Below are 72,089 nucleotides of genomic sequence, written 5' to 3' on the forward strand. Positions count from 1 at the left end.
CCCATTTTCTCTCTACACTTTACATTCTCCAGAAATCTCCAGTTACTGGTCGCATTGCCAGCCAAGACTTGTCCTTCTGTTACCCCACAAAGGTTCTCAACATCTCCCACCCGGTCAGAGTCTCTCTCCCCAGTGCTTCAGGGTTCAGCCATCCATTATAAATGTAAACAAAAGGGCCTTTGTTGCAGCAAAAAAGAAAAAAAAAGCCATTTAGTCTAACCAACAGGATTGAGAGAAAGGGAAAAGGTCCAGTTTCAGGCTGAGGGAGTGAGGTGGAGTTGCAGTTACAGGCCCTGTCAGGGTGTGGCAAGGCCTGCCCCTTTGGGAGCCTAGGTCTGCGGAACCTGGACAAAGTCTTAGGAGGTCTGCTGATGAGGCAGAAGCTCCTCTTCTACTGTCAGGGCAAGGGAGCAAGCAGGGGGGTAGCACTTTTTCATCAGACCTGCTGCACTGCTGACTGGTGGGGCTGCCTTTGGCAGCAGCTCTGATGAAAAAGAGGCAGCCTCCACCCTTCTCCTTTACAAAGGCTCAAAAAAAAAAAAAAAGCTGCTCTGCCCCACCCCCCTTCCAGCATCTCCTTAGCTCAGGACTTCAGGGGCAGAGCTCAGGCCACCAGGTTGCTCAGGCCCACTTGGGCAGTCCTGCTTGGGGGCGTCCAGTCATCACGGCACAGAGTGTGGGTCCTGGTCTGGACTGAGCAGATCCAACTGCCTTTTGTGCACGAAACAGCATGTACCCAAGATATCCCTCCACCAATCCTCACTTTTCTCTCCTGACTCAGTAATCCTCCTCTCTGCAGAATAATTTCCATCAGCCAATAAACACTTGTTATTTCTCCAATATTAAAAAATGTTTAAATCCTTCCTTAACCCCACTTTCTTCTCTTGCGACTCACCCCAGTTCACTCTTTTTTTTTTTTAATATTAAATTTTATTTTTATATTCCCCCATACAATTGCAAATGCCCCATTCTGACCCAATCCTTCCCCTCCCGCCCCCCACCCCCAAAAAGTGTCTCTGGTTCATAGTTTTTTGTTGATTTTGATTTTCACTTTCTTATATTCATTTTCCTGGTCCCTTATTTAAGTTTTCTAGATTCCTGCTATGAGTGAGACCATCCGGTATTTTTCTTTTTCTTTCTGGCTTATTTCGCTGAGCACGATCCCTTCCAGCGCCATCCATGTTGCTGCAAATTGCATGTGTTTATCTTTTTTGAATGCTGAGTAATATTCCATGGTATATATGTACCACATCTTCTTGATCCAGTCATCTACTTTAGGGCATTTGGGTTGTTTCCAAAGCTTAGCTATTGTAAACAGTGCTGCTATAAACATAGGGGTGCAGGTGCTCTTTGGAATTGATGTTTCTGTGTCCTTTGGGTAAATACCTAGGAGTGGAATTGCTGGATCATATGGAAGCTCTATGTTTAGTAGGTCCAGAAATCTCCACACAGCTCTCCATAGTGGTTGGACCAGTTTGCACTCCCACCAACAGTGCAGGAGAGTTCCTTTTTCTCCACAACCTCGCCAACATTTGTTGTTGCTAGTTTTTTTAATATGTGCCATTCTCACTGGTGTGAGATGGTATCTCATGGTAGTTTTGATTTGCATTTCCCTGATGACAAGTGATGTTGAACATTTTTTCATATGCCTGTTGGCCATTTGCATTTCCTCTTCAGAGAAGTTTCTTTTTAGCTCTTCTGCCCATTTTTTGACTGGATTATTTTCTTTGTTGTTGCTGAGTCTCATCAGCTCTTTGCAGATTTTTGTGATCAGTCCTTTATCATTAGTGTTGGGTGCAAAAATGTTCTCCCAGTTGGTGGGGTTTCTCTTTGTTTTTGTTATTGTCTCTTTTGCTGTGCAGAAGCTCTTTAATTTGATGTAGTCCCAGCTGTTTATCTTTGTCTTCACTATCACTGCTTTGGGTGATGTGTCTGTAAAGATGTCTTTGATGTGCAAATCCCGTAGTGTTTCGCCTATATTTCCTTCTATGTATTTTATGGTTTCAGGTCTTATGTCTAGTTCTTTAATCCATTTTGAGTTGATTTTTGTGTATGGTGTGAGGTAGTGGTCAAGCTTCATTCTTTTGCATGTAGCGACCCAGTTTTCCCAGCACCATTTATTGAACAAACTTTCTTTGCTCCAATGCATAGTTCTGACCAGTTCACTCTTTATGGCAAAACACTTTCTGACTCGTTTCTCTCTTGAAATGATTCCAAACATGCCATGGTTTTACCACCTCATTAAAAAGTCAGCTCATCAAAGGTTGATCTTTGATCATCATTGGAGGTTCTTCACACTCTATTTTTCTCAGCTTCTTCAACTGTCCTTCTGTATTTTTTTTTTCTATTTTCTCCTTGTCTTTTTGATGTGTGATGATGTAATTCCTCTAGACTTAGTCTTTGGAGATATGTCTTTAGGCAACATATCCACTTGGATATCTAATAAGCTCCTTAAATTTAAATCTGCCAAAGCTGGTCTCGATAGTGCACCTTTTCCCTGACCGTAAAGTGCTTCTTCCACAGTTTCCACAATGACTGCTTTATTTCCCCACTTGCAGAGGTCAAAAATCTTGCTGTTACTTTTGCCTTTCCTTTTCCTCTCAACTCCATTACTGAATCCATCAGCAAATTATACTGGCTCTCCCTTCAAAGTGTATCCAGTGACCACTTGCCCTCATTCATGAGAACATTATCACTCACCTGGATGATTGCAACGGTCTCTTGATTGGCTTCCCTGCTCCTCTGCAGAGTCGTTCTGCTAAAATATACAGCAGAGCATGCCCCTCCTGGAAAGGAATCCCTCCAGGGGCTCTTCAATTAGAAAGGATGAAAGCTGAAGACTATTGTGGCCTCAGGACACAAACTGGCCAGCCCAGCCTTAGTCCTCTGACCTACTCTTCCACACTCATTCACCTCCATGCTGACCTTCATGTTGTTCCTTGCTTTTGGCCAAGAATCTAGAAATGCCACTAAGTAACCGCTACATATGTAAATATCAGTTGAATCAGTCAGAGTTTGAGGTATATGGTTGTTTACCAAACACCTACAACAAAGAAAGCATTACAACTTGGATTTGAATGTCCCCAAACCTACTCTCTACTCTATGAGTGATACTCTTTGTAATTTTGGCAGATGAGTCTGTTGGTCACTCTAAAATAACTGCCAAGAATAAGTTTTAGATTTTAGGATTTTTTAGCATTCTTTTCTGAGTTTACATTAAACCATCCAAAAGCAGAAATTTCAGATGTTTTCATTTTTCTTGAAAATGTGTGTTCAACATTTTGACCCTTGAAGATATGGTTGACTGTCTTTTTATTCTTATTTCTCATATGGTCTCCTTGAACTGTATCTTACCCCCTACAAATACTGTCAGCAGTTATTTTGTTTATCACAATCTTTTTTTGCCTCTTAGAAAAGAATATAGGTTTTCTTCCATTATTGAACCTTTTATAGATTGTATTTCACAGGGAACCTTTGAACTTATACTAGCTTTTGAATTCATGAGTCCTGAAATGAATTTATGGTTCTTGGATAACTCGATGTAGATATGGGGACAGGGAAGAATGATCCCAGCACAGATAAACACATTAACCACAGTTTCAGTAAATAAGCACTGATTCTTCCTACTGCTGCCAGCTCAGAAAAGATTATTCAGAAGGCTGCTCCCTAGCCTTGGTATTCATAAATCCTCCTTGGAATCAGAGGACACAGGGCCTTTTTATAGTTCAGCAGGTTACAGTCCAGCAAAGGGACACAGACCCCACATGCAGAGTGTATCTCTGGGAGAGAGGATGCGTTTTGGTTTGAGTCTAGTTTTCCTCCCTTCTTTTCAACTCCCTCCCCCTTCTGCCTCATCTCCCAGGGAAAGCAGCTTCCTGGGAGAGGCTGTTGCAGATTCCTCACTGTGTTGTGACTCTGGGCACAACAGGAGCCACTTTTCTCTCCCAGCTGATAATTTTGTGGGGAGACCTGGTGTGAAAAGTGTTCCTTGGTGCCAAGACCCCTGCTGTTGAAGGACCCAGCCTCCGAGATGAACCACTGGGTTGTTTTGTTCTCCTGGAGTGCTTGTGGGTTCACGTGACATCTTTTTTGAGTTAAGAGACTCGCCCTTATTGTTTTAAACAATACAAAACACTCTCAGGGGCCAATGAGGACATTTGTTTGTGGGGAAACAATTTATTATTTTAAATGGTATTTTCTAAAGTGATAATTGCCCTTTATCTGATCTTTCTTAAGGAAACTGCATTTCCTTTTCTGCTGCAGACTAATTCAAGATAAATGAATTTACAAGTTTAATACAACTCATTCCATTTGGAAGCTCCCCAGCTTCAAGATGCTAAGAAAATTGCAGATTTTGGTGTTGTAGAGGGTATAACCAATAAAAATGATGGCAGTGTGGTGCTAGAGTATGAGACTCAAATGAAGCTTCTAAAGCAAATAATAGCTTCTGGGATACTTCCCAGACCCCATTTCAGAGATGGCTGTGTAGAGTGACTATCTGACAGGGAATATGTGTGAGCCTTATTCTCACCTTATACTATGGTCAGATGCAAGCAGGTGGAATGAGTGGCTTCATTTTTCACTTTCGTGCTTAATTGAATTAGATGATCAAAGTTACTGCTTGATTTGTAACACTATAAACACAGCCTATTTACCCAAATTTTGACTCGTTGACTGACTGTTTTTTGTTGTCTAAAGAGAAGAAGGAAGAAAGGAAGAGGAAACGATAAAGATAGGGTGCATAGCAAAAAGGAAAAACAGTTTACAAATAAAAATAACCCATTGTAAAGGGATCCTTTTTGGGGGGTGGGATGACAAGTTATATCTCACTTATACAGCTACATTGTTAATATCATGTAGGTAATTATCTCCTCTGTTGATGTCAAGGTACCATTAGAACCACCAAAAGATCTCAGGCTCATTAGAACCAGTGAGCTGGAACCCCACTTAGGTTTCTGAGTATAGTCTCAGAGATTAGTAGGAAAATGTGCATTTCAAGGAAGTTCTCAGAAGATGCTGAAGTTGCTAATCCTGTGACTAAACTCTGAGAACCACTGATTGATTTAATCCATTGTGCAAACTTTCTTAGTTCTGGGATCATTACAATAAATTGTTTGTAGGGTGGTGTGCTTAACTCTGACACACAGAGACATACTTCTCTCAACATTTTACAAGATGTATACTTTCATCACCAATCCTAGTTAATATATAATTGATTGATTTCAAAGTATACATTAGCGATATGAATCGGGGGCAGCATAGAAGACACTGATTCCCAGGCTGGAGTAATACATGGGTCCATTCAAGTTACTTGCACAGTGATGCTAATTTACATTAAAGAAATCGAGCAGATATTCATTAGGTAGCTTGTAAGTTAAACGGTCATTATATGTAAGTCTTAATATAGAAATATGTACATAAATTATATAACATACAAATAAGCCTATATATATGATAATATATTTTAATATCATATAATTTGAATTCAGGATGAACTCAAAGGAAAGTACGTAAACAAATTCAAATTAGCAATTTTAACTTTTTGTAACTGATATTGCCATTTTGAGCAAAGTTAAGCAATATCGGCCTGTGACTACAGCAGGCTCTGCCTTCAAACCATCACATGGTTGTGAGTGTGTGGAAAGAGCCACATTTCCACCCATTTTATCTGTCCTGAAGATGTTTCATTAAGCCAGCATACTTGCTGTGATTCGGCCTTTCTTTGATTTATTGCATCATTTACTTATTAGGTCTGCCTGGCCCCTGAAGTTCTCAGAAATTAGAATAGTATTGCCCAGTGCCAGTGTAAGCATCCATTCTATTTTTTGATGCTCTGGTGTAGCTATGGGAGAAAAAATACAGACAAAGACCCTCTGTCCAGGGGCTCACTGCATGAGGCCAGGCAGAAGTCGAAGCGGGCTGGAGAAGAAAGCAGCGGCTAGATACTGTGGGTCTCAGGAAGCAAGGTAAGGAGTTCCGATTTTCTTCAAATAGCAGAGGGAAACTATTGGAGGATTTTGTTAAGGATTTGAATTTCCTTAAAGGAAAGCTAGCTGCTGTGTGGAGAATGCACTGTAAATGAGAAGGATGGGAATGTGGCAATGCTTCATTTTAGCTTTATCATCCAGCTGATATATGATAGGCCAATATACTCACATTAACTTTTAAGATAATCATCAAAATTCAAACATATAATTCTATGAAGTGTGCAGGGAGAATGTAAATTTTCCATCATTTTCTAAATAATAAATATCTTTTTTTTAATACCGTAAGGAATACTGAAGTTCCTCAATATAGCCTCTCAGTCTTATGGAAAGATTGTTTTTGAAGAACTTGTACAGGCTTTGAAGTCAGACCTAGTTCCAACACCAGTTGAGCCACTTAAACAAGATGCTTAACCTCACGGGGCCTCTTTCCTCCAAAATGGGACTAATAATGTTTCTAACTCATGGGTGTAGGGGGTCGGGAGCAAAGAGTCATTACACTGAGCTTTGGGGTGGTCATTTACATATCTTTACATATATTTAAATAAAGGTGTCAAGAGAAAAATGTAACACAAAATAAAAGCAGGTTAGACACTTCACAATCCAGAGGACCAGGGCAGTTATAATTATCATAGGTCAGAAAAAACACCCGGGAAATTGAGACTGGGTCAGGATGCAGATGGCCTTCTCCCAGGCTTGGCTTCCTTCTCCTGGTGCTTTTCAGGCATGCCATTAAGCAGGAAACTCATTGAAGGAGGAAAAAGTCTTTTCCAGCTCTCTGAGAAGAGTCAGTTTACTTCTCTGTAGTTTTTCTTGCTTTGTAGATAAGGAGAATTTTCATTCAAGGGGCTAATCCATTGTTCAAATTCCCACATTGACCTTTAGGTCAACCTTGCATTTGTATCTTCCGTGGACCACTGAACCCTGCCCCTTGGTGGAATTATGATGGTACTGGTTTCATAACCATTTGTTAAAATTGGCACCATTTACTTCCATTTGCTTTTGAACTATGCCACAATTCTAATGACTGTCTTGCTGTTCCCTGAAGAAGGCCTAAATGAGGCATCTCCAGATAGTGTCATGAGATGGGAGGACCCACGTCAATTTTCAGAGATTAAGGGATAGGAAGTAGGGTAAGAGAGGAGGTGAAATTCAAAGTGTATTCTAAACTCTCTTGATATATATTTCTAAAGAGAAAAACAAAGAATTCTTATTTTGTCCAAATGACACCAGGTCTGCTCGGTTGCTATGCTATCCTTGCAATTACTTTTGTGATGACAATGAATAAACTTAACTCCTCCACCAAATATGCTTACAGATAATTTCACACCCCAGTGCAATGCAGCTGCTTCTGCCATGGCCAGTGCTGAACAGCTTAGAGCAGGAGCACATGGGAGCATCAAAGAGAAAGCATAGCAACTATTTCCATTTGAAACCATGGCATCAAGAACACTGTATGTTATATCCAATTCAGATTTTTATTCTCTATAGAAAATTCCAAAGGGACAAGAAGTCCTTCTGGTGGTGTGTTTAGCAAAATGTTTCTAATAACTTTCTAAATGAGCTGGACTTTGGAAGGGAAGATCATGATACATTTTGCCTGGAGTCTTTTTCTCTTAATTTTTAAACTCAGGTATGTTTTGAGTGTGTTTCTATTTCATTTACAGTTATCCTACCAAATTGTAGTGTTCGAAGAGTTATTTGACATTGGAGAAGTCCTATACATTTTTTATAAGTCCAGTTAAGAATTTCTCTTGAACCATAAAGTTCTTTTTTGCCACCCCTAAGTGGAAATCTGACTATAAAAATAACATACATAGAGTTCCTGAATGCAAAACCATTAAGGGGGAAAATATTTCTGAAAAACTTTTGTCATCCAATAAGATAATATCCATCTATAGCAAGTCAGATGATGGCCCATTCTTTAATTGTCTATAGAAACAAATGGAATTTGTGAAAGGCTATCATCATAGCATTGCAGCAAACAACTAGTCACAGATAGTTCTATCAGAAGATCAATGTCAAGTGAAAAAGTGGAGAGCATGTGACCAGAAAGGGAATGTGGGTCTGCTAGACCTGAACGGCCTGCTCGGCTGCCATTTGGTTACATGCAGTTCTTCCCTCCAATACAATATCAGAACAACCCAGTCAATCAGTTATCTGACCTAAAAGAATGTATTTTGCCAGACCCTACAAGGGTCCTTTCAAATTAAACAAGAGTAGGACACTCGCTCACCTGGGACAATGGGTTACATCACGAGGTACAACCAGAAATTCCCCGGGGGCCATTGACTGATGTGTAACTTTGCTTCCAGAGACTAATCAGTCAGTCTCCTTGTTGATAAGATTGGAACCATGGCTGGGGGTATGAGGTAAGGTTTCCATTATAACACCAGATCATCCAGCCAATAAAAAAGACCTGGTCAGCAGGCTCACCTCCCCCAGAAGCCCTAGATGATCTAAGTACATTGTCAGTTTCACCCACCCCTTCTCTTTGTTCTCCTACCCCATCTAATTGATGCTGTATTATTATTATATCAATAAAAGGGCCAGGATCTTGCTCTTCCGGTAGCATCCTGTGCTGTACAGCTTGCTCCACTACTCCTGTTTGTCAGTGCGGTGTTGTCAACACAGCAAGTGAATGTCTTACCCAGGCAACACTTGTGACTGCTGTTTCACCCATTGGGAGGCTAGAAGTCTTGGCCAAATGCCCAGGGGATCCTGGTACTTCATTCCCCAAAAGAAACCTGGGCCCTCGAGTACCTTGAGACTAGCATTAGAATGAGGACCTCAAGATGCTGATTAAAGTAAAGATTTATTGAAAAGGGACAGAACAAGCAATAGAGTTCCAGGGAGAGTTCTTAAACAACAGGCTTTCTCTGATGCCAGGGCTCGGGATATGTTAGGTTTTGGGGTTGGAGTTTGAAACTGAGAGAATTAACCTTTATTGGCTGAGAAAGCAAGAAGAGTGGACCTGGGCAGAGTTCCTTATACATCCAGTGCAGCCCATTTATTGTTGCTAATTATGTAGGCTCATGGAGGCTGTGTCCCTATAGCCTCAGTTTGAACTGGTCTGTCCTCAAGATCGGTCACTTCTTTCTTCAACAGGCTAAATAATAAGTTATGTAGAGATAGCCCAGGAATGCACAGATTGGGGAAAAATTATTAAAAAACAACAACAAAAATCTACAATGGGCCACGGAAACTTATGGCAGCCAGTGTCTGGGCCTAAGAGTCATCAGATTTATTTAACCTCTTGTTTTACTAGCTTGTTAAAAACAGTGCAAACAGCGAAGTTCTAGCCTTGAGTCCTGTCCATGTCCTGGGACCTTTCCTGTCTCCAGAGGGTTTAAAGACTTTTTAATCCCATATGCACATTTATTTCTCTCAAACAACTTTGTTGATGGTATCTTCCACTTTAGAGGTAACTCAAATCTTTATTGAGTAAAGTTATTAAAATTTAGGGGTTAATTCTGTTATTTTGTTTTTTTAGTCCCTTCTCCTGTTTGCTTCCAGTCAAGAAACTGTTTCTTACTAATGCATTTAGAAATGCTAAAGCCCAGGGTAACTAGGACAAGGGCTTATTCTTGGGATTTTCCAGAAACAAGTTTCTATCATTAGTGATTAAACCCAAAGCTTGAGTGAAAGGGCTTACAGTTTTCCCCTGATGAACAAATAGACTGTACTCTGGAGAATCTACCTGCTCTGATCTAGGACAGTTCGTGACAAGTGGAAGCTCAGAATGTTTCCCCAGCATGCAGGTGGGACCAGAAAAGGGGAGCTGAGGGAAGACTGAGGCTTTACCACATGCATTCAGTGGTGGTCCAGTCTGATTCTGAATTTTGACAGTTCTGTGCATTCTTCAAAAGTGTTCTGTAGATCAGATATGGTCTGGAGAATAAGGGGGCTTATGGGAAGGGCATGGGTCTTCTCTGATGCCTTCTTTCTTTTGCCCTTCAACAGCTACTCCTAGTCAACTCTGGTGTGCTGGAGGAGTTAGTTTGGCAATCACTATGATTGCTGCCAGTGGGCTCATTGTACAGATGAGAAAACCAGAGGCGACAGAAATGTAGCAAGGTTTATCCAAGTGACGTGACACTAATGAACATTTGGGGCAGAACCTGTTATTTTTTCATTGCACTATTGACAAACACTTTCTGAAATGACTGGGTAAGACACAACTCAACTCTGCTGTTGTAGTAAGAGGGCAGACAGAGACACTGCCAGAACAAACAGGCATGGCTCATTCCCAGTAAAAAGTTATTTATGGAAACTGAAATTTTATTTTTAATATAATTTTTCATGTGTTACACAATATATTCTCCTAGTTTTCTTTCTTTCTTTTTTTTTTTTGGTCTTTTGTAAAGATTATTCTTACTCCTAAGGCTATCCAAAAATTGGAGTCAGGCTGTATTTGACCTACAAGCTACAGCTTGGCACTCCCTCTGGGTCACCTGTTTTCCCAACTTCAGTAGAACTTTTCATCCTCTATCTTAAAATATTCAAGATGTTTCTTTGGTTCATAAAATTTCCCTTTTTTTCCCCCTATTGATGTCTCTCATCCAACTGCCCCACTGCCCTGGCTCATATATTATTTGTGTTTTTCCTACCAGTCTCATCTCCTTTCTTCATAGTTTTACCTGAGGGTTAAGAGCAGTTTATTGAAAAGTCAGAATTAGGATTCTCATGACTGTTTTGCCACTGAGTGTGTGAATATACACTCAATCAAAGTCGGAGTTAAAATTAGCTCTCCTTCCTGTCCAATTTCCTCAATTTCAGGGAGGATGTTGAGTGAGAAGACCTGGTTTCCAGCTCTCTCAGTGCTCATGATGTTACTGAAGGATATAATAGATTTCATTTTCTCAACTATTGTTTCCTGAGCTGAATTTTCCTAAAAGGATGAGGATCAATAACAATAGAAACAGCAACAATTTTAATAACATTATTAAAATAATGACTAAAATTCACTCAGTGATCATTGTAAGATGCAATTTTACATACTGGTAAAGGGTATAGAATCCATCTGCAAACCTCTTGGGATAACCCCAGTTCTGTCACTTACTAGCTATGTGACTTTCATTGAGCAAGTTCAGTTGCCTCTGTTTCAGTTTCCCCATCTATAAAATGGTGATGATAGTAGCTGTATATGCCTTATAGTTTAATAAGACCAAGTGACATCTATCTATCTATCTATCTATCTATCTATCTATCTATCTATCTATCTATCTATCTATCTATATATATATGTCTTTAAGCAGTCCTGATAAATGGTAAGTGCTATGTAAATATCAGATGGTATTATCATTACCGGCTGGATATAATTTCAACTTCACTCTTCCATTCCCATATTCCCTCCCATCTCTTCTACTTTTTACTCCAGAGGTAGACATCATTAATGGTTCAGTGTTTTAAAATGTAGACATTGACTATGTATGTGATGAAAATATTAGTTAATATCATCAGTCAATAATATTAGAATTATTGAACACTTGCCATAAAAATCAGACACTCTTCTAAAGTCCTTCTATACATTGAATAATTTAATTTTTGTAATGATCCCCTGAGTTGAGACTATTAAAATGCATTGAAGATGCAGCTCAGTCCCTATGAACTGAGATATAGAGAAATTATTGTAGTTTCACATAGCTACTAAATGTTAGGGCCATATATGAAGGCAAATGATTCAGAGTCAAAGCTGAATAGATGAATGTTGGAAGTTCCAGTGATCAAGTCCAAGTGTTAGGAGAATGCAGCCTCTGATAGTTCCTGGAAGATTAAACCCAAGAAGTAGCTCTTGAAACTTAGAAGAGTTAATTTTAGAGAATGACAAGAAACTACTGCTTTACACAATAGGCAGGAAAACCACAGAATTTATTGTCTCAAAACATATAGAGCCCTCTAGAAGCCTTGGGAAGACAGAATAAACCTATTTAGGTTTCCTGATCTTACTACATATGATTACTCTTTTGTGGGGAGGACAATAACATATCCCCCCAAATATTGTCACCTCTCCAGGTTAAAGAATAGCAGTTGGAATAAAATAAAAATAAAAATCAACAAGCAACTATAAACCAGAGACACACTACGGGGTGGTGGTGGGGAGTGAGGAGAGGAGGGATTAGGGTGATGCAAAAAAAAATCTAAAATAAAATAATAAAATAAAAAATATGAAACTGACTTAGAGTAGTAATTTCATGTTATATTTGTCTTTTAAATAAGTTTCATGTTTCCACTGTTTCCTTTTTAAACTCACTTCTTCTTGGCAACCCACAAATCAAATAGGAGGCCATTCCCACAGCAGGGGGTGAGAGGACACCTGTAAACATATTGGATCCCTGTTAACAGACTCTGCTGTATTAACCTCGGATGGGAACCTTTATTCCTGCGCCGCCCACAGTTCTCCTTGGCAAGACTAAGTCTCAGAAGATTACAATGAACTCAGGATAAGAAGGGATTGTTTGGAGAGGATCTACAAAAATTTGAACACCCCAGTGGGATAATTTCAGACTACATATGATTACTCTTTTGTGGGGAGGTCAATAAAATATCCCCTCAAACATTGTTACCTCTCCAGGTTAAAGAATAACAGTTTGAATAAAATATGAGACATTGCAACAATGTTAAGGACAAACACATTCACAAATGGGTTTGAATCCAGAGGCATAAAAATGTGTCATTTGGCTCAAAATGTGCCCTACTATGTCTTCTAGTCCATGAACATGCAACTTCAAAAGACATTAATTAAATGCTGACAGTTTTACCAGCATGCAGTGGAAAAAAACGAACAAGCAAAACTAAAACAATTTTGGCTAAATAGTTATGTTGTTGAAAAATACTTTTTCACCATTAGGTATAAAGCATTTCATTGTAGCATTTGCAAGTATTCCCATGGGTTTATGCATGCTTCCCTGTACAAAAGCATAATTTTCTTTTTTCCTCTTGTGCCCAATTATCTTCTCTTTTACCATTTAAGTCAGGTAAAGATCATGTCTTGATATAATAATTGGTTGTGAATTAGTCATTTCAGTGAGTTATTTTGCTCTATAAACCTGTTTTCGTTTTGTGTTTTTTTTTTAACTTTAATGAATGATATCAACTGAGCTAGAAACCTTAGAACCAACTTACAGTTTTCCATAATCATCAAATTCATAGCGACAAGTTGATTCCACCTGAGCAATACGTATGTAGTATTTCCACAGTTCTAGACCTCACCAACAGCCTGATCATTGCAATAATGTTAAGGACATGTCTCCATGCCACTTCTTTTTGAATGCCTTCCTGAATTCATCAAAGTAGAATTAATAATTCCTTAATAGGTTCTTTGATGGCATATCTATTTTAATAATGTAAAACAAAGATATAAACTGGTATTGGGAATAGATACATTGACTTTGAACTCTGCCAATATCCATGAGCAGGCATTTTCTCTTCTCTGAGGCCCAGGACATTTCTGTAAAATATGACCTCATGAAGTTTTTTTTTTTTTTTTAATAAATTTTATTTTTATATTCCCCATACAATTGCAACCCCCCCATTCTGACCCAATCCCTCCCCTCCCGCCCCCCACCCCCCAAAAAGTGTCTCTGGTTCATAGTTTTTTGTTGATTTTGATTTTCACTTTCTTATAGTTATTCTTTTTCCTGGTCCCTTATTTAAGTTTTCTAGATTCCTGCTATGAGTGAGACCATCCGGTATTTTTCTTTTTCTTTCTGGCTTATTTCGCTGAGCATGATTCCTTCCAGTGCCATCCATGTTGCTGCAAATTGCATGTGTTTATCTTTTTTGAATGCTGAGTAATATTCCATGGTGTATATGTACCACATCTTCTTGATCCAGTCATCTATTTTTGGGCATTTGGGTTGTTTCCAAAGCTTAGCTATTGTAAATAGTGCTGCTATAAACATAGGGGTGCAGGTGTTCTTTGGGATTGATGTTTCTGTGTCCTTTGGGTAAATACCTAGGAGTGGAATTGCTGGATCATATGGAAGCTCTATGTTTAGTAGGTCCAGAAATCTCCACACAGCTTTCCATAGTGGTTGGACCAGTTTGCATTCCCACCAACAGTGCAGAAGAGTTCCTTTTTCTCCACACCCTCGCCAACATTTGTTGTTGCTAGTTTTTTTAATATGTGCCAATGAAATCGAATAGAAAATCCAGAAATAAACCCACAGATTTATGGTCAACTAATCTTTGACAAAGGAGCAAAGACTATGCATTGGAGCAAAGATAGTTTGTTCAATAAATGGTGCTGGGAAAACTGGGTCGCTACATGCAAAAGAATGAAGCTTGACCACTACCTCACACCATACACAAAAATCAACTCAAAATGGATTAAAAAACTAGACACAAGACCTGAAACCATAAAATACAAAGAAGGAAATATAGGCGAAACACTACGTGATTTGCACATCAAAGACATCTTTACAGACACATCACCCAAAGCAGTGATAGTGAAGGCAAAGATAAACAGCTGGGACTACATCAAATTAAAGAGCTTCTGCACAGCAAAAGAGACAATAACAAAAACAAAGAGAAACCCCACCAACTGGGAGAACATTTTTGCACCCAACACTAATGATAAAGGACTGATCACAAAAATCTGCAAAGAGCTGATGAGACTCAACAACAACAAAGAAAATAATCCAGTCAAAAAATGGGCAGAAGAGCTAAAAAGAAACTTCTCTGAAGAGGAAATGCAAATGGCCAACAGGCATATGAAAAAATGTTCAACATCACTTGTCATCAGGGAAATGCAAATCAAAACTACCATGAGATACCATCATGAAGTTTTGATAGAGGTGAGATGAGCAAAAAATGGTGGTAAATGCACTATAGGTAATCAGTAACTATTAATTCTATTATACCAATATTTATTACAAGTTCTGCTATATAATTGATCACAACTGGATGTGTGATTGCACTTCTGTGTGTGCGCTCCTTGAAGATAGAGACCTTCCAGTATACACTAAGTATTAATAAACATTTGTTGAATTGAGTCGAGTCCTAAATCTCAAGTCCCATGTCTAGCATTCAATTACAAGATTAACACTATGGTCTCAAGAAAATTATCTTTTCATTTAAATAGATAAGTTGAGTGACTGACTTTATTAATTTTTTATTATTTTACTTTATTAATATTCTGTAGGAGTTGTATGGGAAAAATCAATATGTATGAAATTTTCTGAGCTGCATCTTTTAAAAAATCCGTTACAGTGAAAACAGTGAGTACACACATTGAAAATAGAAGTTTTGGGTTTCTATTTTTTTAAAGTCAGATGTGTGACACCATTGAAACTGCTCTGTATGTAACTGTAGAACTAAATTTTTTAAGGATAAGTATTTCATTTTAAAACATGAGCCTTAATGTTAAAATTATAACTAAAAGTCTTAAGATCCAGATCCATTAATATTAGAAATGAGTGGTAGACTCTAATGTCAGGAACTAATGGCTCCATAATATAGGGAACATATTTTAATTAAAAGTAAAACCCACAGCATCTTTGTGATCAGCACTTTAACAGTTGCTACCCGTGAGTAAGAGGAGGAAGGAGCAAAGTGAGCCCCTTTCTGAATAATAGAACTTCTCCAAGCAAAGGTTAGTTTACTTCCATGGGCAACTCTAACTTCATCTGAGCTTTAAAGGAAATTCAAGACCAGCTGTCATTTCTAAGGAACCTGGGATTTTCCTTGTGTTCTCCCCAAACTCAGTTTGTAACTGAATTAGTGAATCCTGAACTACTGCTCCTAGGAGAAATATTAGATTAGCTTCCTATGAGTTTCTTGTCACAACCATTTTATCGATCAGTCAATGTATAATTTTGTTTTATGTGTGTTTTGTTTAAAGGTACCTTATTTTGATATATAATGTTGATTCATTAACATGAAGCTTAAGGCCAACAATGCTGTAACTCATGCCTGAGGAAGCTTATTTATCATACATGTTTTCTCCATAAAGCATATCAAAGTCACCTTGAGAGCTTAGGAACACAGGACAGCATGTCTGCCCTGCTATGGGGGACCATTTTATTATATTTTTTAATTTTATTTTTTAGAGATTTATTTCTTTATGCATACAAGAACTGGGGTGTAGGCCATAGGTATGGGAGTGAGAGGATTCACCAGAGACAGAGTAGGGAACAGAACAAGCAGATCTACTGAAATACACTGCTGTATTTCTGTGGGCGAGACAGGAGAGATCTGCTTTGCCATGTGGATCACCTCCCTGGCCAGCTGGGGATCGAACTAGCGATTGGTGGTAGCTTGACAATGCTTTGTCTTTAATCCCCTGTGCTACCAGGGAGGCCCTGGGGGACCATTTTAAGCAGCAAAATCACCAAAAAAAAGCACAAAACTGCAAAAAATGTGACACTTAATTGACGATGGAAAGGATGCTTGTTTATAATCTGAGTGATTTTCCTTTTTCAAAAATTGACTCTTCGAGTTTCTTTCAACTTCTGACCACTCGTTTCCTTTTTTCCAGCATTTGTAATTTTATAGAAGCTTTCATCTATTATGAATTTTTACCCATTAAAATTTTTCTGGAGTTTTCATCAATTACAAGGTTTTGTCATCACCAGAGGTAGAACTCCACTAATTTTTTTTTTTTATGGTTTATTTATTTTTTTATTTATTTATACAAGCACTGGGTACAGTCAGAAGCGCGGGAGGGTGAGAGAATTCACCAGAGCCAGAGCGGGGAGCAGAGCAGGCAGAAGGACCAAAGTACACTGCTGAGGGGAGCAGCGGGCGGCAGGAGAGGTCTGCGCGCCATCTGGGACCCTCCTCCGGTGGCCGGGGAGCAGGCAGGGATCAAACCGGAGCTGCAGAGGCTGCAGGCATCTTCTCAACCCAGCGCTCAACCAATGCGCCACCGGGGAGGCCCAGAACTCCACTAACTTTAAATGAAATAGCATTTGTTGCTCTTTTTAATTCTAAAAATAGACCTTCCTTACAGAAAAATTGGACAACTTAGAAAAAATAGAGAAAAATGGAAATAATTGCTAATACATTTGCACAGAAATAGTCATTATTAGCATTTTGAAATATATTATTATAGTTTTTTCTCCCATTTTCTCACACACAAAAGTGATATACATCTACTATTTTGTATATTGATTTTTCATTTACCATATCATTAATATTTCCATTTGATTAAACTATTTTGTAATGATATTTTAATTATAAGTAATATGCTCTCATATTGGTATACATCATTTATTTATCCATAATTATTATTCACTTAGACTGATGCCAAATTTCATTCTGTTAAACAGGACTGTGAAACCCATTTGAAACATCATTTTTTATAGTGTGTGTGTTAGATTATTTCATTAACATCAATTTCTAGAAATGTGGGTACTGCATCAATAGTGTAAATATTTAAGGATTCTTGTTAATCCTTGACTGTTTTCCAGAAAGCTTTTTTAAACTGATATATACAATTAAATTGGTTGTAGCTGAGAATTCTGCCTCACCACAACTTCTTTATATAAAAGAATTATTGTAAAATACTTCCAATTTTATCTGGGAAGTATTTGACTTACTGAATGTTTAAGTTGCATTATACTAGTAAGCTTGAACATCAAATGGATCATTGGCTAGCTGAAATTATTTTCTGAGCTACCTATTTAACCATTTTACCAACTTTTCTATTTGGATCCTGTCCCTTTCTTATTGATTTTTAAGAATTATTTATGACTTATTTACCAAGACATACTACACGTCAGATACTGGGTGATTGAAATCTTGTGATAAATAAACTCATATATAGTTCTTACCTCTTGAATCTTCTACAGCAAGGGGTACATGAACAGTTGCCTGTATTTATTAATTATTGTCAAGATTTTTTTTTTACAAAAGTAGTCCATGAATTTGGCAGCAAGTCAAGTATATGGAAATACTGATTCTACTTCCTTTCTTACTCCTAGGCCCATTCTTCAGAGGCAGCTCTCCTGGTGCTTTGTCCAAGGGTCTTAGAAGATATGCTTGTTTCTCCGTTCCCTTCATTTAGGAAAACTATAGAATATCCAGTAATCTCTAATATGGAAAGTGCAGATACACATCATTTATACTATTGCCTTCTTTCCCTCTTTTCTTCTAAGGGCGTCAGATTTGTAGTTTTCCTCATAACTTCAAATAAGAGACTTAAACCTGTAATTTCTGTTGCATCAAATTTTAAAGGTATAATCTTGTTTTGTAATATGAGGCTATTAACTTTTCTTCCTTTCTTCCCCATTTATATTTCATGTCAACATAAAATTAGTTCTATTTCTCTACACTCAAATGTTTAAAATTATGCCACATTCAATTTATTTCATATTTTGAATTAATTTTTCCACTTATATCTGGAGAGTTTCCTGATTCTTAATTACAAAGCATAGTATCAATTGAATGCTTATTTAATAATAAGTCTTTACATATAAACACATTATTTCCTTCCTTTCATTACTGTAAGGTTGAAATTTATGGATCCTAGTTTTGAATTAAAAAGTAAAGGCTACATCAACTTAATGCAAAAAAAAAAGTGCTGTCTTTAGAATATACTTCCAGAAGTATCATTTTGATAGAAAAGTCTAAATTGTCCTCTTAAGGTTTGTATTATTTTGTATGAGATTTCCTATTTGTTTCCCAGTTTTGCTGACATTTTTTTGTTCCAGTTTTCGAATTTTGCCAAATTAAAACATGAAAATGGCATCTAATGTTAGTTATCACTTGCATTTCTTTTACTATGAGTGAAGTGGATCATCCTTTCATATTATTAAAGGCAATCTTTATTTCTTTTTTTGACAGAGCTGTATTCATGCCTTTAAACATTTTGTTTTATATTAAAATATATCTGACATGTAACACTGTGATAATTTAAGGTGTATAATATGTTGATTTTATTCATTTGTATATGCTAATACGATTGCCATTGTAGTGACAGTTAACACCTCTATCATGTTACATAATTTTCTTTTTCATTGTGGTAGAAATAATTAAGATGTGGTCTCTTAACATTACTTGTAATTTTTCAGTTTTTCTTGTGTGTTTCTTCTTCATATTGCTGATTCATTCATTTTTTAAAATAATTTTTATCTATTTTATGACAAATCATTTTGTTTTTTCATTTCTTATTTTCCAGACATACCATCTTTTTAAAATCTTTCTATTCTGTCTATAAGAGGGCAGAATATATTCCATTGTTACCTACATAGTGGATTTTACTGAACTATGGGGGAGAAGAGTAGGGATAGGCTAGTGTTGGGGAGCTGTTTTCACAGCTCAAAGGCCCTTTCTCTATTGTTACAATAAAATCTGAAAATGTGGAAACTCTTCAAGTCACTTCATCTCTATTATCTAAGTTTTGTATGGTTGAGTCCTAGGCTTCTGAGATCTCTTCCCCTTGCCTTCTCACAAGTAGTATTTTTAGGTGGTTTCTGAATTCTACAACTTCTTAGCCCCTGTCTGTTTCTTTAACAGTTCTAGTAATCCTCTCTAGGTCAATCTAGCTTCTGAAGCATCTGTTTTTCTCAGGATTAGATTGTCTCTTTATGGACTTCCACAAAGCACCATAATGAATTTTTTAGAAAGTAAATGGTAACAACAAAATATTAGTGACCACCAAATTCCTGCAGAAATCAGGCTTTTTCTTTCATGTTTGCACCACAACTTCTTATACAATTTTTATTTCTTAAAATTTCCACCCTGTATTATTTGTCTTCAAGGTATTCTTTTTTCTGCCTTCCCTTCCTCCCTTACATGCTCTACTCTTCCTTTTTGTTAATGGAGACTTCTAACAATAGACTTGTACATGTTTCTTCTAGAAAATATATAGATTTCCTGCTTGGCAATCACTGATATCCAGGGTTAGACCCATTATTTCTTGACTTGCCTTGTTTTCTGTTTTTCTGGAATATATCTTCAGTAAATTTCCTAAGAATGGCTGCAGAAAAGACACATTTGATTCTTAAAACAGCTAATAGTTTGGTTGAGTAAGTAATTCGGAGGGAAATAGAATTTTCCTTCATGTCATCTTGTATCCACTGGGCTGATGAGTCATTTGATACCATATAGCCTTGTTTTACTCTGAAGGCAAATCGGTTTATTCTCTAAAAGATCTCTTACAACCTTTTTTTGCATTCTTACACTCCTGTCATTCCGTGCACGGAGCAAGTTCCTTTTCAGTTGGCGGTGACTCTCCTTCTGTTTTCCATCCAAAAACTTGTCCTGCTTCAGCTCTGGGAAATTAATGCTCCCTGAGTGTCTAAGTAGTTTGATGCTTTTTTACTTACCTCACTTTTGCTATGTTTCTCTTTCCTTTTAGGGAAAAGGGATGGGGACTCTTTCTATCATTCCCCACCCCAACAAGCATCAATTTCCTTTTCTTTTTTTTTTTTGATCTTGCATTTTATGTTTTTTTTTTCCTTTACCATTCTGACAGACTCTACATAGCAGTTACCTTAATAACCCACTTTCGCCTATTTTTCCACTTTCCATTTTACTTTTGGCTTCGTAAAAGTCTTAATTAAGTAACATGAAAGCTATGATGAAAATATAACATAGAGGACATTACAGAAAATGAACAAACAGGTTTTAGACTAGCTGCAGACCATTCATCAGACACAGGGACTCAGAATAGCTGGATTTACTAAATAAAATATGTCTACTGAAAATAATAAGAAGAAAGAAGTACTACTGACTTTGCTTAAAATTTTGCTAAAAATCCCATGCTTCCTTATTTCACAAATGCACAATTGGCATTTTCCAAAGCCTACGTCTTCTGACTGCGACCCTTGGTCCTTCTTTTTCTCCAATTTTCCTTCCTTAGCCCCTTTCTCTCCCTTCCTTTGGTTGCTCGACATTCCAATGAAAATACCTTTTCTATTGATTTTCTTGATGTCAGTTCAGTTCTGAAAAATCTCTTCAACAACTACTCCGCCCTGCACCAAAAATGCCTGATTGGAACTGTTGATAGCTGCTCCATTGCATTCCAGTCTTAGGCATCTTCCTGTCCTACCTCTGGACTCTGTCTGCTCACTCAAAGTCCAAATCCCCATGATTGCACATGAGTGTAAAGGTCCACGTCCAAGGCACTGCATCTATTAATGCTCAGCAATTGGTTCTCACCATTAGCCGATGGAACAAACTGCACATCAACATGACAACTCGGAATCGGGTCCTATACTTGATTCATGCAGAATGTAGTTTGCCATACAAAATGTTGAGCACAAAGATCCATGCAGAACAGAAGACACTAGACAAGTTGCAAGGTTTAATTTAATAATTTAAATGGACCAACGAGTAGTCACTCTATAGCATTATTTATATGTGATGATGAGAATTTCAAGCTGTGCTGCCCATGGCTGCCTCTGGTGAGAACTGTTTGTTAACATGGCTTGTACTAGTGTCAGACAACCAGAGGGCTCTGCTCAGTTGTCAGTTTCTCTAATGAAGGAAGAGAAGAACATGCACTTGATTTCTGTATTGACTTTTCAAGAACTGCCGCAACCCTCCAGGTGCCAACCTATAAATACTTTTGAAAAAGCAGGAGTAAGAATTTCTTCCTATCAGTGCTTTGCATCTATTCATACCACTGTCATGCAAGTAAACAGAGTGGAACTTCAGTAACCAAGCATGCTTTTGACAATCTCCGTCTATAATTTAACTTTATCATGTATCTTTATAGGGCTTTGTGTAGAAATTTGCAGAGGATTACCAAGACAAAAAAAATCTTGTCTCTCTGAAATGTTTGATAAAGTTTCTTTCCAGAGCAGTTATATGATTTTAAAAAATTAAACTACCCTTCTCTGCCAAGATGTTAGCAATCATTTTTAGTCCATCATATAATTTGTCTTGAAAACTCCTGTCTTCATAATATGCCGATCATTAGAGTAATGTATCTTTGATGAAAATGAGTAATAAATAACATCTCAAAGCCTATTTCTAGTTATTGATGGATGTACACATTGTTTTGTCTGCTGTGTTTAATGGCCATGTCTTACTTTTCTTAGTTTTTTAGCAGCACCCGCTGAGGAGTAAATGAGAACTGACCTGTTTTGAAATCCTCTTCCAGAAATAAAATTCTCATCCTGTTACATTTGTGGCTGGGGAGGGAACTTGGCACACATATTGTCATTCATTTGCAAATGCAAAGTCATTCACTTGAAAGCCTTTTCACTCTGAGGAGGACGCAGTCTATCAAACAAGATCAAGGGTACTTTTTATAGACTCACAAACATCTCTCTTTATGTACATACATAAAAGGAGCTGATAAGAATAGAATTTCCCTCACTGGGAAAAGTCCCCTAAGTAAAAATACCCAGTTCTATGGAATTTATTGACCATAAAGGGGAAGTGCTCCAGCAAAAGTGCCACTCAGCAACTCAGTCTCTATTCATACATCACATGTAGATGAGAAACTCTCTCGTGCTCTCTTTAGGAAAAACCAGTTCAGACAGATCCTAAATGAGCACTTCACCTGTTCTCATGTCCCTTGCAGGGACCACTTGCTTCTTTCTCTGAGAGATTAAATCACCAGGGGTAGGACAGGCTTTGGTGGTGTCTCATTTGGCCTTTGCTGTTGTTATCTGTGCAGGCGACAAGCTCTTGCCCACAATCAAGATCTGCTCCCTCTGGGTCAGTGCCATGGAGCCAGGGCTCACTGGTCAGGCTATGTGTTAGCCAGGTGGAAAGCGGATCAGTCCTCCCTGTTGCCTGACTCAGTTTTCTTTCTCTTTCCCCCCAAGTCCTAACTACTTAACCTTTCCTTACAGGACTACGGGAGCTTGTGCTGTGCAATTCTGGGGTTCATTTGTTTTTTCCTTTCCCAGTGACTTTTTATTTTTTAATGTAGTGTATGTCAAATAAGGGAGCATTGGCATCTATGTCCAAGAAAGAAAAATAGAAAGGGTAGAAGAGAGAAAATGAATCAAAGGTCATGGAGACAGAAAACAAGAATCAAGTGTAAATGAAATCTGAGAAATGATCACCTATATGCAGCATTATTTCAAAGTCTAAAATATCTGAAAGCTTCCAAGGAAGGAAAGCTCCCGGGAATTTAGTTTATGTTAGTTGATCTCTAACAAGGTAGGAAGGTACACTGTTTTATACATTTTTTCTTTTCAGAAATATATTCACTTTCCCAATTCTTTTTTTTAAATCCCCATATTGGGTAAAGAACATATTTCAGTGAATATAATGTTGGATATTATTCTGGTATCCTTCCATGAAAGTGTTTTCAAACACAAGTTAATAATAATCTCCAGTCTCTCCTATTTTGCCACTTTTGCGTCTTTGACCCTCTTCTTTTTGGCCATCCTAGTATAATGGTTTAGAATAGTTCAATTCACCCTTCATTTTCGGGTATTCATTAATTTGCTAACATTTTCTCAGGCACAGTCAATTCTGCTGTTTAATTTCTCAACCAATCAGATTGCATATTTGCTATTAGCATATACGCATTAGTATATATGGTTCTGCAGTGATTTTGAAAAAGTCTCATATTGTTCTGATTTTTCACTCTAACCTGGCAACAGGATTGATTCTCTGCAAATCCTGTGTATCATCATGGAAATTCACAACCATGATGTGAATTCACAAACCTTTTTAGGTTCCTGAAGTGTAAATTATGAGGAAGAAGAAAGTGACTGGAAAACTAAACATGTGTGTTCAATGGCTGTTTAAATCTTGGGGTTTCAATCTTTTTAAAATATATACATTAGTATAGAATTTGTATTTATTCATCATCAGTATTTATATAAGACAGTAAATATATAAGCTGTTAAAAATAGATATATTTTTAGCTTAAATAATATGAAAATTAATAACTTCTCAATTTATTTAACCTGGAAAAGAAGACAGTGATTTTGGAAAAAGTGAATTTTTTTGGTATTTTTTATATATATTTCTTACATCATTTTTCGTTTTTGCACAGTGTATGCATTTCCATCTTGGTTATAGCCCCCATACAATTCCCACCCCCCTTGAAAAGTGGATTTTTTGTCATTGATTAGAAAAGAAAAATATTAATGTCTTGAAGACTGAATCACTGAAGTTGAAGGTTTCAAGCTGGTGATCTATAGGGTCCTAGAGATATCATTTTAACAGAAATGAATTTGTTGACATAACCTAAGTGAATATCCTAGATCCTTCTTTCTATCATAGGACACCATTACGGTTCACTATTCTTTCTATTAAATCAGAACCGCTGCTTAGAAACTTAATTACAATCACTCACTTGTGCAAACACACACACATACACTCAAATGCACATATATACAGGCAAAAATACACTATATATACATGTAAGAATTTAATTTTGTTCAAGAACTCTTATGGGGTAGCCCATGGAACTTGTCCCATAGAATTATACAATAAAATTATAACACGAAAGAAATAATTTGTCACGCTGTCAATCTCCAATACTAATTTGAGCAGATGTTTCCTTTCCATCTTAAGGATGCTTTTTTGTTATTGTTACATGTTAAGTGTCATTGTCATTTCCACTGATCTTCAGAAATGTATTGCTTTTCATTACATCTTGTCATTAGATCTTGGCACCTGACCTATTGAGTGAATGATTAAATCTGAATATGAAATATGACCATTTGTATATATTCATTACTATGAAGATTATCATTCTGGTCAGGAGGTATATTTCTCAGAACTGTGATATTCCATATGATTATTAAATGAACTAGGGTAAGCGATACAGAGAAAGAACAGAATACCATGCAACTTGTTATCATGGTCTGGGTTAGTAACTGTCTTAAATGGTAAAAAATTACTGGCAGAGCTTTCTAGAGCTATTAGAAACTTGCTGCACCCTGGAGTGCTGTGAGCCATAAAAGCAGAGTGGAGATAAACACACCCTGGGGTGTCATAAGCTGTGAAGCACAGATGTGTTCACCCATATTATGATAACCATTGCTTAGCGAAATCCTGTTTTTAGTAAAAGAAGACAAAGGAGGAGAAATACATTTTCCTATTCAATAAAGATTTAACAATTTAATCTCTCATTTTTTAAGCATGTAGGGCAACTGGACTGGGAATTTTTACACTACTATATCTTTCCCTTTAGAAACTGCTTTCAACATTGCAAAGGTTCCTCTTAAAAGTAAAGTTTCAAGACCTCACTGTACATTATGTACAATGACTGAATATAAAGTAGACCAAAAACTTCATTCTTAGAATTTGGACTTCAAAAAAAGCTATTTGGTTGATAAATATTGCCAGATTTTGGTTACTTTCAACTTGCAATGGGAAAAGAAATAACAAGAGTTCCAATATATTTCTCTCCATGCAGAACTGATGCAGCCTAAGATTTCAAAAACAAAACAAAACCCGAGCGCCAGTAGGCATTTGCATTTCAGTGCAGTGTTATTCAGAGCAACAGTATGAATTCATCTATTTTACCATTCTTGTTGTTATAAATAAACAGACCTGATTTTATTATAAGCAAAAAATAAGGTCTCAAAATATAGTGTATTCAGATGTGAGTAACTCTTAATTCTTACCAGTTCTTGTATGTTCTGGTGTTCAAGTAGGTTTCTTCAAATAATGTGTGTTGGATTTCCCACCCCACCCTTGCCCCTTTTTAGTTCGTTTTGAGTTCTACTTCTTATTGAATGTAATATTTGTAGTGACTTTAGCAGATGTCTTTGCATTTTTTAAGGGAAATAACTGATTGGATTCAGCTTAGAAGGATGTGTAGAGTTATCTTAGAAGACCAAAGAAAAGGAGATCAATCCACTAACTATAATATAGGAGTGGGGAGAAGGTTTTAAAATACCTGGAAAATCCATATTTTTTTCATAATATGTTTCAATAAATGTGTGTTATCTAAGTCCAATTCAGCAAGGTTAAATGGCCAAAACACCATAGAAGAGGATATTTAAGCTTATTACTCATGAACCCCCCCCAAAAAAAAAAACTGTTTGCTTATTGTTTGCTTATTGCTTACCATTGTATTATCGCTTACTTATTTTTATAGAATTTAGTTTTGTTAGTTTGTCATATTCTCAAGTCTGTGATCCCAAAATGGTAGAACTAGGATTCAGTTTATTTCCTAAGAAAATTGTGTGGAAATTGGAGATAAACATACAAGGTAGTTTAGAAATCAGAATTTGAATGACATTTGAGAAATTCATTCTGTGGATCAAGGGTGAAATCTTTGTTTAAGAAGATCAACAGAAAGTTTACACTAGACTCCCTAATGTATGACCATTAAAAATGAATTGTCACCCAGTTCTGTTTCCAGCTCCACATGTAAGAAGCTTGGAACTCCATCCTCACAGTAAGTAAAAAGCTGAGTAAACTGAAAAAGCAACAATTCTTATATCCACAACAGAAATGAGGACACTGAGAAAACATTTGTACCCCTAACTGGAGAGAAATTGGCTAATCTGGGGATTTACAACTTACTGAAACAGAAACTCGCTAGTAGGACTCTCTGGAGTAGGTAGGAAATTCTGAATTATAACTGATGGATTGCTAGAGGCTCAGTATGGACAAGTGCAAGAATTATATACTTTAAGGGGAACAACTCACAGAAGATCTCCACAATTTTTTAAAAAAGATTTATTTATTTATTTATACAAGCACCGGGTATAGTCAGAAGCACGGGAGGGTGAGAGGATTCACCAGAGCCAGAGCAGGGAACAGAACAGGCAGACCGACGAAATACACTGCACACTGCTGAGGGGAGCAGTGGGTGGCAGGAGAGGTCTGCGCACCATGTGGGGATCTCCCCTGCAGCCGGGGATCTAACCGGTACTGCAGAGGCTGCGGGCAGCTTTGCCGCCCAGTGCTCAACTGCTGCGCCACCAGGGGAGGCCCAAGACCTCCACAATTTTATGTTATCTCTAGGAGTTCCAACAGGTTTTCACAGTGGATATTAGAGAAAATTCTCTTACATTTCTGATAGGGGGAGTGAGAAAAACATTTTGAAATATGCATGAAAATCAATGAGGCAAAAACTGAGAGAAATGCAAGAGAAATAGATTAATCCACTAATATAATTGAAGATTTTAACATTTCTCTATCAAAAATGGACAGATCCAGCAGACAATCAGTAAAGACATAGTTGAACGTGCCATCAATCAATTGGATATAATTGACATCAGTAGACTACACTATGCAACAGCAGCAGCATAAGCATTCTTCTCAAGCTCACATGGAATGTTCCATATTCACCAAGACAGATCATACTCTGGGCCATAAATCACACACTAACAAATTTAAAAGAACAGAAATCATACAATGCCTCTCTCAGACCACAGTGGAATTAACCTATAAATTCATAACAAAATAATAACTGGGAAATTCCAAAACACGTGGAGTTTAAACAATGCATTTCTAAATAAGATAGCTGAAAGCAGAAATCTCAAAAGAAATTAAAAAATATTTTGAACTAAAAACATAACACCCAAGTTTGTGACATGCAGAAAAAGCAGTGTGTGAAAGGGAAATTTATCACAGCAAATAAAAGCACGTATTTTCAAAGAGGAAAGATCTAAAGCCAATGGTCTAAATTCTACCTTAGGAAACTTGAAATGAAAGGATGAATAGGTAGAGCACAGACAATTTTAGGAAAATGAAAATACTCTGTATGATAATATAAAGGTGGATACGTTTATACATTTATCAAAACCTGGGTAATATACAGCACTAAGATGAACCCTAATGTAAATTATGGAGTTTGGATGATAATGGTGTGCAGCGTAGGTTCATCAGGTTCATCAACTGTAATAAATACAGTTTTGGTGGAGGGAGATTAAAAATTGGGAGCTATGCATGTATGTGGGAGGGTTTAAATAGAAATATCTGTATTTTCTTCTGAATTATGCTGTGAACCTAAAATTTCTTTTAAAAGAGAAGTCTGAAATTTTTTTAAGAGCGTTATCGATTTTGTCTCATTGTAGATTCACTTAGGGAAATTGAAAATATTCTATAAAAGTAATTTCAGATCAGAAATGGATCTTAAAAATAGGCAGGAGACTATTAATACTAAATGTTAGCCTTGTTTAATAACTGCCTGTTTTTGGTGCTCTGTGTGTGTGTGTTGGAGATGGTAGTTTGGTGGTGGGCAATAGAGATATATGGTTAACCAAAGCAACATGAATAGCACAGTGCTAACTATAAACAAACAAAATTAGATATTCATTTCCCAGTGAGAATTAGCTTTAAAAAGGTCAGTTTTAATATCTTTTAAAAGTGAATTATATGAAATGTGTTTTTAAAGGTGAGATACTATCTAATTCTTTCCCAAGAAAAGGGGTGTAGTACACTGGAGGTACAAAGGAAACTGCCGTATCAGAAGAGTTAGTTGAAATGCTGACTCAAAATAGTTCTGTGGCTCTGACTACATTATAAAATCCTTCTGTACTATAACTTTCTCTGCCATAAAGTGGAAGCGAGAAGCATACTTACCATTTAACGTTTATTATGATGGTTGATGAAACCCCACTGAGGATGAGGGACCTCTATATGTCATTATTTGACTCTGAAACAGATGGAAAGGTAGAATCTTCTTGGGATCCAAGCCAAAACTGAGGATGTGGGCCATCTGCTGGTGACTTTGAGAACTTCAGACACATGGTTCCTAGACCTCATATTTTGAGGGAATTAGGTAAGAACCTTGCCTAGAATGTCAGAACTATAGATGGATTTAAGAGATTATCCCACTGAGCCTTCATTTTTGTAGAGACTAGCATAAGTTTTAGCCAGTTCCAGAGCCAAGATATAAACCCAACTTGTATACCTCAAATTTTGAGTAGACACAAAGTAGTAAAGGTAACAGCATCTCTCTCTGTGAGGAGCTGGGGCAGATCCAAACTAGGAAGGACATACCCAGAAACGTGGAAAATGCTCTGCTCCACACTTGATAAGGCTCTCCTACTGTGTGCTTGAAACTGATTTGTTAGCAAGGTAGCCTTGGAAAATGTTAAAATAATAATTTTTTATCATTGATGAGCCACAACTTCTTTACTTGATGCAATTTCCATTTTCCACTGCTTCTCATGCTGATTTTACCAGATGCCCAGAAAGTGCATGTTTTGCTTGACTTTCCCTCTTCTTTCCAATCCCTCTTTCTTTTTCAAATTTTTAAAAATATTTATTTATTTATACAAGCATGGGGGTACAGGCCAGAGGCATGGGAGAGTGAGAGAATTCACCAGAGTGGGGAGCAGAACAGGCAGACGGACCGAAGACACTGCTGAGGGGAGCAGCGGATGAGACAGGAGAGGTCTGCCTTGCCAGGTGGGGATCTTCCTGGCCAGCCGGGAATCAAACCCACGCTGCAGAGGTTGCAGACATCTTCACAGTGCTGCACTCAACCCGCTGCACCACCGGGGGCGGGGGGGCCTCCAGTCCTTCTTTCTATCATAAAAACTACCCAGAGGGAAGGGGATTAGATGAAGTAAGTATTCCAACTTCTTAGTCAACAGCTGAACTATGTCCAAGCTGTGAACCAGTGTGAAATGATGGTGTGAAACTTGGTGTCTGCAGGAGAGTCAGACTTTAGGAAGCCACTTACGATAGATACAAAAGTTGTGACAGGAAAACTACTCATGGAGTTGAGCTTCGTTTCCTATATTAATTAATTGAGTAAAATGCCTTTTGTGAAATACTCATTTAAGTGGGTTTTTTTGGGCTAATTTTTAAAATTGTGTTTTTGTCTTCTTCTCACTAATTTGTAGAATTTTTTACTATATTATAGATATTGTTCAATGAAATAGGTACAGTGGTGCCCCCTCCCCCCCAAAAAAAATATGTCTCCATGGAACCTGTAGATATGACTCTTTGGAAAAAAGGACTTTTGTAGATATAATTAAGGATATCAAGATGAGGTTCTACTGGATTAAGGTGCCCAAATGTTCCTAGAAATAAGAGAAGGGGAGAAGAACAGGTGATAAGGTCATGTAAATTTGTAGGTAGAGACAGAGTGATAGACCCACAAGTTAAGGGATGCTTAGAGTGAGCAGAAGTTGAGTCAAGGAAGAATTCTTCCTTACAGATTTTGGAGGGGCTGTGGATATGCCAACACTTAATTTCAGACTTCTGGTCTCCAGAAGTTGGAGAAAATCAATTTATGTTGGTTTAAGCCACCAAGGTTGAGGTAATCTGTATGGCAGACCTTGAGAACTAATACAGCCATGTATGTATTTCAACTCAGAAAATCTGTGACTAATGATGGTATTGAGTTCCTTTCCAATTCTTCTATCTTTTATTTGCCTTTGTTTCTTCCTGCATTGGCTGGGAATGCCAGCACAAGATTTCGTTCACTGCTATCTGCCTAATATCTAGAAGAGTGGCCGATGCCTGTGTTCCATAAATAGAAAGGACAAACCTACAGTAAACATTACAGTTTATACTGCACTTCGCTGTATAAAACCATTGAAAAGATTATCCAGAGCAAAATGTCAGTTAATACCTTGCTTAATCTCCAGACACTTTGAAGATTAGAACTGATAGAGCATAGAATGAATATGGCAGAATTAATGTGGGTATGTAGAAATGAGAGAGACATGTCTTCCTGGGGAGACATGTCTCCCCACCTGTCTATTTATTCATTCAATAAAATGTTACTGAGTGTTAGTATCCCATAGAGAAAATGCTGTCAACTAATGAGCTCACTAGAACTACCTCTTGATTTTGTGGCTAGGCCACTTGCAGTAAAACAGTGGAAAAGTTTTGAAGAACACAAGTTTTAAACAGCTTAGAATGCTTTTTTTATTTTTAATTTTTTAATTTTTTAAATTTCTTCTTTTTTTTAAAAGATTTATTTATCTATACAAGAACTGCAGTACCCTCCCCGCCAGAAGCATGGGAGGGTGAAATAATTCACGAGAGAGAGACAGGGCAGGGAACAGAACAGGCAGACGGACCGAAAGCACTGCTGAGAGAAGCAGCGGGCGAGACAGGAGAGGTCTACTGCGCCATGTGGGTAGCTCCCTGGCTGGCTGGGAATGGAACCCATGCTGCAGAGGCTGCAGACAGCTTCACAGCGCTGCACTCAACCTGCTGCGCCACCGGGAGACCCTTTAGAACACTTTAAAAGGTGTGATTGAGGAAGGGGCATGGTATAAGTGTATTTTAATACTATTAATGGCAACAAAGCTCTGAATACAATTTAAGAGGATTGGCTATATTTAGTGACAACTACCACCCTAAAGAGTAGCAGCTCTTCATTCCAGGAGGAAGCCTATGCTAACTATAGCGTGTCTGGAGTCATCACTAATGAATATATATTGACTGGTCTTCCAGGCAATCACCTTCTCTATCTAGAGTGCCTTGTCTAAATCCACTTTATGCTTTTAAGACTGTGGAAGAAGCTGTTGGTGCTGAGGCCTTGGTCCTCTTGGGTCAAAGTCACAGTAGCCAAACTACAGCCCCACTTGATCAAATGAAGGTTTATATTCTCAAGCCACTGCTAAGTTATTAACTTTAAGGGAGATTTTAGCATCAGTGGAGCCATAGTTTGGAAATCCCACACTGACATTATCTTAAGAAGATTCTTTCTGGAAGATGTCATGTCTGTCGGGATTTTATATATATATTAGCCAGACAGAATTGAATAGACATAGACACAGTCCCTTAAATCAAAGCTGAAGTATGTAATTATGTTGTTGAAGAATACCTTCAGATCTCCCCAATGAAAATGAAGGTGATAGTCATAAAGATCCTCAAAAGCACTTCAAAAAGTTATTGGCATTGTGGGCTGCTACTTTAGAGACAAAGTGAGCAAATTTCTTAAGGTAGTCATGGTGAAAATATCAAATTTTATGGCTTGTCACAGATTAATAGGCAAATAATATTAAGGCTGTGCAAACTCTTTTTCAATAACTTGAGTGATTACCAAAGATTACACAGGACATGTTTAGCAAAAAAAAAAAAAAAGACTCAAAAGCTAATAAATATGAATATCAATCTGTGAGCTGGGCCTCATTAATTATTTACACAACAGTGAATTCAGAGTAAAACAAGAATTATTCATTGCATACAACCAATAGGAAAGTTTGAAAATATTGTCTTTCATTATTTTAAAAGACAAATGAAATTGCTGTTTCAGTAAAATGAATTGGCATGGCCTGCGTTGACATTTAAAATGCTGTTGTGTAGTGAAGAATTAACCTTACCCAGCAGGTAAATCCAGGATATTAGTCCAGAAAGCCAAGTTTTGAAGCGCAAGAAGTCTTCTCACAATGGAGTTTATTATATATGAGGCAGCACCCAAAGGCATCAGCAGGGATAGCACCCTAAAAGAACTCACCTCCCCAAATGAGGGAGAGGGGTCCTGTGATCACAGGGGGAGGAATGTGAGGAGGTACTGGAAGTGAAGGGAGGGAGCGGCTTCACATTCCCAGGTTCTAGGAGGTGCCAGGCAGTGTGGGCAACAAGAGATACAGTATTTATCTTCTCCAGTACTGGGCTTGCCAGCCCATAAAGACCAGCAGAATCTTGCCCTGGTGTTCTCAACCTAAGGGAATTTTGTTAGAGATGTAGCACAATCAGTTTTCAGAGATCCTGGGAATTCAGTTGGAGAAAAATAACATGGAGGGAGGTGTGAGAGAAGAGAGAACAAAGGATGCTTAGTATTTCATTTTGCATAGTTCTACTTTTCTAACAATAGTTTAAGTCACAGGTTGAGGGGTGGGTTTGGAGTCTGGCTGCAGTGTTGCTTATAATAAAGAAGACCTCCATGCCTTGATGGTGGGTGTAGTGTGGTGTTGTGCATGTAAGTAGGTGTGATCCTGTGTCTCTGAATCACATGCAATGTTGCAATCACATACTGTATGCAGTCACAGACAGTTTATATCGATCATTTGCCTCGCCATATAACTTTAGAAGCATCCTGATGCTATCCAGCTTGCTGAGACTTTAATTGGTATTACGTTGAATCTGTAGGTCAATTTGGGAAGAATTGACAACTAAATAATATTGAGTCTTTCTATCCATGAACATGTAATATCTTTTTATTTATTTAGTTGTTCTTTGATTGCCTTAGAATTTTGTTGTTTTCTCATATAGATATTGCACATATTTTGCTATATTTATTTCTAAGTACTTTATTTGAGGGTGGGGAGTTGTTTATGTAACAGGGTTGTGTTTCATTTTCAAATTCTACTTGTTCATTGCTGGCATATAGGAAAGCAATTGACTTTTATGTATTAACCTTGTATCTTGCAACCTTATTTGTATCCTGCAATTACTTATTAGTTTTAAGAGGGTTTTTTGTTAATTATTTCAGATTCTCTGTAGATGATCATGTCATCTATAAGCAAAAGCAGTTTTATGTCTTCCTTCTAAGTTACTTTTTGATTTCCTTTTCTCACCTCACTTTATTTGCAAGGGCTTACAGTACAATGTTGAAAATAATTTCAGAGAGGGAACATCTTTTCATTGTACCCTATCTTAGTGAGAAAACTTCAAGTTTCTCATCATTGAGTACGATATTAGCTGTTAGTTTTCTGTAGATAATCTTTATCAAATTGAGAAATGTCCCATCCATTTCTAGTTAGGTGAGAGTGTTTATTATGAAGGAGTTTTGGGTCTTTTTCAAGTGATTTTTCTCTTCTATTAATACAATCGTGTGTGTGCATTCAAAGAACACTTTCTTTGAGGGATTAAAAAGTAAATAAAGCAAATCTACTCTCTCATTCTCGACAGCGATCTCACAAAAAGGAACTTTAGGTGACTTTAATCTTTTTTGCCTATAACTACTGATTCATCAATGGAGAAAATAGGAAACAGATGTCACTGTTGACAGTGGAATCACAACTTCAGAGTCAAAAGTTCTCATGATTGCTATATGACATTAAAACACAGATTTTATAAGATATATCATCGGGCATGACAAGTTGAGACTTCAAACTTCTGTATATAGTCTGCCATTTTGAATTTGTAGTTTGTAACTACTGTATATAGTCTGCCATTTGAATTTGTAGTTTGTAATTAACATCATTTTAAACTGGAAGGAGTTTAACTCCATAGACATTTAGGGGAAGGAAATGTGCTCATCCCTGTTTCCCATGCCAAGCTGATAGTCCATAAAAGACAAAGACTACAAGGCACCTGTGCACGTCAGTGTCTTGATGGCTCAGCTGGAATCACTTCAACCAACTCTGTATTTAACCGCCTTGTAAAAACTGTTTTGTCCCCAGAAGCAAGAGCAACTCTTCAGTGGTAGCAATATTCATCTTGATACCGTAATTACTACCATAGACCATATTTAGATTCTGACACCATCATACATAGGGGAAGTGTGCAGTGTAATCACAGGAATTTACTATAAAGATGACAGATTTTGTATAGGAATATAAAAGTTATTTCACTTGGTCAGGGTGATCTGAGTGAACAGTTATTTGCACAATGTAAATTAGGAACACAAAGCAGGCCTCACATCTGTTACCTGTTGATTGATGTCCAGAATTTCACCATTTGTTTATAAAGCAGATAACCCAGTGAGTTGTGGCACAGGTTTCTGTTAGTTATTTGCACCTCAGTGTGGATTAAGGGACTTCATACAAGTTTCTATAATGATGTGTAACAGGGAGGCATGGACCCTTCAGTGCAGATGAGGGTCTCCCTCCTCAAAGGGAAGAGACTGAGGGGGGGCAATGGAGAACTGTGGGTTTTCTGTGCCTGCATGTCAAGTATTCCAAGCTGTGGTTGCCATCTTGAATCTGCAGAGTATATTCTCTTGGGCAGATCAGGGAAGTGGACATAGAACTTTTGAAATAAATAATATCAGAGATTTTCTTATGATATATTTAGAATTATTAATTTAAAAATACACCTATGTCTAAACAGCATTTATCTTACTACCCTATTTAAATTCTAAGCTGCCTTTTTTACAATTCGCATAGAAATAGCAATAATTTTGGAGAGGACTTTTCTTATGGAAACAAGGTCATTCTCTTTCTGGGAGACATGTGATGCCATGCAAAGAAATTTCTTCCTATAAGAGAAGAACAACCCTTTCAATGACTTTTTTCCCTCATCTGGGTTCCCATTTTGTATCTTTTTTCCTCCTCAAATCCTCTACCCTCTGTGTCCACTCTCATTCTCAGCTAACCATGTACCTTCTTATTTTATTGAGGAAATAAAATCTATAAAAAGAAAACTTGCACATTTTCCTATCATCATATATTCCTACCTACTAACACCAATCTCAGAAATGCTGCCCTTTCACAATTTTTTTTTATAGATTTTTCCATTTAAAGTCAATCCTATTCTACTACCTGGGAATTAGTTCCATTCTAGACCAGTTGCTCTCCTCTCTCCCTCCTTCATCATCAATTCACTGTCTACTGGATCATTCCTGATTGCACAGAAATCTGCTCTTCATTCTCCTTTCCAAACCAACATGCAAATGAAACCTGTAGCCTGCCAACTACCCACCACTCCCTTCTCTCTATTGGAGTTGAGGTTACCCACAGCCTACCGTTCCTCTCCTCTCATTCTCTTCTAAGTCTCCTCTCATTATCTTTTAAGTCCACACCATTCAGGCTTTTGCCTCTGTTTTTAATTCACCAGGATTTCTCTGGCCAACATCTCTACTAGCCTTCATGTTGCTTACTCCAGTGGGCAGTGCTCATTCCTCAGCTTACTCACACTATAGAAAAGCAGCATTCAGCCCAGCACTAATCCTCATCCTCCTCCTTACACTCATGCCACCTCCTTTTCTGCCACCATGCTCCCTTGGGTTTTCCTTCCACCTCACTTGTTCCTTCTCAGTGTCCTTGTTAACTCTCCATTTCTCCCAAAGCCCTTACCATTAGAGTACTCTCCTCACTTGGGTTCCCTCCCAAAAGCAAAACCTAAAACACAAACTTGCCTGCAAATAGTTATTTATATTAAGTGACTCCAAAGAGCAGTGTCAGGTAGACTGAGAAGCATGAAGTAGGGAAGGCGGGAAGGTCAAATGAAAAGTGACTTATTGAACTGGTTATAACTGTTGCGGATAACTGGAGTTCAAAACTTCTATATTCAACTATATTCAACTCCGTTGCACTAGAGCTTGTTAGGTTTCCTGTCATGTCTGTCCATGCTTGTCCTCCTAATGAAACTTTCCAGTATCGTGGTTTTAAACATCTTTCCCACACTATTAACTCCCAAGGTTTTATCACCAAGATAGAGTCTAGTATATCCAACAGCCTATGGGACATCCACCTATTTAACAGGTTCATCAATGATAACATGTCCCAAATGGTGTTTCTTATCTTCTCCCTTCACACAGACTCCACTCATTTCAGGAACAATACAATCACTCCTCACTATTCCTATGGCTGCCATCTTGGTCAAGGTGTGATTGTCTTTGAGAAGGACCATAGCTATTGTCTCGTCACTGCCTTTTCCTTTTACCTCCCTTAGTCTTTGCCAACCATACCAGCCAGAGGGATTCTGCTAAAATTAAAATTCATATAATGTCACTCTCCTGTTCAATTCCCTCTAAAACTTTGTCATTTCACTCGGAATAAGATCATGTATCTGATCTGGACCTAACAGCCTCTCAGACCCCACACATCTACTCTCTTCTCTCTCCCATTGATCCACACACCCTAGTCTCTTCATGGTCCCACAAAAGCCCCAGGGCTATTCTATCCTGAGCTCATTTGAATTGGTATTTTTTTCTACCTACAGTATTTGATCCTCAGATATCCCCAAGCTTAATTCCTCTCCACTACTCTTTATTTATGTGTCATATTTTCACTGGTGTTTATAATGATGAACATTTTATGATTGAAAACTTCCTCTCTCATTCTATAACCTTTTGATTGCTTTATGTGTTTTAGTATTTTCTTTTCCATAGTATTTATGACCATTTAACAAAATTATAATTTATGTGTTTGTCTCTTCTTTATACTCTATCTCCTTCCTTGTTAGAATCTACATTCTGTGATACCAGTATCCTTGCCTGCTGTTCATTGGTACAACTCACACATCCAAAGCAGTGTCTAATTCACTTATGTTAACTTTTGACAAATACATGAGTGTGTGACCAGATACCTACTCCTAGGTCAGTCACAATCTGTGTGACCTTCATCAAGCATGGGGTCTTTCTCAGCTTGATTCTCTTTAAAAATCAGTATAAAATATGGGAACAGACTATTAGCATGTCCCAGTTCTAAAATGTTATTATCTTTATGTTTTATAAGACCCAGCTTATTAAAGTTTTCTGGGTTTCCTGTAACTATGAAAGTTAGCGAAAAAAATATATTTCTGAATGTTATCTTAGCTTTAGAAATCTATATTTTAGTGAACTGAATAAAAGCGAACTGTATTATTTTGGGTGTATAACTGAAAAATGAAATCTGCCTCTTTAACTGCTGCAAAATAAGCTTTGGGTAAAGGTTCTAGGCTATTTTGCAGAAAACAAAATCTACTTTGTAAAATGCAATTTTAAAATAATTTGAAATACATTTTTACGTGTTATGGAGCAAATTTGCCAGTATCTTCTATTAGACTTTCAGCAATAAACAGTAATGAACTGAGATAAATTTAACTCATATATCAGATTCAGCATTACAGTGGTGAATGCTTCCAAAATGCCCAGGGGCAAAGAAAAAATATTTTCATGAGTTTTGAGGTGCTTTATAACATTTACCTGTGTTTTTTTGTACATTCTCTCAAGAAATTTTCATCTCATTATTATTTCCACAAAAATGCTTCCTTTTTGAATCACAGTTGCTTCAGCTAAAGGAGCCTGAGCAGTAAAAAGAGAACCATTGCAGAACTTGGTGGCCCCTTTACCCTCTCTGACAACTTTCTAATAAGTTTAGGGCTTTTGTGAGTATACACATGCATGGTGTCTTTACAGTAAAAAATCTCTTCCTTTGTTCTGTGTTTTCTTTTGGAATATGTCTAAAGTCATTTCCATACAATTGCTATTGAACTTGAGTAAAAACAAAGAAACAGAAGTAAAAACCAACCCCGGTCAGACTCTCAGGGGAAAATTAAATACCATCTTAATGTCAAGACTCATGTTTCTAATAAGTATTCTTTATATAGCTTAGTGATATTGATTAATCAAATTAGTTTTTCCACCTTTTCTTCTCCTCAGACAGGCCTTGTATGCCTTTGTTTGCAGACATTTGTAACTACATATATGTTAAAGACAATGCAAATTTTCTAGAAATAGCTATCAGTTAAGTATAAGTTAAAAGCAAGACATTTGTATACTCTTATATGGAAACATCATGTTTAATTATTTTGCTTTTAAAAATGTGTTTGGTCTAAGCATCATTTTCAAAAAAAACGAAAAACAGAGACTGTATATTTGAATAGCTAAACATCTACCATGATAGGCTGAAAATATTATGAAATTAAAATTGAAAAATATTAGTGGATTGTTATTAAATGGGATAGGAAATATAAGACAAGAGAATCAGTGCTGTTACACTCTCAGGGAGGTTTTGGAAAATATAAAAGTCATTTAGAAGAGTTCATTCGATAATGATGTTTCATGAAACTTAATTTTGTTGACATGGATATAATTAAAAAAACTAAATAATACCTAAAACAAAACAAAACATATTTGAGAGATGCACCAACCTTTTGGTACCTCAGAGGAACCCCTTGGAATATTATGGCTGCTGTATTCTAAAGGGCCACTTTCATGGTCCCACATGAATAATACAATTTATAAAATCTTTATTGGTCTTTTGTGAATATCTTACACCCTGGGAAAACATGACTCCAAATATTTTTGTGTCTGCTGAGCTTCTCAGGAGGATGGATCCATGTTAGTTTGATATATTTTTTATTTGAATACTCCAGATAATTACACTAATACCAAAACCGAATAAGGACAACACAAAAAAGGAAAACTACAGGCCAATCTCCCTAATGAACACTGATGCAAAAATCCTCAATAAAATTTTAGCTATCAGAATCCAACAATGTATCCATAAGATAATTCACCACGACCAAGTTGGATTCATTCCAGGGGCACAAGGATGGTTTAACATCCGAAAATCAATCAACGTTATCCAACACATCAACAAAAAGAAATATAAAAACCATATGATAATATCAATAGATGCTGAGAAAGCTTTCGACAAAGTGCAACACCCATTCATGATAAAAGCCCTTGAAATTCTTGGGATACAAGGAACATACCTCAACATCATAAAGGCCATCTATGACAAGCCAACAGCCAGTATCATTCTCAATGGTGAAAAGCTGAAAGCAATTCCATTAAGATCTGGAACAAGACAAGGATGTCCACTCTCACCACTGCTTTTCAATATAATACTGGAAGTCCTAGCCAGAGCAATAAGACAAGAGAAAGACATCCAAGGAATCCAAATAGGAAAAGAAGAAGTCAAACTATCACTATTTGCAGATGATATGATAATATACATAGAGAACCCCAAAATCTCCACAGAAAAACTAATTCAACTCATCAATCAATTCAGTAAAGTGGCAGGATACAAAATCAACACGCAAAAGTCAGTAGCCTTCCTATACACAAACAATAAATCTGAAGAAGAAGAAATCAAAAAAACCACCCCTTTTATTATCGAAACAAAAAAAATCAAATATTTGGGAATAAATCTAACAAAAGAGGTAAAGGACCTATACAAAGAAAACTATAAAACACTGTTAAAAGAAATAGAAGAAGACACAAAGAAATGGAAAGACATCCCCTGCTCATGGATTGGAAGAATAAACATTATTAAAATGGCCATCCTACCAAAAGCAATATACAGATTCAATGCTATTCCAATCAAAATCTCAATGGCATTCTTCAAAGAAATAGAACAATTATTGATGAAATTCATATGGAATCACCAAAAACCCCGAATAGCCAAGCTCTACTGAAAAAAAAGAAGGAAATGGAGGCATCACACTCCCAGTCTTCAAACTATACTACAAAGCCATAATCATCAAAACTGCATGGTATTGGAACAAGAACAGACATACAGACCAATGGAATCGAATAGAAAATCCAGAATAAACCCACAGATTTATGGTCAACTAATCTTTGACAAAGGAGCAAAGACTATGCATTGGAGCAAAGAAAGTTTGTTCAATAAATGGTGCTGGGAAAACTGGGTCGCTACATGCAAAAGAATGAAGCTTGACCACTACCTCACACCATACACAAAAATCAACTCAAAATGGATTAAAGAACTAGACATAAGACCTGAAACCATAAAATACATAGAAGGAAATATAGGCGAAACACTACGGGATTTGCACATCAAAGACATCTTTACAGACACATCACCCAAAGCAGTGATAGTGAAGACAAAGATAAACAGCTGGGACTACATCAAATTAAAGAGCTTCTGCACAGCAAAAGAGACAATAACAAAAACAAAGAGAAACCCCACCAACTGGGAGAACATTTTTGCACCCAACACTAATGATAAAGGACTGATCACAAAAATCTACAAAGAGCTGATGAGACTCAGCAACAACAAAGAAAATAATCCAGTCAAAAAATGGGCAGAAGAGCTAAAAAGAAACTTCTCTGAAGAGGAAATGCAAATGGCCAACAGACATATGAAAAAATGTTCAACATCACTTGTAATCAGGGAAATGCAAATCAAAACTACCATGAGATACCATCTCACACCAGTGAGAATGGCACATATTAAAAAAACTAGCAACAACAAATGTTGGCGAGGATGTGGAGAAAAAGGAACTCTTGTGCACTGTTGGTGGGAGTGCAAACTGGTCCAACCACTATGGAGAGCTGTGTGGAGATTTCTGGACCTACTAAACATAGAGCTTCCATATGATCCAGCAATTCCACTCCTAGGTATTTACCCAAAGGACACAGAAACATCAATTCCAAAGAGCACCTGCACTCCTATGTTTATAGCAGCACTGTTTATAATAGCTAAGCTTTGGAAACAACCCAAATGCCCAAAAATAGATGACTGGATCAAGAAGATGTGGTACATATATACCATGGAATATTACTCAGCATTCAAAAAAGATAAACACATGCAATTTGCAGCAACATGGATGGCACTGGAAGGGATCATGCTCAGCGAAATAAGCCAAAAAGAAAAAGAAAAATACCGGATGGTCTCACTCATAGCAGGAATCTAGAAAACTTAAATAAGGGACCAGGAAAATGAATATAAGAAAGTGAAAATCAAAATCAACAGAAAACTATGAACCAGAGACACTTTTTGGGGGCGGGGGGGAAAGGATTGGGGTCAGAATTGGGCGTTTGCAATTGTATGGGGGAATATAAAAATAAAATTTAATATTTTTAAAAAAAAAAAAAAGAAAAAAAAATGAATACTCCAGATAGTATAAAATTATGCATTTATAGTTCCCTGACGTACTACCTTACTGTTAGAGCAGGATTGATGGATTTCCCAGAATGTATTAGACCCCAGATCTTTCACTGTAATACTTAAACCTAATACACTGGTGGAATAGTGACTTAATATCTCTTCATCTTAACTGTGTGGAGGATAATGCTAAAGGAAAGAAATCTAATGTGTGTAGTGCCAATGAATATCTCCCTAACAGCTTTTGAAAGTAAACATACTATCTTTATTAGGAGCTAATTTTAAAGAAATTATGTGAAGTGCTAACCTAAATATTTCACAAGTCATAGATGCTTATTTTTTTAAATAAAATATGAAAAGAATTAATAATGGGCTTGATGCATTTAGATACTGCATTAGGCACTTCCATAATGGGCTTTTGAGAAGCTCAGGTATTTAAGGCAACATAATGCAAATTAATAAAGTACAATAAACATATATACATATATGTGACACATGTTTAGCATTATACCTTGGCAAAAATATAACTTATCCCTGCCAATATTGTTGTCTTTGTTTCAATGTGACAGTAAATATTCTTTGTTAAAGTTTATTTCTTCTATAGATCCTTAAGTATAAATTAGTTTATTATTTAAAAAGGATACACATATGCTAGTGGAAAACATAATTGTCCTTCTTTGAAAAAAAGCCTGCTAATTAAAATAACATGAAATTGATCTAAAACTAGTTTCCTCAATGAATTACTACTTTTCTTATATTCTGTTGAATTTAGGTTGTCTTGCGGAATTTCTTGTTGAATTTGTGTTGTCTTGGGGAATTTTTTGTTCTCCTTTAGGAAGCAGCAGAAAATATCTGTTGTCAGATATTTTCAATTTTATTGCATCACACATTAAGCCTACTTGTAGAAACAGATTTCTGGACAGGTTTTCTTTTTCCTTGCTGCCTTTTCCCATTATTCCAATGATTGACCCCATTTTTCTGTATTTGTGAAGGTTTATAGTCATTCCAATCTCATGACAATGTTCTTCTTTTTATATTTGTATGCTCTGTCTCCACAAAAATTTACTACAAAATAAATAAAGATTTATCTGCATAAATGACCACTTTTGGTAAATTCGCATTTAGCAGAGAATATTTGTGGCATAAAAATTTCTAAAAATAATTCTTCACTGTGTTTTTACTCCAGTGACTTCTCATTGAGAAAGTATTTCATGGCTGCTTGGCAACCACATAATTAGAAGATACAAAATTCATTTTCAGAGGTTCATATATTTTTTGTTTGCTTAGAACTTACTATTCAGGTTGTGTTTTTGCTTGGGAAAGAAAAAACTCAATCCTCTTTGACACATGTCAGAATTTCCTAGAGGAAAGGCATATATTTGCCTGTTGACCTTTGTCCCGTTCAATGAGGAATCTATAACAATTGGCCACTCTCTATAATTTTGCTTCTTGGGTAACCTAATACTGTGGCCATGGAATGTTGGCTTAAGGCATAGAAATGGACCTAAATTGGTGGGGGGGAGATTTTCTTATTTAGTGGTTATGGAACAATATCTCAGTTTGATGAAATGTTCCAAACTTTTTAGAAACTGGTGCACAAAGTACCATGAAGCTTCAGGGTCAAGGCTAATGGGTCCACATTGTACCTCATTTCTGCTTTTCTTCTTATCTGTCAATCAGTCTAATATTCATTTGTCATCTAGTCACTGTTTTCTATTTCTCATATATGAATGCAGAAGAGAAGGTGGTAGAACCTATATTTGTTTCAACCAAGCTACATGTTGCTGTTACCTTCTCAAGATACAGTTGTTGTGTTTGGAAATCTTAAAACAATTACAAAGATCTTTAAAAAATTTACAAAAATCTTGAAAAAGAGTTTTACAAAGATCAGAGCACATTAGAAAAGAGCTCTAGCCAATGCTCCTGTTTCCGTGGTTCAGCAGGAGTGCTGACTCTGTCACTCCCCCACGTGCCCATCCCACAACAAGCACAGGTCCAGTTTCATATCTGGAGGGGGTTGGAGTTTTGAAAATGTGCCGATCAGGTTTGAACTCTGCACTGCTGTTGGGAGCAAGGGGAGTGAAGCGACCTTAAAAGCCATGAAAGATGGGAGGAGCAGAAAGAGTCAGCCACTCTTGCCTGGGACTCTGGCCTGGAAGGACATTCACTTCAGATCTCTGACTCCATGCTCTCGGTCATCATTGCTGCTCCTGATGCTGGCACAACCAACATCACCTCCTGACTGGCGCTGCTGGCCTGTACCTGGCACCTCTAAAAGCTGCCCTGTCCGCTGCTGCCTGATCATCTGGCACTGCCTTCTGATCAGCACCTCTGGCCTGTGCCTGAGCAACCTGTAGACCTGTCTCCTGCTGCTGTTGCCTCTGATGCTTCCTGGCCTGGCCTGCAAATTGCTGCTGGCTGTTGCAGAAGCACTGCAGCAGTGCCACCTATTATTACCTCCAGCTGCCACAGTGAGTTGGGTCCTGGTCCACCACTTATGTGTGTGCCACCAGTTGCAGGCTCTAATCAAAGGAGCAACACCATCTTTGCAGGGACTACTGGGCATAGTGGACACTCTCTGGGCTAGGACAGATAGCCATTGTGGCCTTTGAAATTCTTTCCTTTTTTAAAAAAATCTCTTCCGATTTCCCCCTTGTAAATAAACCCTGCTGTTACAGTCTGTGTTTGTGTTGTGTCTTGCAATTCTAAGCACATTGGGAAGGACCCAGGACAAGTGATACTTCTCAGGTTTGCATGGTTTCACAGTGATACCAACTGATTATAAAGATAAGGGCATGGAAATGAATATAAGATAGGGTGTTAAATATGTCATATTTTTTTTTTTAAATTTTTTTTAAAGATTTATTTATTTATACAAGCACTGTGTACAGTCAGAAGCGCGGGAGGGGAGAGAATTCACCAGAGCCAGAGCGGGGAGCAGAGCAGGCAGAAGGACCAAAGTACACTGCTGAGGGGAGCAGCGGGCGGCAGTAGAGGTCTGCGCACCATGTGGGACCCTCCTCCGGTGGCCAGGGAGCAGCCGGGGAATGAACCGGCGCTGCAGAGGCTGCGGGCAGCTTTGCAACCCAGCGCTCAACCGCTGCGCCACCGGGGAGGCCCAAATATGTCATATTTGACAAATATTCCTAAAATTTAAAATGGTTATCTGTTCATGGAAAAAGATATTCTTGATAAACTTTTTTTCTTCAATCAAGTCTAAACATGCTAGTTTCCTTTCTAAAATTAACAAGAAATGCATAGTCACAGGATTTTGATTTTTAAAGAGAATAATTATTTTCAGTACATTATATTACTATTAAATATGTTCTTTTATTGTAAAACACCTTAGGGTAAAGGCGCCATGCTAATTTTGTTTTTTAAAGTAGAGAGGGAAATGACGATGAGGCTAAAATTAAAGTATTTTCACTGAGAAAAATTATTTAATTAAAATTTTTCTCACTTAGGTATCTATAAGTGTCAGTTTTCTTTTCAGAGAGTGGCTGACTTTCTCAGTAGTGCCTGATGTTTACAAATGCAAGGAAACTTTGGTTAATCACATTAAAAATTTTTAATTACATCTTCCCAGGTACTTAACATGTTGCCTTATTTCAACAAATTCTACTCAATGTTTTAAAAAAGGAAACTTTCTAAGCTCTGGTAATAATTTTGAAATTTGTTTTAGACCTTTTTAAATATAAAGCACAGTTTTGATGACCACATAATTGTAGCAGCAAAGGTGGTATCCACTGTTCAGCTAACACAGTAAATAGGTCCATCAGATTTCTGTGAATATGTCATGGAGCTTTTGCATATCTCATAAACATTTCTTTGAAACTATCAGACAACTGTGTGATAGGATTTTCTCATTTGTCAAGACTCACAAGTTCCATTTTTCTCCACAAGCGATGTTGAGCACAATGTGCAATGTCAACTGGCCTCTATTTAGATAAGCTGGGAGCGCATTAGTTTTCCTTGGGAAGCCATGCACATGCAGAATTAATTTAGGAAACCAACTGATTTCTTCCTTCCCAGTCGCAATTCAAATGACTCAGGTGTATACCGTGCAGTCGAGAAAAGGCAAGCTATGCAAAGGCCAGCATTAAACAGTTGCTACTTGAAGAATGACATATTGATGTTAAATCATCATTAAGATAATTTTCAAATAGAGAGAAAAAATTCTCCCTCTCCTGTAGAGTGTTGCTCATCTAGCATGTCTGGGGGTGAAGAAAACAGTTTCAAAATCCTGCACTGTTTTTTTTTCTTTATGTGAACCTGTTCTTAGGAAAGATGTTTTCTTACTTATGGCACCGGTCGTCCTAGCAAGTTCAAGGCAATTTTCAAGCACAGGGATTTTCTAAACCATAGTTTCTTTGCTTTAAATAGATATGTAGCAATAAATGTCTGAGGAATATTATAATGTGTATGAATTAGGTAAAGTATTTTTTTCTCTTTCATGCAAAACTCATGCTCGACTAATCATCAAATATGATCTTTTGTCAAAAGCCATTGAACAATTCATTGAATCCTTTATTGTATTCAAAATAATATTTCCTTTTGTGGCATCATTCACATTGTTCATTGAGCCTCAAAATTGTTTTTAATCACCTGAAACCTAGAAGTTCTGTCTGTAATAATCTTATTTCTGCACTTAACTATGATCCAAATGAGAACATCAACTATTCTCTCTTCTGTGTTTTATGTGGTTTATCCTAACATTGAGTAATTTACAGCCTGAAGTAGGGGTCAAATTTGTTGTTTTTTTTTTTCATTGAGTTTTTCCCTTTAATTCTATTTAGTATCATTTCACAGTTTTATTTTCCAAGTCCAAGAATATATGATCTAACTTTCCATTCAAAATATTACTTATGTCGTAACAAATCCAGCCGTCCTTATTGATGATTAATAGAGTATATTTCAAATGAACTTGGCAGTCTATCCATTGTTTTCAGATCAGCCTCTTTGCAGTTTCCTTACAATTCAGAAAAAAATATTTTTCTTTGACTTGCCTCGATTTTGACTAACTTGACCAATTCAGTCACTTAATATGGCTTTCCATAACACAGAACTTGGTAGCAGTGAGTTAAAGACAAAATGCTACATTCTCAGAAAGGACTCACCAGCACATTCCAAGTACAGTTTGGGAACCGTTGGGTGGATAGTAATCTTTAAAGTATGGAAATTGGGAGACGAATTGGAATTTGGGTCTGCTTCATTTCTGGAGAGGACAGTTAAGAAAATCCTCTGCCAGAAAACTACTTATTTCTCTGTAAAATAACTTGATTTCTAAAGGAAAAGTGAACAGAAATTTCTATTGTTTACAGAGTTGGTAAAAGATGAACCACAAAACCATTACTCTGAGGAGATGCTTTGAGTAAGGCTCCCTGAAATCAACCACTAGACTGAAAGGGATTGAAAAAAGTGGTCACCAGAGGACACCCGAGGACGGGCAGCTGAACTAGTGCCAAGCATGAACAAACTGAAGATGGAGAGAAGCATCAGAGACACAGTGGAGGCATCTGGAGCAATTAAAGCAACAGAAGAAATGTCCCTTTCTCTAGTAAAAAAAAAGAACAATGAAAAATACAGATAACAGGACTTTATACAATATTTCACAAAGCAAAGAAAAAAGTTCAGGTGAAAACTAAAATTATTGGCTATGAAGCCATTGTAGAAAAGAATCATATACCTGCAGTCACCCAGTCAGTATATTACTAAAAGAGGCAGTAAGTATAGCCACACTGAGACACTGATCAAGTAATTTCCTGCATGATTTAAACATTGATGGACAACATGAAACATCCAATTATACGACATACTTGTATTATATTTGGTTAGTGAAGTAGTAGTGGGTATAATTTGTGATAAATCCTTTGTAAGAGGAAAAAAAATTATTTTTTTAAGATGTCTTAGGTATTTTTTTTTTTGGCAGCCATGAAACATTAGTGATTACAAAGTCATTGTTCTGAATACTCTTGACTTTTTTCACCTTTGCTGTAGATGTGGTTATGTTTCTTGCCTCTTGTTTTATTTATTTATTTTAAATTTATTTATTTATATATATTTTACATCATTGTTCATTTTTCAATAATGTTTGTTTCTCCTCCCGCTCAGGTAAAGTCCCCATAGAATTTCCTCTACCAATTCACCCTTGCACCATCACCACAGTCCCCTGTGTTCCTTCCCCTCTCCCTCAACATTTATTATTATCAAAGGGGCAAATCTATCTGATGTTTCAGAGGTACAAATGGTCTTACCAAGAGTACAGCTAGAGACTTGACCTCCTTCTTCAGACATTCTCCATATGTAGTCAAGGCAACAATCTAGAAGGACAGGGAGTTTGGGGTCTGACTAACCTATAATCTGCTCTATATTTGCTGTGTGATCTAAGACAAATTATTTAAACTTTAGTGATGTTGTTTTCCCCTCCTGTAACATGAGTATCATATATCTCTGTTTTACGAGATTGTGAGGATTACTATAGATAAACATAAATAGTCAGGACATACAATAAGCTTGTAAAAGGAAAATGGAAGCTTATATTGTTACAACTGTTGTTTTAGTTATTGTCTTAGTCCATTTAGGTTGCCATAACACAGTTCTCCTGACCAGATGGCTTATAAACAACAGAAATTTATTTTTTTTAACTCTGGAAGTCTGAGCTCAGGATGGCAGCATTCTCAGGTGAGCAACCTTTTCGGGTTTTCAGACTTCTTGTACCACTACATGGCAGAAAGGACTGGAGAATTCTGTAGGGTCTTTGCTTATAAGAGCATGAATCCCACTCATAGAGGCTCTGCATCATGACCTAAGCACACTCCAAAGGTCCCTCCTTCTCATATGACATCAGGAATCAGAATTTCAATGAACAAATTTGGGGGAAAACAAATACTGAGCTGGAGTTACTGTTATAATTATTGAGAAGAAAGATTGCTTAATAATATGGTCCTTTAGGGCCTCCCTGGTGGCGCAAGGGGTTAAGTATTGCACTATGAAGCAATCAGCAGCACAAGTTTGATCCCCGGCCGGCCAGGGAGCAACCCACATTGTGCAGCAGAACTCTCATGTCTCGCCTGCTCCTCTCAGCAGTGTATTTCAGTCAGTCTGCCTGTTCGGTTCCCCACTCTGTCTCTGGTGAATCCTTTCACCCCTGTGTCTCCCGGCTTATACCCCAGGTATTGTATGCATAAATAAATAAATCTTTAAAAAAAATAATATGGTCCTTTAGTAAGGCTCAGCAGGAGTATGTGGGCTATGAAGTACACCTTAAATTATGGGTAAGATATAGATGCATCAAGAAGGGGCTATTTAACAATCTATCTAGAGAAAGAAGTATTAGGAAAGACCCCTAAGTGGAATGTTTATGAAAATGTCAAGCAGTTTGGTTCATTTGGTTCTTGAGAAGCATGACCAAAGATCTCTTTCTCTCTGAGATGCATTATGCATAGTTCGCTTCTATATGGATTGCTGAACGGTCACTTTGATTGCAGTGCTTATGCTAGGTCTGTGGTCTGCATGTTTTATATTCCTGGTGTGATTTTTCATTCTCAAGAATTTGCTAGAAGCAGTATGTAAATGCAACCTCTTTTGTATTGCCAAGGTCTGTCTGTTTCTTACAAGTCAGAGTGAAAATCTACATCAAAATATCAGTTGACTTCAAAGAACAATCATTTCTCACTTGTTTGTATCAAGGGACAGTGAACATTTGTGAAGCTTCTACATTTATTTCCAAAATGCAGCTTAAACCTTGTTGAAAGAGCTGCCCAAATCCTCTGCATATATTTACAGAGCTGCAGATAGACTTAGAACCTTCCAAAAGGGGGTCTTTTAGATGACCATGACTTCTGATTTTCAGGTGGAACAGATCCCCCAAAAGGGGACATGTTTTTTCACTAAGCGGGGCAAACTGACCGAAAGTAAATCTTTGAATTATGATATTTTTGTAAATAGGCTAAACTGAAGCAAGGATTTGAGATCATTTTATTGCCAGTCATAGCTGGAAAAATTTCTCTCCTGAGCATTTACAGCTGTGAAATCACTACAACATATTCTAGTTGAATGTGTTTTTCTTGCCCTGATCCCTGGTACATTTTAGTTCAAAAAAGGATCCCTGGGTAGAAATGGGTCACTCAGGGCCATAAATGTGCATTTCTGATACCCTTAAAGGACTTTAGATTTACCCATCGGCAAATGACTTACATGGAGCTTAGAGAAAATATAGTCTATCTATCTAAGATTATTGACATTTAAGGGGAAACTAGGCACATTTCCATTTTTTGCAAGCCTTGAAAATAGAAAAACATAAATGGTATCTCTAGTAAAGGCCAATATTTGTTACACATATTTTTTTTTTTTGTAAACTCTGCTAGAAAATGGAAATAGAGGCTTAAGCCCAAACCATGGTCTTACTCTAACTTACTGTTACCGCAGGCTGGTTTCCTTACAAACAGCAGAAATGCATTTATCACAGGTCTGGAGGTTGGAAGTCTGAGATCAGGGTGCCAGCATAGTCAACTTCTTCGTGGGGGTCCACACCCCAAAGCCCACATGGTAGAAGAGGCAAAGGAGCTCTCTGGAATCTCTTTCCTAAGGGTGCTAGCCCCATTCCTGGGGGCTCCACCTTGATGTCATCCCCTTTCAATGGCCCCACCGACACACTGAAGGTTAAGAGATCAACGCAGGAATTTTGAGGGGTCACACAATGTTTTAGCATACATTGAAAAAATACTCATGTTTCAGGTCAGCAAGGAAAGAAGTTACTAATCTATAATGGGAGTTGGGAATGGTATATATTTTTCTTGGCTGGAAACAACCAGCTGAGTTTATGATAATGACAAACTATAAATTCCTCATTTTTCATTGTTAGATTTTAAACTTTCAAGAATGTTGGCATCTGGGCCTCCCTTGGTGGCGCAGCGGGTTGAGCACAGTGCTGTGAAGTTGTCCGCAGCCTCTGCAGCGCGGGTTCTATCCCAGCTGGCCAGCAAGGGTCCCACATGGCAAAGCAGACCTCTCCTGTTTCGCCTGCTGCTCCCCTCAGCAGTGTATTTCCTCAGTCTGCCTGTTCTGTTCCCTGCTCTGTCTCTGGTGAGTCCTCTCACCTTCCCGCGCATCTGGCCTATATCCTGGTTCTTGTATAAATAAATAAATCTTTAAAAAAAAAAAAAAGAATCTTGGCATCTGAACCACCGGGATATGCAGCAATGTGTGGATTGATAGAATGCACAAATAATGAGATCCCCGTGTGAAAAAGCGTGCTATATAGAGCTCAGAACCAGGGAAGGAAGAATCTGAATATTTGGATCCAGAATAGTGGTTACTCTTGAGGAGACAGAAATTGTGAACAAAAGGGCTTCCTGAGCGAAGATAAAGTTCCATTCCTTGATCTGGATGTTATTATGGATGTGTGTTCATTTAATGAAATATTCATCAGGCTGCCAATATAAGATGTATGCACTTTTCCATGTGTTTGTTATACATCAGTAAAACAGTTTTTCAAACTCCAGGTTCTTAAAAACCCTCAGTTGCTAACTCCACAGTGCCTCTTTCAATGGTGATCCGATGACTGTAAAGATACATCAATCACAACGTGGCCCAGTGCCCGAGGTACTCTGCAAGGCCTCATTGTGCCAAAGAGGTTTGCCTTTCAGAGGCTCGGCATCTTCTTTAGGGAAGTGATTCAAAGGTGCATGTTAATAGAGCAGGGAGAAGCAGAATGCCCCAAAGTCTCCAGCACCAAATACAACAACCACAGGCAAGGTTAGGGGCCATCTGGGAAATCTCACCACCTTTCTTTAAAGCCAGAATTTTATAATATTTCTGCTAAGATTTTCACTGCAGGAAGAAAATATACACCTGCATCAGGGGAAACATACAATCCTTCTTTAAATTAATGCAATTTTAGGAAAACCATTTGGGAAGTGATTTTTCATTCAACATTATTTTTGGTGTCAAAATGAAATGAAAACTTATCTTTAATCTGGAAGCATTCTATTCAGGGAACTGAAACTGTCCTTTGGAAGCATGGGGCGTGATTTTATTTGTGGTCTGCCTATTTCTTTACCTAATGGGACCACTTCCAGCTGTCTTTATTCACTGATACTGAGAGAACGTGTGTATGTAATTCCCTGTGTTGTGTGCATGTCCTGAGAGTCATCACCAGCTCTGCACTTGACTTCGCAGGCGGCTCAGACCCCATTCTCCAGCATAATATGATGCTTTTCTACACAGAAGGGAATTTCTGAGCATGATTAAGTAGAATATCTTTAATCAGTCAGATCTGAATTCAGTTGCTGCAACTTACTGACCAAAGAAAAAGAAAATAATTTAATGTTTTTTGTTTGTTTTTTGTTTTTGGGGGGGTTTCGTGTGTGTGTGTGTGTGTGTGTGTGTGTGTGTGTATGTGTGTGTGAGAAACACCTACCTCCTAAGTCTTTTCTGTTTAAGTGAGAGAAGACCTACATGCACTGGGAAAGATACTTTCCATATGGTGACTATTTGGTAATTACTTATCTGTAGCATAGAAGTGCTGTTACTGCTGTTAATGATGATGATAATGGTAACAACAACAACAGTTTAGTAATGGTAGCCAACATTTACATGTGGCAAAACATAATTGGTGTTCACTTTAGTTATTAATGGTAGTACTGGTAGTGGTTATATAAAGATTTAGAATCCTATTCCAGTTTCAAATTTGGAATCATTGAACTTAACAATTTTTCTTGCCTCAATTCTCTATCTTTTATTCAGACATCTGTATATAAAACACAGAAATATAACTTTATAATCATCAGCTTTTTGTCACATCTTTTATTTGTACATTAACAACAATATACATGTCAAAATGTTTTTGAAAAAATGTCCCATATACTCCTTTTAAACTCAGTCTTTCAGCAAATTCTGAATGGAATACTACTCAGGTATTAAAAGAGATGAAATTTTGCCTTTTTCAAGAACATGTATAGAATTTCAGGTGATGACTTCAGAAGATGAAAGACAATTACTGGATGATTTCTTTAATATGTAGACTTTAATAAAAAAATAACAACAAAACAACACTTTAGAGTGTGGGAAAATATGACCATTACTAGAGGGGAAAGCGAAGGGGGTGGGGGCCGAGGGCAGAGGGGTTGATCTGGCAGCGGGAGGGGCACTAGACCTTTGGTGGTGGGTGAAGTGAGGGTTATCTCTGTGCAGAGATGTGACGTTGTATTTCTGAAATTTACATAGTATTGTCAATCAAAGGCAAATCACAAACTTATTTATAAAAAAAAAGAAGAAAGAGGAACAGGACAGGCCATTAAGCTGCGATGGTTAGCCTAAGGAAGGGCAAGCAAGTGAGTGGGCCTGATGCCAAGTGAAAGGGGAGAGTGTTGAAGGGTATGAGGTGGGAGGGATAGAAGGGACTGGGGGGTAGTGTGGGGCTTTGGGAAGTATTACCAGAGTATTGTGAGTGGAGGGCACATGTTGATGTACGTTCTGGAAACAGGCCCCGGGACACCTTTGGGAGTGCCATGTGAATGACCATAGGGGAGGCTATAGCCCTGGTGAAAAATGGTAGCTGGTTGGAGAGGACAGACTTAGAGAAGACTGTTTTGATTACAGAAAAAGGCAAAAGCGAGACATCCTTTCATTAATTTGGATAAGGTGGTAATAGTCAGGCCAATTTGCCCGGTTTTGAGATTAGTACTAGTGGTAACTCAGTAGTAGCTATAACTATGGGTGACTAATTTCTAACAACTCTGTCCATGTAAATGATCTCACAGATCTTCCTCATCAGTCACAAGAGGGGCATGGATAAATCAACAAGTCCTGTCCTCTACTGAAGAAAGAATCCTAAGTTCACCCCTACTGTGTAATAAAAGTCATTTATTTATGAGAAAGAAAATGAAACTTGAGAAGAGTTAAATAATATCCCATGCTAATTATTCCTGCAGAGCATATGAGTTAACATAAGATCAACACAAAAATCCTAAGAGATAAATCCTAGGAAAGAGAAGCATGGGGCTCCTCACACACTTTACTGGTGAGAAAACCAGGACAGAAAATGTAAGTACTTTTAAAGTGTCCATAGCTAGAAAGTGACTACAGTGGGTGGTGATAGATATTGTCTCCAGATTCTTGAGACTGAGTGTGTCTCCAAGCGATGTATCAACTGCCCAGCTCGGGTGTGATTCTAAAGGAATTTTCAGTGTAGGCTGTGCTGTGTGGTTTGCATTTAGTTGGACTCCACTTCCTTTCCATCCTGGCTAGTGCTGATCCCCCTGATCAAATTCAGTTCATTCCAGCCCATGAAGGCTACCTTTGTTGTACGGGGAAAACTTTGGAAGTATAAATATGCACTCATTATAAAATGAGTTCTGATGACCTTTTAGTATTTGTTGTGTATGAACTGTAAGCCGCAGTTAAAGATGAAAAAGAACTGGCATTGAGCCTTCTTAATTATTGTTCCTGTTTCAGACCTTTAATACGATGCTGGCTCTTGCTGACACATCTAAATGAGGTTTACAGAACCTAGAGCTGTGAATCCAGTGCTCATTAACAGAGGGCTGACAGCTCAGTGGAGTTTTCCTTTTTGTCCTTTTAGAAAAGAAATCATCTTGGATCTCAGATTTAGATGTTTTATTTTACATGTGGATTGCCTGCTGATTTGGAATTATTGTAAGTGCGCTCTTCTAAAGAATATCCTAAAATGAGATCATAGAAGCATGGCAAGAGAAAGAATGGAGGCTGTGCTTGGTTAGGCTCCCTGAATTCAGTAAGCCATAACCATTATGACTCTATGAGAATGCAGTGTGCCCTTCTGGATGGTGCCGCCCAAGGAGTGTTAAAAGACAGAGGTTTACGTGTCTGGTGAATTCCAACTCCATGGACACTGCAGCTCTCACCACCTTTTCTAGCTGCAGGTCTTTAAATCTGGTCTTCTGTTTTTTGTTTTGTTTTATTTATAGATTTCCTTTTTAAAAATATTTATTTATTTATGCATATAAGAACTGGGGTACAAGTCAGAGGTATGAGGGTGAGAGGATTCACCAGAGACAGAGTGGCGAGCAGAACAGGCAGACTGACGAAAAACTCTGCTGAAGGGAGCAGCGGGCGAGTCAGGAGAGGTCTGCTGTGCCATGTGGATAGCTCCCTGGCTGGGGATCGAACTTGTGCTGCAGTGGCTGCGGATAGCTTCATAGGTTGTCTTAACCCCTTGCGCCACCAGGGAGGCTCTGTTTTTAACTTTCTAAGATTAATCTTGAATAGATTTATATATAACAAAGTTGGTTTTCTAGTTTTAAACTTGCTTATACATCAGTGTCCAATTTCACTTCTAAAAGGGGAAGTTCTGAACATGTAGTGTTCCCAGAATTCTGTTGCTGGTGCTCCATATTATAGTTAGTTATATATAAGCTCCTGTTACTGGCACAGCCTTATATAAAACACATGCTCACATACATGTTTATACTTCTAAAGTGTTTTATTTATTGTTTTTTTTTAATTATTGAGGTAACATTGGTTTGCATTACTATATGTGATTCAGGGTATAGGCTTCCACTCCCTCAGATGAATGGCACCACAGCAAACCTATCCTTTTATCAAAGACTATTGGGCCCATCTCTCCTTTATTTCAACCCTCACCCTCTCCCCTAGTTACCTCAGCCCTGTACTAATATTTCTTAGTGAAGCATTATTTAGACCATTGGTGTCAGGTTCACTGGTGATGCATGTAATTTTCAGACATTTTCATCAAATTTCCTGGGTCTAGATCACTAGGATTTAACTTGGAAATTTGCCATTTTAACCAGATTCCAGGTGATTCCATGATTCCAGATTCCAGGTGGTTTATTTTTTCCCCAAAGATTTATTTATTTATGCATACAAGAACTGGGGTATAGGCCAGAGGTACGAGGGTGAGAGGATTCAACAGAGACAGAGTGGGGAACAGAACAGGCAGGCAGACTGAAATACACTGCTATGGGGAGCAATGGGCGAGACAGGAGAAGTCTGCTGTGCCATGTGGGTGGCTCCCTGGCAGGTCAGGGATCGAACTTGTGCTGCACAGGCTGCAGGACAGCTTCACAGTGCTGTGCTTAACCCCCTGCACCGCCAGGGAGGCCCAGTTCCAGGTGATTTAAATGAACACTATAAATGGAGAAAAACTGTTCAGCAAACATAAAATAGTTCATTCTAACTGGTACTTGTAGGGAATTTTATAGGAACATTTTAACTTGGATATATCATCCTGGTGGCCAAACAAAAGGTATATTGGAAAGATTTTAATATTAAGAGGCAATGATTATTATCTAATAAAAACTGTTCATATGGGTTTGAAAAGGAAAGAATAGATTTTAGAAACATCTAGAAAATAAAATTGGTAAGATTTATTACTAGATTGTATTGGGTAGAAAGAGTTCAAAGAGAAAGTTCTAGAATGACTCCCATAAAACCTAGATTATAAAAGGGAATTCAAGAAGCGGTAACAAGTCTGAAGGCTGATGGCATGTCCAGGTGAAGATTAGCAACAAGCAACTGGATATATTTCTAAACTCAGGAGAACAAATTAGATATTTGGAAGTATAGAGCCATAAATATCAATTGCCCTTGTTGAGATTTTCTTAAATTTTGCTTGGGACAATACATCTGTCAGCAAGAGATTTATTTATCAGTGAGTATCTTCCAAGTTGGATATTCTTTTTCTTTTTTGGACAGCTTGCCCCTTACCTTACATTCTTTCTCAACACAGCAAAAATACAACAAATATAACCATTTACTAAATGATAAAGAAGATCTAAAGTTAATTTCAGAAAAAGACATTATTTTAAAGGCCCATATAATGAAACTGTATTAATAGCAATATGAGAAATTACAAGATAAAACAATAAAACAGCCATTTGGAAGTTAAAAAACAGAGCAAACCACAAAGTTCTTTTCTATATAATTATTTTATAAAAGAGAAAAACAAAATTATAGACCATAAAAATAATGCATACTAGGACTTCTAAATGGCTGACTGAGGAGCCCAGTGGATGCATTTAACATGAAAATAATTAAACCACATCACAACAAATACTAAAGAATATGGAAAATATCATGAGGACATACAGTAACTCTATATATATTTATGCACGGAAAAGAACAAAACTCTGCAAGAACAGTGAGAGGCTGTTGTACTGAGGAAGGGACTGTTCCCACTCTCTTTCTCCACTCCTATGCTATGGCATGGCAGCTCTCCTCTGGAATGTGTGGCCCAGAAAATGAAGAATCTTCCCATAATGCCCAGTCTAGGTCTATAATTTAATCTGAAGAGGGTTAGGCCACCAATATCAATCAACTCCCACCCTCATCCCAGTTCCAGATTATAGAAGCTCTGTGCATGCTGGGACACTGAAGAGTAATGGGCTCCCTCCTGTCATCTAGTGGTAGGATCGAAGTCCTACCTTAGGCATTGTGGTAAAAAATATAAGGCTACATTTATTTATTCCACTCCAGTTTGCTCATAGGTTGGAAATTCGATTCTGGGTTGGTATAAGCCTAGAAGACTGGTGGCATCCATCTTCCCACTGCCAGAGGTCACTTGTAGAGCACAGTGTCACTCAGTGAGAATCTGGTTACTTTACCTGCTTCCAGCAATGGCGTGGTGATGCAGAGGAGAGAGGCAGAGCATAAGGACTGAAGAGACTGACCTTATTTGAAACAGAGTATAAGAAAGTTGACACAAAAAGACATTTTCACAAACAATGGAGATCTTGCTGGTGAATGGAGATCTGGTAGCTTCGTGATACTATTAGCAACACGGAAAGGACCAGGCCAACCAGAAGATTAACAGAGAGAACCAGAGCCAGAAGATCCCTCTGGGACACCACTCATCCCCATGGGTGTAGAGAGCTGTGCATAGATGCTAAACTGCAATCAGGAGCAATCAAAGTGGAAAATGAGACAGCTATGAAAGTATTCCCCAAGTTATTCACAGTTGCATTAGCAAAGTATCTTGAGCCTTATTGGTCTAAGAGATTTAAGAACAACCTCCATCAAGCACTGACTGAAAAATAAGCTACTCTGGTTCATGGATAACTCCTAAGAGACAAGTTTAAAAATCAAATCACATTCATCCAGGGTGATCCGGAATAATGTGTGTGTGCTCCATCACGGAAACGACCGGAGGGAGAACATCCAGGCTACCAGCCCCTGGAGGTAAGTATCAGCCAAGATCAGAAAGTCCCCTAGTGATGAAAGGAGTTTCCAAGCTACATATGCTTTGAGTGGAAAAGGGTAAGAACCTAACTGGCTAAGAAAGCAAAAGCACAAGCTTAGGCCAATAAATGATTCACACGGGCCCAGGGGAGAACCCCAAGCAGCCAGGTTAAAAGATAAAACTGAGGAAACAATAGTGAGCTGGCACATTGGAGGCTGCATACTTCAGGGAAAATGGATTCACAGATTTATTCCTGCAAAGTCACTAAATATATAAACGTTTATGCAACCAAACAATAGCAGCCACAGTAACAAGTCTAAAGGGAAGATTGATCAGTATTCAGAGTTGCTGGACTACAGTATATAAAATGTCAAGTTTCAATACAGATTCTGAAAATATAAAGAAACAATGCAGCAGGCAAGGAAAAAAGTAGGTAATAGAAACTGCCTTTGAGGGGGGCCATATGTTTGATTAAGGCTTCAAAGAAGCTATTGTAAATGTTTTCAAAATACTAAGCAAGCCATATTTAAAGAAATAAAAGGTAGGCATGATAAAAATGATGCATCAAATAGTGAATATTAATAAAGACAAAGGAATTAGAGAAAGAAGCAAATGGAAGTTGAAAGTACAAGAACTGAAATGAAAATTCACTAGAAAAACTCAATTGCAGTTTGAAAGAATCAGAACATGTGAATATAAATGAATAAGTGCAATTGATTTGAAAGACACACAAAAAAACCTAATGTAGAAAAAAAAAACTCAAAAAGATTTTGGGGCATCATTAAATTGACTTTTTTTTTTTACAAATTGTGCTAGAAAGCTGTATAAACAAATACAAAAAATGGAATGAGACATACAAAATATAAAATCAATGAATCAAAGATCTAAATGTGAAAACTGAAACTATAAAAGTCTCAGAAGAAAGCATAAAAGTAAATCTTCATGACCATATTAAGTCAATTTCTTATATATGACGTCATACAGAAATTGTAGTTCATAAAAAATGAAAACTATTTTTGCTTCAAAATGTCTAAAATAATTTCAAAACAAGAGCTGATGCAAAAACTCATTGTGACTTGCATGTTATTTTTCAGCATGCTGTTCTAAAAAATTTCCAGCTGAGAATTGTGAAAGTTTTAGCAAAGCACCAATTCTTGTGAAATTTTAACAACACCACAGATAAAATGTTGGCATATGGTTTATACCAGGGTTCAATCTAGTTGCTGCTGATTCTAAGGAAAACTCAGGATGATATAATATTTCCTATAGTTGTTCAAGTAGGGACCGCAATGTGACACAATTAAACCTATAACAGAAAGGAAATTCATCAGTTAACATTGATTAATTTGACACACACTATTAACAAATAAACTATAGATTCACTCTACAATTTACTTGAGATTCAATTTTCAACTGAAAGTTTCTTCTTGTATTCTTTTCCTTTGTATTTTTAAGCAATATTAATTTTGCAGTAATTGTACTGTAATTTCTAATTTAGTGGCCAAAGAAAACACAAGCAGAAAAGAATATCCATACAAAAAACTCATCCTGTGCTTTCTGCATCTTTTTCCTGAATCATAACCCAGTTCTGCCATCAGGATGAAATTTCTAACCTTCATTCTTCCAGTTTATCTACTTTGGAGGTGAGCAAATGGCTCATAAAACAACCCAATGGGGCAATTATCACTTTAGTATTAGAGGGACACCAGAAAGTGCTAAAATTCTACATTAGATTCAATATTTTATTGTAACTATAAACTCACAGTGGCCTTTAGGTATTTGCCACAGTGTAAGTAATGATTCTTTCTTGGAATTTGCCAAGAAATAGAAAGGAAGTCTTACAGTCACTTTTGATAAAGCCAGTATAAGGAGATTAAGAGAGGTGTTTAGGGTAAATTATATGACAGGTAATAGTGCGTCAAGTATCCAGGGTCATACTTCACTAAAGTGCTGGCAATTTATCATTAGTATGTTTCATGGCACAATGGGCCATGTTAAACATTAGTGTCTGTGAATGTATATAGCACCACCTTGAACAGTCTTATTAACAGGAAAGAATATGCAACAGGCCATATTTCATTTTTTTCTACTGGTACAAATAACTCGCAAGATAATTCTATATTATTTGATAGAAAAGATATCACTAATACTTATTTTACTAAGGCTAAGTATCACTAATACGTACCTTCTAAATAGGAGTTCTTGTTCTGAATTATTTTTACCTTTCTCAGAAATTTATCCTTCAACTATTTTTCTTTACTTTTTGATAATATAGAGAATCACTGAAGTAAAGGATTGTTGTGAGAAAAAAATGAAAACTTCATTACTCTTATTGTCTTAATCAAATGTACTGTTTATCTAGAATCCTCCTTATCATTTTTCCAGATTAAAAAAATTAACATCATTTTAAATCTATTTTGTATTTTGCATTCTTTCAATTAACATTGATTATTAAAGTTTTCTGTTTTCACATAGATTTTATAATTATAATTATAATAGATAAATAATATTACATCAAGTGAGAAACTATGCCAGATTGATTGAATTGCTCATCTACTGTAAAACATTTTGATTTCTTTCAACATTGTAGATAACATTGTAATTGATATTTTTATGCAGCAATTTTTTTGTATAATTACTTTCTTAATATAAATTTCTCAGAAGCTAAATCATTGCCTTAAAACAGTAGCTATGTTACAGTTTTTGAGGTATATTTCCATATTATTTTCTAATGAGTTTTTTCATTTTACTGTACCATTTGCAATCACAGACATTTAATCAAACATACTACATATGTTGACAGAACTTGTGTTTTCATTACAGCCCTCCAGAATACTGTTGGGGTGGAAAAATTGAATACATTCACTTAAACTTTTGTTATAGAAAGTGGGGTGCTTATTTTATTTTTCTTTGAAAGATAAAATATCTAGGATGTGAGCAAGTTTTTCTTTGTATCTTTATATGTTTTAATAGTTGCACATTTAATATCAGGATTTGATTGTAAACTGTTCTATTTAAATTTACATTGGTTTATATAATTTAACCTTTTTTTCTAGATGAAATCAAATCTAATTCTAATGTTTGCTGTACTCTAAGTTATCAGGTTATTCATATATTTTATTTTATTAAAAAGTGACATCTGTAGGATTTTTCTACTAATGTAGTTTTTATTTGCTTATGTAAAGTTGTACAGTGACATAGTGATTAACAATAAACATTGTCATATAATTAGTCATAAGGAATCAATTCAATTAAGGTAGATTGTGATCATAAAACATTCAGGGCTACTCTTATTGTATTGTAGTTTCAGTGATAGCAATTATAGAAACTGAGTGTTCAGTCAGTCTGATCCTTGAAAATTACAATGGTTAGATTTGCTTCCATTATTATGAGATAATAATACATTGATACTGATTAATGAGCTGTGAACAATGCAATGATTTAGAAAAAAGTATATGACAAGACCAGATAAACAATAGGCTCTATTGTAATTAGAATATAATCATTGATTCACTCTCAAGGTGTACTTCCTTCCATTTAAATGACTTTCTTCTATCTCAGCATTTAAATATTAATTGGGATGACCTTATTCATAGAGAAAATAATATGTGAAAGGGAAGATAGATTTCTCCTCTCTGTCAACTGTTATCAAGCTGAGAGTTTTAGAGGATATCAACTAACCATTTATCTGTGTATAAATGCCAGTTATAAAATTCCACATATGTAAGATGAGGTGTCTTAGAAGTCACGGGACAAATTGGAAATGGGTGACTATTTTATTGAGGGACACCAAGTATCAGCACAAAACACCTTTCTCTGTGGAATGATTTTGAAAGTATGTTCCTGTGTAATTTGACCTCTACATGTGTTCTCAGAAGATGCCTCCTTTATCCTTAAAGAGATCACATAGTTACCCATGCAATCACTAATTGTTTTCATTTGCTTCTTTGTTAACTAGAGGAAAGACAAATGTATGTTAGCCCTAAGTGGTTTACTCCCCAACTTTTATACACTGAACCAGATTTCTGTGATGAGGGTATAATCAAAGATATTTCTAGGTGAAATTAAGCCACTTCTTGACAGCAAACTAATCTAATGAATATTCTAGAAAATCCACCTGGACTGAAACTTCCTTTGTAGAAAGCAAGTGTGTTCAATAAACAACTAAAGCATCATTAATCATCTGAGATTGAACTGTCCACAACAGAAATTTCTTGACAACTACTCCTTCCTGTGAACGACCCTCACAGTATTTCTATGTAAGTCCACCCTGTGAAAAGAAAAGAGAAATGATCGCAGGAAAAACTGAAGCATGGCTAAAACTTGCTTTTAAAATGCTTATTTTCTCATTGGTGACCTTAGTATTATCCCTTGTTAGTTTTCTGTGCTCTCCAGAAATCTGAATCCCTATATTAATGCATATTTGGCTAATTATTTGTTCATCACACATATTTACTGAGTAATTAAAATGTGCCATGCTCTTGCTGGCCACCTTGAACATTAGGATGTAAAGACACTCCCTATCTGTTGGTAGAGATGATTTCTCCAAAGAAAATATATAACTGGCCAGTAAGCACACTAAAATATGCTCGACATCATTAATGATTAGTGAAATACAACTTAAAATCCCAGTGAGATTCCACTTCATGCCCATTTAAATGGCTATAATTAAAAGGACAATGACAAGTATTGGCAAAAATGTGGAGAAATTGCAGCACTCATAAATTGCTGGAAAAAATATGCAGCCACATTTACAAATAGTTTGGCAGTCCCTCAAAATGTTAAAGCTGTAGCTACCATATGATTCAGCAATTCTACCACTAGATATGTTTCCAAGGAATTAAAAACGTATTTACCCACAAAATCTTGTACATGAATGTTCACAGCAGTATTATTCATAATGGCCAAAAAGTACAAACAACCTAAGTCCCACTAATCAATGAATAGACAAACACATGGATAAACATTAAAAACATTATCCAAAATGAACTAAATCAGACATAAAAGACCACCTCTTTTGTGATTATACTAGTTTGAAATCTAGACTAGGCAAATCAATAGAGAGAAAAAAATCGTTAGCTATGTTAGTTTATAATGCAAATACATGTCATTATCAATGAAATTTGGCAATAAACATTAAGTTTACTTGGAGTATTTTGACTTTGAGATGCCTGCAAAACACTTGTGCAAAATGTCTTTACAAGTATGAGTCCAAGATAATAAAGAAATATTTGGAGTAACTATGAAATCCATTGGTGTTTTTTCTCAGAAATTACTTTTACTCCTATCCTTCTACAATTCTACAGGTAGCAAGAATACTTTCATATTCAGCGTCTCCAGTTTTACTTTTTTAATTTCAAAATTAAACTAGTAGCCATTGTTCTGCCTTGAGTTACTAAATAACAATTTAACTTCAGAGAAAATTTGTATTGTAAGATCTTAGGCATTTTATAGTTCACGCCAAAAATTTGCATGAATGACAGATTGAGGGAAGGGGTGCAAATACCATATCCATTGAGTCAGAATATACAATATGGCTCTAATATCGCCTGGCCAGGCAATGATGAAAGGAATTGGAGACTATTTAAGCAGCGTTCAGCTCCACTAGGATTTCCTCAAGACCTCTAGCCCTCATTTTTCTAAATTGGAGCCTTGATGGTGAGAACTGGTGGTGGGTGGGTGAGACAGATTTGTATGACTTTTCTCAGATGAAGCCAGAGATTTCAGAAAGCCCTGGTCAGAATTCCCACAACATGGTGAGTTAGGCTGCTGGACATGAAGACTACGAGGTCTTACCTAGTTATAATTAGGCCTTAGAGAGTGATCCGTGAATTTTCTTGGGGCACCAATAAAGGTTTTTGGGTCACTGTGTATGATTTAGAGTAAGCGCCTCAGTTTCCTCATCTGTATAATGGACAATTAATGTGAGAATAAGTAGAAATCTATAGAAGACCTAGAGTTTAGAATAATACCTTGGTTATTCTTAGTGATTAGTAGGTGGTAAGCAGTGGTAGTAGTAGTAAGAGTGGGGAAAAAGTGGGCTGGAATTACCCTAATGCCACCTGATTCTGGACATTGAAATATCTCGATAGGGGAGATTGTAGGAATGAGTATAATTTAACACCAAATATGAGTATCAATTATAAATACCTGTGCATATTTTTGTGGGGTGTGTTTGTTTATGTGTGTGCATACCTATAGTCCATTTCAGAGCAAATGTAACTCTTTTCTAATACTTTTTTATACAAAGACCTTAGTTACAGAGTCCATTTAATTCTGTTTAAATAAACACATGTGAAATGAGTCTACACCTCTGATATCACAGGCAGTTGGGTAGACCCCATTGCAACATCTTGTTCCACTAATTCCAGAAAGCACAAAAGAAGACATGACTTGACTATTTAATTGAGCTACCAATTGACTGGAGAATAATGCTGACTTACTGTGTTTATTTAATCTAGTCCCTCCTTAGAGTAGAGTCTGCATATTGCTTCCTGGTATGTATTAAAGAGTCCCTATGGATAATTATTTATTGCTATTAAATATCTGTTAAAACATATCACAAAAAATCTCTTAGTCTACAGCATTTTCTTGAAAAGAAAAACGAAGTGTACATTTAGTCTGAAAGGTCAATTTAGGGGATTTAAATACTCAAAGGTACACATATCAGAGAGTAAAAAGTGGTTTATGATCTAGAATTCCCTATTCTGCTTTTTTCAAATATCTTATATTAATGTTGATCATTTTCATGCATTTCTCAAAATATGAAAACTCAATTTCTAGAATGCCTCTAGCCTAATATTCATCTTACACCTTAGCAATTTGTTGCATTTTGGGATGGGAATTGAGGCATACTGTTTAGGAGTTAAGATCAAGGTTCAGCTTCATGGCCATCTCCATAGGAAGGCGTCACTCACCATTGTGCAAAGAGGAAGCCCAAGGGACTTTCAAGAGGAAAACTGTCCATGAGTATTGCATAGCATAGAATGTGGATGCCATGTTAATGACAACAGCCAGATGGCTGTTGAAGAATAGGAATACCTAATTGTGGAGCAGTGGGATATTTGCATGAAAAAGAGCTATGTGAGATCTGACTAGCAAGAGGGTGAGTATGGACTTTCCTTGGCGGCACTGGGACAGAAACTATGGCCAAAATCTGAAGATCTTAAAAATAAAGAGCTTTGGCTTCAAAAAAGTACTTGGTATGTTTTGTCTATTAGACTTTGGTGACATGCGGGGAGGGATTGTTAACTTTATTTATAACTTTTCTATGCTTTGGAAATGGAGAATAGGAGAGGAAGTCATTTTTGCTCACCACACTCCCCACCATGGCCTATTGCTCCCTGACTTGGCCTCTGTAACATATTACCATTAATCTCCTGCCTCCCTGGGTGTTTGAGTTGCAGCCTGTGTGCCTATTGGTTGCAGGGAATATAGTGAGAACAGGTGAGATCTTCTTAGCTATTGGCTTGCAAAGCTGTCAGTTCTCTTGGTAGATTTGATTTAGATTTACTGGTTACTCATTCCTGTGGCCGCCGATTGAGAAGCTCTGCATGGGAGAGACTATACTATATGAACAATATGGTTGTAGATTCAGATGATTTGGTGTTATGTAGTACAAAATAAAAGTGAAACAAAACTACACAGAACTCCTCGATACACTAGATAACAAACTAGTTGCAGATCTCTGTATTTGCCAAGTGAGAGAGAGGAACTAACTAATGTACTGCCCTAAAAGAACCATAATATACACAGAGGTGTGTTATGCTCATAAATGAGAGAGAAGCCATTTGCAAAAGTAAAATGTTATCAGTACACCACTGGTAGGAGAGAAGGAGAATAATACAGACCCCTGTCTGCACCTGGCCTGTGACTGCGTGACATCTCCTGTAAACGGATGTTATCCATCTATTTAATGGGCCTGTGTAAAAGTCAATTGCTGTTTCAGGTAATGCTGGATGAGTAAAATAAAAAGGAATGAACTGCCCCTTACTTAGTGACTTGCCACTTCTGATCCCTTCCCCATAATTCTAGGAATTTCCCTGGTTCTTTTGGGTTCTAGAAACAAGAAAGTTTTAGGTGGCTTGTAAACACAAATGTTTCCTTATTCCTGGCCACAGTAAGGAAGCAGTGGGGAGAGCCAAGGAAAACAGGGAAAGAATGTACATGTTTTCCACATCTCACAGTTCTTAGGAGTCAGTAAAACCATGGGAATTAATTATAGAGTTTTGGGACTGTACTTTTATTTGATGCATTTCCTAACTTAAAAACTTAACAAAAATATTCTATAAAATTAGGAAAAGAAGAAAATAAAAATTTCCCCAATCCTGTGAACTCTCTATTTTGGGACCCATCATTCAATTTTCTTTGTGTGTGAGTGTATGTTTACAGTGGGCCATATGCTGTATCTTGTTATCCTGTTTGATAAACTGATTTTTTTTGCACCACCTTCATTAATTTATCTTTAAAAATAGTTTATTTTTTTAGAATAGTTACAGGCTTACAGTGAAGTTGAGTATGACCCTCATTGGAGTCCTGCCAGGGCTCATACTTTAAGTAATACATATTCAAATTTAACCAGCATCACCTGAAACAGGCCTCCCATTTTAGACCAATTTATCCTTCCCTCAAACAATGTCTTCAAAAATACTCTGCTCAACTCCATGTCTCCATTTTCTTTGAAATAAACACAATGTATTAATCACGGTCCTCTGTTGTACCGAATACCACCTGGAGCTGTCACTCACCCTGCAGCAACTGAAAATATTTGAGAGCCTTCTCTTGTGTTTTTTCCCTTCCCCCAACAATTTCATACATAATCCATGGATAATTCTACTATACTTTTTTATGACTGAATGTATCCCTGATCAGGAAGTAGCAATCACAGAATAATAAGTGTAATCACATCAAGGAGGGCTTTGTTGTTCTGTGTGTGGAGCATGCCTATTGAAACCCGCACCTGCTCCAAATCAGGAAATGCTTTCAGGTTGTCAAATATCAATTGTCAATGACTGCCAATGGGACCGTACTGTAAACAGAGTTAATGTGTTTCCTGGAAAAGTTTTCTGCATTGGCTTGTCCATAGTTATCCTTAATTGTTTTATGGAGGAAATATAGACCCTATCAAAGAAATAGGAAAACAATTAAAATACTTCATGTGCATCTTTTGCTTCATTCCCAGTTAAAAAAAACAATTATTCTTTTGCTATGGCTGTTTAAAGGAACAATGGAAAGACATTTTTTGTCTTTCTGAATTAATCCCAATATGCTGAGACTGTTGCACTTTGGAAATCTGAGCCAACCTGGAAGATTTAACCCAGAGTGCGTGAGGGCTGACTCCATAGTTTCCGGTTGGCATTGCTGGAAAGTCTTAAATCATGTAATTCAAGGTTATCCCGCAAGCTTAATTTATTGTTCTACAATGAAATTCCTATCTTTCATGTGAAAATATAAGACCTACCTCCTAGGAAAACTTGATAAAATAATTTCTCATTCCACCCAAAGAAGACTATAAAAGTGTTTTTCAATATGTCTGTACATCCCATTTAATCAGTAATCTAGGGGACATTAGCTGTTAATTCCAAAACATAGAACTATATCATCAATCTCATTCACCTGAAATATATGAACCTTTGCTATCAGTTAAGAAGTCAGCCACTTGAGAATGGCTGATTACCAGACAAGCAAGTTGGTGAATGAGGCAAAGTTACAGGAATTTCAGAGAAAAGACCTGCTTGCTGCCAATTTCTTTTCAGACTCTGAACCTTTCCCCTCTGTGCCTGCTCAGTTTTCTTCACGAAAGCTGTTATTCAGATTGATGGGGACTCTCCATAGAGGAGAGGCACAGGGGGTGAAGAGCTGAGCAAGATCAGGGTTGATGATAAGCAATCAGAAATCCTGCATAATTAAATGCTGCTTTGCTGGCTTCAGCTGAGAGCATTTAAAATGATTTTAATGGGCATTAGAGGACCTTGATGAGATCTTAGCTGGCTGTGACATTATCCTTAAAGGAAGTCGTCTGTGATGTCTATGGAAATACCATTTCAGAGATCAGGCCATTTTTATTAGAAGTGAGTTTGAATGTTCTCTTAGAGGACGAATTGGAGTACTAGGACATGGGATTGCATCTTTCTCACAATGACCACAGGTAGTTTTCAGTTTTCTAGGCTGCTTTTCTGAGTTTAAGGGACACAAGTCAGCTTTTATGAGTTGTACAATAATTCAACAATCATATATTGACTGCTTATGACTCAGTCATTGTTCTAAGGCTTATAGGGTCTAAAAAAATAGAAATATTACTACCTGCAAATATACTGTCCCCTGTTAGTAATAAGCAGGCACCAGTAAAGTCTATGATTTGAAAAACATCTTTCTTGATTCTTTTATTACAAAAATATACGCTCCCCTTTAAAATATCTGCTATAAAATTATGTGTTTGGATATCTTTACTGATAACTACTAAATTAGGATGAATAAATCTTACAAAACAGGAGTGTCAAAAGTCCTGATATTTTATTATATATGTATGTGTAATATATACTTATCTAAGATCAGTGGGATAGAAATATACCTATAAGCCTGAACTTTGCTATTTTAAAAACATCTTTATCAGATAATATATGCACATTTATCTCATTTTTTTAAATAATAGCTGTATAGTGCTTCACTTTATGGTTATCTCTTGTTGCATTAGAACATTCTAATTTTCAATATTTATATCACTACATATGGGATGATTTCTGTGGAATATAAAGGGTTACTGGATGTAACTGTGTTAGATTTAGAGAGACTGTCTAAGTACTCAACAAAATGTCATGCCATCTTGTACTTCCCCCAATTTCATTTAAAAATACCTATTTCCCCCACTAGAATGTGGATCCATGCAAGGCAGAGCCTTATCTGCATATTTCCCCACTAGTTTTGGTCATGTCTCTTGATTACTTAAATCCCTTCTGCTGCTTCTCACTGCCCTACATCAGCTCTTCCCTTTTCTTGTTTCCAGCTCCTCCATGCTGATCCCTTCTTTCCCGCTGCATTTCAGCTGCATGGATCTTCTTTTCTGTTTCCAAACAAATTTACTCTTCCTAACCTCACACTCTTGTTCGTAGTGTGGATTTTGCTTGAAAGCACGTTTCCCTCATCTTTTACCGCACTAATTTCCACTTATATTTTAGTGTCCAGATCAAGTGTTAATTTTTTAAAGGAAATTTCTTCCATATGACTAAGTTGGTTCTGATAATTTTCACTGTGTAGTAGCACAATATCTCCTTTCTAGCATTTTTCGCTGTATTTTCACTGTTACTATTATTTTTTATACTGTCTGTCTTCTAGGCTTGCTTGTAAACTCCCTGAGTAGATGAATCCCTGTGATAGCAAAATATGGAAGAGAGTAAGCTCTGAATAAATCATTATTGAGTAGAATAACTTACGTTTTTCACCTCTCTTCCCAGTATTAAATATTATATTTTTAAATGCACACCAACTTGAAATAAAGGAAAACTTCTTTGCAATTTGATTTTCCTTTCTATAATTACTGGGAAATCTGTTTCACATATTATTATATTCAATTTCTTTGGTGAACCCCACATTCTTATTCTTTGCCCATCTTTCTCTTAGGATAAAGAACAGTATTTTTTCTTCATGATAGATGAAAATATGAAGCCTATCCAGCTTGGACTATTGCTGCCTCCCACAGTAATTCAGGTAGGAGACATACCTTCGCATTCATACTACTACCACAAAAATTACAAACTGCTTCTAGTAGTGCTTGATGGCGTCCCAAAAACAATGCTTCAAATTTTACTCTCTAGTCTTCTCCCTACTACTCATGAACAAGTCTTTGTCTTCGTCATAACAATATTTAATATCTGAAATGATCATGGTTATTGATTTATTTGTTGGTTATTTGTGTATTCCCTCCTTCCCGGTCACTGCTGCCCATCCCAGATTCAGTAAGAAAGAATTGTTTGAAGACAGAGATTCTATCTTTCTCATTCACTGGCATGGCCATTTGCAACAGTATCTGGGACATAGTAGGTGCTCAATAATTATCCATTGACTATTGAGTGGCAGGTGTCTCTATAGAACATCCCAAGTTGCATCATGATTTAAGGAAAGCCCAATGTCTTTTCCAGTATGGACTGTTTGGATTCAAAGCTGGCCTCTTTGGTCATCTCTTACTATTGTGAATCTAACATCAGGAAATTTCTCAGTTTTTCTAGCAGACAGCCCAGCAGTTACCAGCCCCAGGGAAAAACAGGGGTTCAGCAGAGTGAGGATAGCATGGCCTCTTAGGGTCTAGGTCAAACCATAGAATTAGACATGGCTCCTCCCATGCCAGCTGTCTAGCTTGGACAATGTATTCAAAACCCTAATATCTACTTTTCCTCCACTGCCTGACTTTCCTCAACTGAACTGGTAAGAATGCCTGCCTCGTATACTTAGTGTGAGGATTAATAGAGGTAATATATGTAAAGCACTTAGAGAAGCGCCTGGCACATACTAAGTGTTTGATAGATGTTGTTATTATTACATTAGTCTGGACTCCTAGCTAGAGTTATGTGTCTGTCTCCCTCTCTTGAGGTTAACAAGGAATCTGCATATATATAGGTGGTGGCTGAGGTAAATAGGGCTTGTTTGCAAATGACTGCCCAGGAATTAATTTTTCTTAAGTCTTTTTCTGTAAAATGCCAGATGTTTTAATTCTGATTTCTCCCCCCACCTACAAATGCCTGTGATGAGAATAGGTATTATCCTATTTCATAGAAAAGTCTGAGGCATAGAAAGGTTAAATGATTTGCTCAAGGACATAACAAATGAATGGTGACTGGGAGAGAGGAATTATATGGCTTCTAGTCCACGGCCCCAGACCAGGCTCATTCTATTTAGATGTTATGTTCATACTTAATATTATAAATCCAAACGACCTGGACTCATCTCACATTTCCTCTATCATAGCAAGCAGTATGCAGATGGCAAACATAAAAAGAAGGTTACAAGTCAAATGTAGTATCGTGGACAGAAAGCCTATAAAATTGAAACATGATCCTTTCTATTATGCCACTTTTATTTGAGGCCTATTCTTTCTCTTTACTCACATGAAAAGGCTATTTATTTGGTTTGTGAGGAAGGCATAACCTAGTTTGAAATTATTTCTGTCAATTGCAAAATAAAGTTATCAACTATATAAAATAAAACAAGATCACCCTGGCAACTTCAAAAATAACAAAGTATGCTATTGTAAAAGGTAAATTTTTACACTAGCAGCAATTTATAATAACACATTAAATCCATATTTATTGCATGAAAAAATAAATCGGAGCACATTTGTACCCACTATTTTATTACCACCCACTATATTAGAGGAGAGGGCCGTAATACCAAATGGAAATATACAAATAGAGAACTATTTCCTAGCGCTGTTTTAATGACTGAGACTAAGGTAAGCTGCTTTTGTTAAAATTGCATCCCAGTATTTCATGAATTGGAACTTGGAATAGAGGCTTAGAGTAAAAAAGCACTGTAGGGTTGATCCAGCGTATGGAGTGGAATTAATTCCAACAGCAGCGGGAAAGGCAATGCCCCCAGGATCCATGAATGGCAGCGAGGCCCTGCGGATGAGCAAAGGCAGCAGTGGGTTGACCCAGAGGAAGAGAATAGCCTGTTGCAGCACCACCTTGAGAGATCCTAAGGCCAGCGTGGGGGGCCTGGAGGGCAGGCAGAGACCTCGGGGAAAGCGCGCAGGCCAGGGGCCCTGGGGTAGACCTAAGAGGGCCCAGATGGCGGCCTCAAGGGCTGGGAAATGTACAGGAGATGGACTCTCCTGACCTATTCTGAAGTCATACTCTTCTCTCTATTGTGGAAGGGAATATTGGGAGGGGAAAATACCAAATGGAAAAAAATAATCAGGTCCAACTTGTAACATAACAGACCCCAGGCTAGTGAAACCTTGGATCATTTGGGTTCATATAATGATTTTTTGAGGTAAAACCCACACTGCTGCTTTTAATGAAAATAAACCCACAAGATCCTGGGACATCCTGCAGACCTATTTCATGGCAAATGCTTAAAAGCCTCATGCAACTTGTAGAGAAGTCTTGCTAGGAAACATGATTATGCCCATGAGAGAGGTGAGGAAACCGAGTTCCAAAAACGTTCTATTAATTCTCAAAGGTCACCAGCAGAAAGGTCAAGACTGCAGCGTATCCATGAACTTCCCACCTGCCCCTAACGTCGGTGGCTGAGGAGCCTCCCGTGTCTCGGGAGTTTACAATCTAGGTGTGATTACAGCAGTCCCACCCATCTGAGAAGACATTTCCTGGAACACAGACTGTTGAAATGTCTTAAATATGTTTTTAGTGAGCGCACAAACATGCCTTTGCTTCTACCTTTCTTCCTTCCAGGGTTGGAAATTACTTGGCAAACTCTACCCACCACACAGGAGGGAGCTGCCAGTTAGGGGACTTAGAATGGCAAGTAAAATAAGACCAAATTCACTTTGACTTAAACAGAAAACAGACTTGTTTGTTCAGCCGATGGAATCTGGGTAGGTCTGCAGCTTCAGGAACAGGTTGATTCAGAGACTTCAGTGATGTCACCAGAGCCCAGGTCCTCCTTCCTGCACATTTTGCAGCTGTCTTCCCATGTACACCATGGGCAGTGGGTGGCCTTGTGAGAACACCTCCT

This window comes from Talpa occidentalis, unplaced genomic scaffold (genome assembly GCF_014898055.3).
Source record: "Talpa occidentalis isolate TD23 unplaced genomic scaffold, MPIMG_talOcc4v2.1 talOcc4.13, whole genome shotgun sequence".
Taxonomy (NCBI): Eukaryota; Metazoa; Chordata; class Mammalia; order Eulipotyphla; family Talpidae; genus Talpa; species Talpa occidentalis.